Raw genomic sequence first — 72089 nt, 5'->3', positions numbered from 1 at the left:
CTGGGGAGTTGTACACTGTGCAGAGTCGATTGATTGGAGATGCCTATAAGACCTATAAGTAAGTAAATAAGTAAATAAAATAACAAATCCAAAACATAAATACATAAAATGTAACTTGATACTGCTTCAGGTTGGCCTTTATAGGTAATGATACCATCCAGAGCCATAACTGCAATTGGTTTCAAGGAAGCATAGAAGTTTATGAGTGAACAGCAGCTCTGTCTTTGCTAAGATTTAGTCTGAGCATGTTTTTCCCCATCTAGTCTCTGACAGACCCCAAATACCAGCTCAAATCATCCATGGTACCTCCAGCCCAGGGTGACAATACAGTTGAGTATCTTCAGTGTATTGGTGATACCCCACCTAAATTGACCACTGAACTCTCCCAGCAGTTTTATATAATGTGAGAGAGTGGACTTAGCCTATGGTACCCCACACTGGAGTAGCCATGGGTTTGACCACTCTTCCCATACAACTACTGATTGGAACTGTCCATTCACAAAAGACTTAGACTACCATAAAATGTCCTGCCAGTCCTCACAGCAGTCCAGGATACTATGGTCAATTTAAATGTCATCAGGTGATGACAAGATCTGAACTTGTTTCTGTTAGGGCTGTGCAAATCCTTGAAAGAGGTGTTGTGGTCGGTGCAGGAACAGGCTGAAGTCCCAGCAGCTCCTCTCCTCATCCGTCTCTTACGTGGTACTGTCATAGCACAAATCCAGGCAAGTAGCACCCAACCATGCTCTCCTGTGTTTTCCTTAGCTCTGGCGGGGCTAGCTTTAGCACTTTACATTTGTTTCTTAATTGAAAAGGCTGGAGAATGTGAGCAAAGAAGGACATGAGGATAGGATGAGAGAAAGATGAGGCAGGAAGTTTTGCATTTAACAACTAGTTCACAAACTGAACCAGCTAGCTAACCTCTCTGGGTGGCTGTGCAGTGCTTTGTAGCTCCACAAAGTCAATGAATTTCTGTTGCTACACCTGCCCCAGGTGTAACTAGATGACCAACAAGATCGATTTCTTCATCTAACCCTCTACTTGTCTTTTGGGGTACTTCAGGGTTCATTCATTTTTTTTTTCAGCTTTCAATTATTTCAAATTTTCAAGCTGCAACTTTTTTCTCTCTTGTGCTAATGGGATGTTACACTTCTAAGCGAGCCCTGCCTTCACAATTGAGGGTTCAGCTTGGCTCTTGGGTCTCTGTGTAAAGACCCAAGGCTATACCTATATATCTTGGGTCAAAAACTACTTTTAAATTCTGTGCACCTGGGGCAGTTTAATTCCTCTCAACAATCAAGGAATATTGTCAGGGTACCATCAACAGGTCTGCCCCAATTATATCCTGCATATTTTCCAAATGCCATGTTTGTATGCCATCATCTTTCTATGTGGCATACCTGTCTTTGCAGCACTGTATCTTTTTCTGCATATTTGTATATGTTGTCGCTGCTAACTACTTTACTAACATGGAATATTGTCTGAAACAGCTGAGTCCTGCCTGTGATAAGGAGAAGCCTTTCTGGGAGAGGCCAAGTTTTCCATGACAATTCTCTTGGCTCCATGGAAAATCCAGGGATTACAGGCAGCAAAGTGATACCAACCCACCAGGGAAAGGAGATGACTCCTCTAAGTTCTGCTCAGAAGAGACCAAGTTTTGCCAATGTACTTTGCCCAGCCTGATACCCCATCAATGCCAGTGATGCAGTTTCTTCCTAAGAAAGGCCAAACTTGCCAATCAGCTGAGCAAGCCTTCCTGACACCCAGAAAACCTATGATCAGAAGCAATACAGCTCACCATCCTACAAGGGCAAGTTCACAGTTCTTTATGTCCAACTTGGCACCTCAGAAAATCAAGTGGAAAAGTAAGAGCTTACTTTTAAAACAGTTTTTGTATTTTTAAGTTGGTATAGGACACTCTCTGTATTGGTTCAGACAACAGGCACTCTTTGCTGGACAATTTGGAAGCTGCTGGTCTGTCTTTTCCTTTATCCCTGCTCACTTTATCTTAAATGTGGTGCACTTTCAAGTTTTCTTACCATGAAACCCTTGAAGGTATTTACTGAATTCCTTGGCAGACTTAATGTCCTCCGAAGCAGCTATCATTTCAGCAATTTCTCTTCTATTCTTGATAAAACAAAGCAACTGCATGTGGTTTGATATCTTCTCGTTATCACCAATGGGCAAATCTTGTTTTTGAACTGAATCTCAGAGTAGCTCAGATTGAATTTGTCTACTCTTGAATCACAGAACTGAACTGAAGAGAGCCCTCTTTAAATCTTGAAACTTCAGTTCAAATTGAATCAGGGCAAATTTGCAGACTTAATATTGCCCTTTGACCACAATGGCAAACCAGTGTGGTATAGTGGTTAGAGTGTTGGATGAGGACTTGGGAGACCTGACTCTCAGCAGGCAAGGAGCACTGAACATACTGTCCCCTCTCCAAATCATACTATGAACATGTATCAGTGAAAAGTTGATAATCCATTGCTACAGACCAATTATTTGGAGACCTGATGCATCTGCATGAAAACAAGAAATTATTTTTTGGGGTGTGTGGGTGGGATAGGGTTATATATTGCTTTATGGCAGTTTCCCTTCATTTTCTCTCCACAGCATCTCAGTGGAATAGAGTGGGCTGAGACTGAGATATTGCCCCAAAGTCAGCTACCAAGTCACCATGCTTAAGTCTGGATTTGAACCTGGGTTTCCCCAGTGCCAGATCAACTCCTTAACCACTACACCACAAAAATGAATAATAGATTGCCATCTGTTAACTACTCATATGATACAACATTAACATTTGCAGTAAAGGCATGAAAGATGATCTTCTTGCTAGATACACTTCAGAATCTCATCTACTAACTTCTTTCTAGTTCCAGGTCAAAAGATTTTTTTCAATTCACAAAACCATTTTTTTATACAGCTTGTAGTTTAAAAGACCTTTAGGCTGCATTGGACTAGTTTTGTTGTATTTTAAGTATTCTGTTGCATTTTGATATTGAAATAAGTACCAGATTGCAGTTTACTATTAGTACTGTTAATACTGTATTAATATTATATTATTGGTTCTGTAAGCCAACCATGGGACATATGATGTTACAGATTCCATTATTACAATGACAAATAATATACAGCAATATTAATAGTTAAGGCTGCTAAAAACATACAGGAGTCTAAGGCATATTTACAAAGGTAGCCTCCACATTTTTCCCCAAATACAACCAGAAAATTACCATGTTGGGTAGAAAGGTAGGTTATAACTTTTCGCTCCCATAAGTATTATTTCTTTTTAGTGAATACACCTATAAAGAGAACTCTTCTACCACTTTGATTCTGAAGTGCTACCAATCCAGAAACAGTTTGCTGCTTTATTATGACATTTTGCATTACCCATTTGTGGAATCTGAGAAAACAGCAGGTGAGAAGAGATATTTGAATCCACTCCACTTATTCTTGGGCTATTTAAGGATGAAGAGATGTACAGGAATGTACATTTTTTATTGAGTGGAGGTTCCCACCCTACTGCTGTCTCAGAGGGGCGTGAAGACCTGGCTCTTTGCCCAGGCCTTTGGGTGTAGCCCCTTCAAGGAGTAGGTGTGTATTTGTTGCCTAGTTTTGCCATCTTTGATTTTTCTTTTATTGCTATATTATTTTTATTGTTTTTTAGTTCTCACGTTTCTTGTGAACCACCCAAAATGGTTGGGCGTTGGGGTGGTGGTGGTGATGGTGTACAAATTGAATAAGTAAGCAAGCTGTGATCCATTCAAAGAACAAAGGAAGCATTCAAGAAAAGCCTATTTACCTGTCCATAGCCAGCCAAATGGCTGTTAAGAAATGAAGCCAGCAAAGCTTTTATGGATTCACAGAAAATTCTGGGTGATTCTGCAAAAAACAGGCACATTTTGGTCTGAAGCTCCTATAATTCTTCCTGTCAGCAATAATGACAATTTTGCGTTTTTTGTAGTAAAATTCTTCATTTTTTAAATGTAAATGTATTTCTGGGGAGCTTCTTATACAAAAACAATTGCTTGTTCTTATCCAGCAACAAATCATTCTTCTTTAGAACTCTTGCATCTCTTTCCCTCCCTTGTGTCCTTCCTGGCAGCTAGATTGGTTACATCAGTAAGCATGGTCTATATTAAGGATAGGCAATATTTTTCTCTTAGGGGCCAATTATTCTAGGAGTCATACATAGGAGGTGTAATCTGATGTCACGGTTAGATGGCTTAAGAAAGCAGTGGGTAGGGCCCTACCCTGAATTCAGTGATGCCAACCATTGTTGACCTTCCTCCCCCAACTCTCATCTGCTCCTACCAGAAGTCTGAACTGCTTGTTTAAAGACTGTTTTTGAACTTAGGCTGAGGACCACTTGCAGTCTATGGTTTGCATAATAGAAGGAATGGCAGCTCTACTCACTGCAACAGAAGCTGAAGGTACCAATAGGCTAAAGAACTTGGCAGTTAATTTCTCTACAGTCCAGAATGTGACCAGAGGCCTCAGGATCTTCTGGAGCCCCTAGAAGTGTTTGTATGGCCTTCAGAATCCTCCTATAAACTTTTTTTTTCTTTTAAAAAATGTTTAATGTGACTGAAGGAGAAAATTATAACATATACCATATGCACCAACTGTCTTTAAAATTAATAAATGTCAGTGAAATGAAATTTACTTCTCAGCTTGACCTCAACCATTACGTTTTGGACTGTAGCCCCAAGCACACCACTCAGAACTCAGTGCTGCCCTTGGCCTAGAAACATTTGCGTTGTGATGCTTAGAACAGAGACAGCAGCACATTCCAAATTGGTGGCCCTTACTTACAGAAAAATGGGGAACTTTTCTGACCGGGGGAATCTTTATGTGTTCTTATTTTCTCAGCTTTTGCAAGGCCGCAAGGAGTGTGTCTGATGACCCAGCAAAATCCCCAGGATGCTTAGTGCATCTATTCTCTGCCTTTTGTGTGTGTGTGTGTGTGTGTGTCCCTTTGAATCAGTGTTGACTCTTGGCAACTGCTTGGACAAGTCCCTGCAGTTTTCTTGACAAGGCTTTTCAGAAGCAGTTTGCCATTGCCCTCTTCTGAGGGCTGAGAGAGAGTGACTGGGCCAAGGTCACCCAGCTGGCTTCGTGCCTAAGGTGGGACTAGAACTCCCGGTCTCTGTCCAAAATTGATAGATTGGCCATTAAATTTCCATGCACAATCTGGGAGTGTTCTGTTGAACCAACTGTGAGACAGGGACAGACCTGTGAGCAAATTTATTTTATATCTGTTTAAAACTTACGAGATAATCTTGTAGCTTGGCAAAGTGTATAGTCAGCTTTAGGCTTCTGATTTAAAGGATGAGGGAACTGCAGGGAGGTGTATTTGATCTCTGTTTCTATCTTGTTTCTGGATAAATTGCATTATTAAAAATAAAAAGCAATATTGTCCAACTAATTCTTACACTTGATACAGAACCTAAAAATCTAGTCCCAGTAACTTGCACCAAATGCAGTACTTTTCATCCTGGGTTCTACCATGGAGGAAAACAAAAGTTTTCTCAAAGATAGCAGTAACTTAGATAAAACATTTTGGCCTATGACAGGTTGGGACAATATATCACTTCTACATAAATAAATGATAAAAAATTAAGGTGAGATCCCATAACATGGACGGTGGTTAAAGTTAAGACTGAAGTCTGAAAAAGCTGCTGCTTTATATCACAAACTTACACACCTGGTTCATGGATTATAATACAATTTGTTTGAGTGTGATTTAACATATTGTACAAATTCAGCCAGAATGATTTGTTAACTATGATTAATGGCTTAATGTACTGCAAATCCAGCCAATCTTGATTTATTCAGTAAGCCATGGTGAAGCAAACCCCATCTCTGTGCAGTATGTGAACACAAATATGTAAATAAATGTAAATAAAATGTAAAACCACCCATGTAACTTTTACAACATGTCACTATCAGTCCATAGTTACAGAGAGAGGGCTGGCTGAAGGTGCTGGGAGGCACTTTAACATCAAACGCCTGAGTCAATGCCAACAGCATTGCCTCAGTGTTTATTCAGTGCTCTTAAGAGAGAGATGGAGAGAAAGAGAGAGAAAGAGATTGGGTCAAAGCCCATGCCTGAGGGAAGCAGGCTGAACTTTGGGATTTTCAGGTGGAACTGTGCTGCCTCAGCACCTCTTTCACTGGTACTGCATGAAGCCTGCTAATTTGCATATAAAACAATAGCCAGGTTTAAACCAGTTATTTGTGTGCTAGTCTCAATTTACACAGTTGGTACATAGGTATGAATCAAGACAGGAATCTGTAATTTTCAAAATACCCAAAAGGGCAATAAAACTAAAAAAACCCTGCATTTCTTTGAACCTACAAAGCTATTGAGAATGATAATCTGGCATGAAATTTACACCAGGACTAGTGACCCTGTATTGTATTGTATTGTATTGTATTTTGGAATACCACCAACTACCAAATGTTTCAGAAGGTCATAATAAACACTTAGGTAGTGTAAATCTCATTCCAAATACTGGAAAAGTGAATGTTTGCCTACTGCCGTTCTATCTCCAGCCTTCAGAAACTTACCCTTGCAGAACTTGGGTTGAGGAACCATCCCTAAGATCTAGATTTGTGTCTTAGAGAAATACTTTGGTTATTTATTTATTTATTTAAAACAAAGATATCATTTCAAAAGATATAATATCAATATCTGGACAAAAAGAATTACTAAAGTTATACAATTAATGCACAGTATAGCATTAATAAAAGATTGACCATACCATACAAAGTACATTGAATAATTTTTATGGTTACTGAGGATTACAGAAGAACAGAGACAGATTATGTCATGTTCACCGTTTCAATGTGCTTGGTACATCGTAATGTTTCGCATGTCATTAGCCTGATACGTGTTTGATCTCAGAAGGGAGGAAGATTCCTCTTCGGGGAGTTCTTATCTGTTGACTGCTGGGTTGGAATGTGTTTGGGTTATCTCATGTATTCAAGGTTGTTTTCCCAGGATGTGTGGAAAACGGTTACTAGCACCTGGGAGGGGGGTGGTTGCTATGGCTGGTAGGGGGGAGGGATTACGTTTGGAGCCGAGGGTTTTTAGTTTGTATTTGGCGTGCTTTTAGTCATTCTCAGCTTTCTTTGTACCTGTCATAATTTCCCGAATAAATCAGATTTCATTTAAGTAACCTCTTGTGAGTCTGAGTGTTTGGAATAGGCAACCATTACAGATTATGAACAGACCTATAACAATAAGGGAAGTTCCTGAAGCTATAAAAAAGATTAAACCAGAAAAGGTGCCTGGACCAGATGGATTATTAGGTTCTTATTATAAATGTTTTGCAGATGAACTTTTACAACCTTACAAAATTTTATAATGGTTTTATAATTTTTATTTGTAAGCTGTCCAGAGTCACTTGGCAGTGAGATGGGCCTTGTATAAATTTAACAATAATAACAATAACAACAACAATAATAATAATATCCATGATTAACTCTATCTTACAGGGAGGAAAGATGCCAGAGAGTTGGAAAGAGGTCAGTATAGCACTAATTTCTAAAGAGGGACAAGATTTGATTTTAATAAGAAACTTTAGGCCAATATCATTATTGAATAATGTCAAGTTGTTCACAATGATTCTAGCTGATAGACTGAAAATAATTTTGCAAGAATGTATTCATGAGAATTAATGTGGATCTTTACCTGAAAGACAGTTAAAGGACAATGTTAGAAATGTGTTGGACATTTTGGAATATTTGGAGACAACATAATGAAAAACAAGCCACACTGATTTTCTTAGATGCTAAGAAGGCCTTTGACAATTTGAACTGGGCTTTCTTGTTCAACATTTTGGAAGATATGAATTTTAGAGAGAACTTTACAAAATGGGTAGGATTGATTTACACTTCACAGAAAGCACAAATAATTGTTAATGGAGATCCAACAAAACCCTGTGAGATACAAAAAGGAACAAGACAGGGATGCCCACTATCTTGTTTATTTTGGTTCTTGAAATTCTGAATAGAGATATAAGACAAGATGAGGGGATTGTGGGAGTAAAAATTAAACAAGGAATTTATAAGTTAAGGGCTTTCACAGATGACTTGGTGTTGGTTTTAGAAGATCCTTTAAAGGGAATTGAAACATTAATGGGCAGATTGAAAGAATTCAGTGCATGAGTGGGTTTAAGATTAATAAACAGAAGACAAAGATGTTAAAAAAAATATGAAAACAGAGGATCAAACAGAATTGATGAATAAAACGGGTTTTAAGATTGAGAAGGTAAAATATCTGGGTATCTCTATGACAAATATGTATTGTATGTTATTTCAAAATAACTATGTTAATACATGGAATGAAGTTAAAAGTTCATATTTATATTTTAGAGTTTTTAGTATATTTGTATATATATTTGTATAATGTATTTTTTAATCGATATTTGTTTTTTACTGTTTGAAATTCGCTTGTAAAGCGCCCAGAGTCATTGTTGAGATGGGCAGTGGGAAAATGTGATAAATAAATACATAAATAAAAAGACATGTTAAGATGGGAGAAACTACAACTGTCATTGCTGGGGAGAATTTCTATGATAAAAATGAATGTTTTTCCTAGAATGATGCTTTTGTCTCAGACAATACCCATTTTGACCACTGACGCACCATTTACACAGTGGCAGAAGGATATATCTAAATGTGTGTGGTAGGGAAAGAAATCATGAGTTAAATATAAGGTGTTACAAGATGCAAAGAAAAGAGGAGGACTGGGTCTACCAGTTTTGAAATTGTATTTTGCAGCTTTCTGTTTGGCTTGGATGAAAGAGTGGGTGCTATTCAGAAATAGATGACTGAGTTAGAAGGACATGGCCTGAGATTTGGGTGGCATGGATATTTCTGGTACGACAAAGTCAAGATTAATGTGGATTTAAAAAATCATTATGTTAGGCATGCCATATTGAGAATATGGAATAGATACAAACATAGGTAGTACCCAAAAACACCTTTGTGGCTTTCAGCACAAGCATTTTATAAAACAAGACAAGACCAGAAATAATAGGCAAACACAAAAGGCTAACCTATTGTGAGATACTAGAATTTTGTCAAGGGGAACATAAAATAAAATCAAGAGAAGAACTGGTGGCAGAGGGATATAGTTGTCAATGGTTCTCTTATTTACAGTTATTAGAAAGATTTAAAGTAGGCAAAAGGGTTTATGGTTTTGAACATTGTAAGACTGAGTTTGAAACAGAATTGTGTACAAATGATGAACATGTAATTGCTAAAATGTATAAATTTTTATTGAAATTTGAAACAGAAGAAAAATAAGTGAAAGAATGTATGATAAAGTGGGCTAAATTTTTTGGTTATAATATACAGATGGAACAATATGTGATTGGAAGGACTGAAATGTGCACTATGTTACAATCTTAAAGAGAATTTTTATAAAATGATGTACCATTTGTATATGTCACAGAAAGATTGTCTAAAATGTATAAAGGCACTTCAAATTTATGTTGGAAATGTGAACAACAAGAAGGGATATTTTATCATGTTTGGTGAACGTGTAAAAAAACTAGAAAATTCTGGATTCAAATATACACACTGATTCAGAGAATTTTAAAGATCAATATACAATTGTGAACAGAGGTTCTTCTTTTGGGCTTGATGGACAACCAGTTGGAAAAAAGTCATGGAACTTTGTTTTTGTACATAACTTCAGAGAGATTATTGTATGCCCAAAGATGGAAGGATTTAGCAGTACCCACAATGGAGGAATGGTTGGTGAAGATGATGGAACTTGTTGAGATGGCTAATTGACTTCTTTGATCAGAAAAAAGACAGTATCGATGTTTATTGCTGACTGGAAACTCCTTATGGACTTTTTGTGTGAAACAGAAAAAAGGGAATTTATGATTTATGGTTTTGATGATTAGACAAATTTAAAAAGAAGAGAGTTATGTTGAAACCATAGAATAAGAGGTAAACTTATAATTGTACTTATAACTGTTGTAAAGAAGATTGGAAGCTAGTTCTTTTTCTTTCTTTCTTTCTTTCTTTTCTATTTTTTTTTTTACTTTTTTTCCTTTCTTGCACTTTTAGCTTTCTCTTTGATTTCTTTTCTTTTTCTTACTTTATATTAGTTTGTATTAGTTTTTGTGGAAGGCAAAAGCAAGAGGGGCCGACCAAGGGCAAGATGGATAGATGATATTCTAGAGGTGACGGACTCGTCCCTGGGGGAGCTGGGGGTGTTGACGACTGACAGGAAGCTCCGGCGTGGGCTGGTCCATGAAGTCACAAAGAGTCGGAAGCGACTGAATGAATAAACAACAATTAGTTTTTATCTTTCTTTTTAAAAATCTTTAATAAAAATTATATATATATATAAAAAGAATTATTTTTATAGTATAAAAATACAGATCTTTGAGCTTAGTGTCAAACTCTCTGCTATATTGTTATTTGTAAATACTAAAAAAAGAAGAAAAAAAAGAAAAATTAAGTAGAGAGAGAGAGAGAAAAAACCCTACTAAAAATAGTATAGATAAATATTTGGTTTCTGACTTCCCCCTTCTTTGTACTCCAACTGGTTTACACTGTTTATAAACATAAACTTTAGAAACCATAATCTAAATATTTGTATCTGCCTTGCTGCATGAATCTGTAAGCCATTTTTGCTTAAATTTAAACTTCTAATATGTATATACACTATTAGTTTCACAATTGCTGCATATTTTCTAAGTTTAAGTTCCCAATCAGATATTGTTGGTACTGTATCTTTTTTCCAATGTTGTACAAAATTTGACCTCACAGCTGTGAGGTCATAGCAAGTTGTGGTACTTTTTACTGGTATGTTCTGGGATTATACTTAGTAAAAATAATTGTGGTTTCATTTCAAATTTGATTTCTAAGATTCTCTGAGTGGTGCTGTGTATGTGGCGTGCTATGGCCCATGGGGTCACAAAGAGTCGGACGCTACTTAACAACTGAACAGCAATAAAATGTCTTTCCAACACTTTTGGGTTTTTTTACATGTCTACATGTGGTAGAATGTTTCTTCCATCTTGTGGCATTTACTTTACTTTTCTTCATCATATAGTCTCCTCAGTCAGCAACTCTGGAAATTGTAATCAAAGGAAATATTGTTTGTTGGCAATGCTCTAATCTTTTCCCTTCAGTCTGCTGTTGCATGGAAGCAAAACATCTACTGCACTCACCACTCATCTTGTTCAATACTATTTTCAAGTCTTCTTTTAAACCATAAAATGTAGAAAGTTTGTACTGAGCTCAGCATTCCCATAGAAAACCAAAAACTGAAAGGAACAGTGAGCACAACGCACTTAATCTGGCAAGAAAATTAAGTAGGGCAAGACATATATTTACTCAAATATATAAATGCATGTTTGTTTATTCCAGGGAAAGGGAACCTGTATTGTCCCTCCAAATTATTCTGAATTATAATTCCCAACATCCTTCATCATTGGGCGCATGGCATGTTGCTGCTAGGAGTTGTACAGTACTAGTAGCTGGTGGAAGTTATATTTACTGCAACATGGGGGGCAGATTATCACTTCCTGATTTATCTGAAGTGTTTTAATCTTGTTCTTCATCTGAAAATACTGCTAAAGTAGACTTCCTACTGCCAGTGAAAATCAGATACTTCTGAGCCCTGCTTCCTATCTCTTCCTCTGGGCCAGTCTGTACAAGTAGTAGTTACTAGGCAGGCATGGAAGGGGGGAGTAGCCCAATGGAGCCATAACAACACATCCATTGCCCTCTAGGAAAGGATTTTGCCCCTTTTAGGTAACCAAGTACCACACTTAATTGTTCAGGGGCTTCAAGAAGTACAGAGCATGCTGTGATGAAAAGTGGGCAAGACTGCATCATATTCACAGGCTGGGTTAGGATTTCCTATATTTTAATTCGATTTGGCAGGTCTTTCTAAAACTATGTTAAGCCTACTTAAGGCATATGCTGCAGTTTTTATGTACTTTCTGCCTCAACGTGGGAAATTGAATCACTGATATTTGGCATGCTCCCTGATGAAATTTGAGCTATAGTTGGATGGGACTGTGGGTGGGGCTGAAAAAGGAGTTTCAGGGGCTGTGTGTGGCTAGGTAACAGCTTTCCCACCTCTTCTTAAGAATTTTAATTTTGTATGGTTCTACAATGGTGGATGAATCAGTGACAGGGGTACCAAGAAACCCCTGGCCTGTTCTCTAAACAAGACAAATGGTTAGATTATGTGAAGAAGAAAGGCCTGTTATCTGAGTGCTGTAGATGAACCTTTTAGAACTAGTACTTTCTTGATTTCAACTTTTCCTTCTAAGAACAATAAAATACCAAGAGTGAGAAAGAATGTGGTAAACCACATGAGTTAAAAACAAGTTTCAAAAACCTAAGTGATAGCTTTATCACAATGAGTCATGTGTTCTGCTAATGCAGGTGATATATATGATTAAGTTCTTTAGCTAATGCATTCATAACTGTTTTAGTGTATAGTACTGGAACTTTTTATGTTATTAGCCAATGAAAATAAGAGTTATCATAGAGGCACAGAGATCTTTCTAGAACAGCAAGTTCTGAAAGCAAAGAATATTTTGCAGTACCTAAAATATTTGCAGAAACAATATTAAATATATTAAATGTATTAAATAATATATAATATAATATATTATTAATATATAAATATATTATATTTAATATATATAATAACAAAATCTAGCCAGTTTGGTCTAGTGGTTAAGGCTCCAGGCTAGAAACCAGGAAACTGAGAGTTCTAGTCCCACTTTAGGCATGAAAACTGGCTGGTGACTTTGGGCTAGTCACTCTCTCTCAGCCCAACTCACCTCACAGGGCTGTTGTTGTGGGGAAAATAGGAGGAGGAAGGAGTATTACGTATGTTAGCCGCCTTGAGTTATTTATAAAAATAATAAAGGTGGGATAGAAAATAAATAAATAAATAAATAAATAAAACTGTTCAATTTAGTTTACTAAAGTGGGTCTTGCTGTTGCAACACAAAGGAAATTGTCAACAACTTTCTCCATGTCGAGAGACTTTTGGGGATTCCTAGATCAGTGTTCAGTCCATCTCAGAACAAGATGAGCCCCTTCTTGATCAGATGATGTTGTAACTGAGGACTTGCCATTGTGAGCAATTCTGAGAGATTCCAGCTGTTTTCTTTGAAATGCCATCTCAAAGCAGCAGATGAGGAGGGGAGAAAAATACCTGAACTGTCATACAGGCTAACGTAATGTCCACCACCTGATGTTTTGTTCAGAACACATAGATCACTTATAAAATACCTAGGATATTAGCAATTGGGAGGAAATGAAAGAAGGGAGAGTATGTAGAATGATGTTGGATGTAACCACCCTCAATGTTTCCAGTGAAGTTGCTAGAAACCTTTGAAATTGACAAGGACTGCCATCTCCTGAATTGCTTTTCCCTTCTGCTCCTAGGCAATTTTACCTTCCCTTCTGCCATAAAGGGAGGATCTTTTCACTCTTTTGCCCCTGTCTCCCATAGATCAGCTTGGGTATATTTTCAGAATGGGTTTTTGAAATCATTTGTCATGCAAATTCTTCAGGTAGAAGAAGAAGCATACCTAGTATTGACATATGACCTGTTTTTGTAGAGGGCAAGCTGAGTGCTGAGTATTTCCTTTTCTTTGAGAAGCAGATGGCTGTTTCATGAAAAGCATGTGGCAGAAAAAAACTAGGGATGGAGAAAGATGACAGCAGCGGCTGAAATCTTTAGGGAAAATCATCATGTACCTCTCTTGATATAGCTTTACTGAACCAACATTTAGTTAGGAACAAAGGTATAGGGTTGGCCTTGATTTCTGGGAGACTCCATCTGGTTTTGCTGCTTTTTTGAAATAGAGGAAGGAAGGAAGGAAGGAAGGAAGGAAGCTTCTTTGTAAACAATAAATTTCAGCTCTAGGCTTATCATGTCTGCATGGTCTGGCATTTTGCTATAAAGTTCCAGCCATAGGTATGGAGGAGCAAAAAGGGACCTGGAAATGTGGGGGAAATTAAGGAGGGGTAGAGAAACATCCATTTTTTTTCTTGGAATGATCTGGATTTAAATGACATGCTCTTAATTCTCAGTTAATAAACATCACTGGAAAAATATGGAATTGTTTATATTTAAAAGTTTGGGGAGTTTGGAATTCCAGACCATTTTAAGCATATGCTGTGATGGTATGATAGCAGATTGAAACAGCAACTCTTTGAAATGATAGCGTTATTTATGGGTGACTACAACTTCAGGATTAAAGTGAAAAACAACTTGGTTCAAAACCCTCCTATATAAATATTGTGCTCTATGTCCAAACTTACCACCTCATAGCAAAATCTAATTTTCAAGCTTTTTTTTTCCTGGTAGAAGCAGAACATATGCAATACATTGAGGTCTACATGTGTGCTTTGATTCTACATATATCAGTTATGGTGAAGGAGCTGTACCTCTTCAGCTTCTCAGTATTTGAATTAGCTTAGTTGTGACTCTGCTTTCCTTCCATCATCACATACCAAAATAATGAACTTAGAGACTCTTGGGCAGATGAGGGTTCATAAGATATTTCATGAGTTGTCAGGCAATCTATTCAGAACTTGGCACAAACTTCAATGCTGCCACTGGCAGAAAAAAAATGACTTCTCTGTGAAATATTTCACCTACTCCCAAATCATCCAAAGCTGTAATTTTGCCAACCTGTTATAAATATAAGTATCCAACTGTACAGGGCATCAAAAGTAGGAGTATCTCTTTGGTCTGTTCTCCACTGTTAGAGAAAAAGGGTGCTATGGGTGCTCCTTTTTCCCCTGCTCCTTGAAAACAGTGATTAATAAGGTCCTGCAGGTTGGAATTTTATGGTTATGTTTCTGGAGAAGAAGGAATGGGTAGCACTCAGAATGTAGCAGCTGGGGAAAGGGAGAGAGTGGAAAAAATAGAAGAGTAGTAGATGATTGTAGAGGTAAAGACACTAAGCTGAACTCGTGGTAGTGTAAAGGATGCTGCTGTAGTACTGCAACTTTGAAAGGTCCTTTCCTGATTGTTGAGTTAAAAATGGCATCCACCCATCCTTAAGTGAGCACAAATCAATGCCAGCATTTTCTGTTCCCATTGCTAATCCCTACCCTACCATATCCCAAGTTCAAGTCAAATGGTGTTTTCCTGATTTGTTATGGGGAGGTGACATATATGAAGGGACCTCAGAAACAATGGGAAGGGCAAACTCTGAGAGGGGTGCCTATGGTGGATGTTGATTAGTGACAAAGCTTTACAGATTTTGCACACTTAATGCTATGGTGGGAGTGTTGGTTTAAGGAGAGAAATACCACTTTAAAACTGCTACACTTAGTGATGACTGAAGGTTGTTTTACTCATGGACTGTAGATGAGATGAGGGCAATGTTGTGGAGTCAAGGGGGAAGACTAGCATTGTCAGGGCCTAGTTGGCTGTTGTCAAGTGCAAGTGAGGACAGGGTCTCAGGGCAGGTGTCAAAGAGCGGGAGTGAAAAGAAGAGAATGGATGCATAAATAGAATTTACAATTCCCTACAGCTTCTTGCTTACTCCTATGAAAAAGGAAATTATCTAGTTATTCATCTGTCAGGCTTTATCTAAACCAATAATCAAACTTGAAACCTAGCAGAGATTTAAGGACATAGTTCTTGATATGTCAGTTTTATTAATGATATTATATAAGCCCTAATTAGAGCAGAACCAGCAACTGCAAAGTATAAATTGATATATGCTGTGCCTGGTGTTCTGCCAAATGTCCAAGCAGTGATCAGGTGCTCAGACTATTGGTTCTTTTAGATCCAGAGACAATAAGCACACCAGTGAATAAAGAGATTTTAAGCTTTATTATAAACTTAAGCAAAAAAATTTAAACAGAAACACAGTTTAGGCAGATTAAACAGAAGCATAAAAAAGCATAGCATAAAGAAAGAAAAATCATATAATGCCAAGCAAATTGATACCCAATTTCCCATAGGCTGTCAGGAACCCCTTAATATAGACAGTGGAGATACCCCAGGGCAGCTCAATTTCCACAGCACCCAGCACAGGAGCTCCCAAACTCAAAAGGCAACCCTAATGTTTTTATCAAAGTCTGGCCCTAAAACCTTGAGACCCTGTTTCCATGGTACCGAGGCTGCAGGATCTGACCTTGACTGGATAGTTCCCAGGTCTGGAGCACCTGTTTAATCCAAGAGCCTGGGAAACTATACAGATAATCTAGTGCTTAACAAAAACAATCTTGGGGTTTTCTCTTCTCCCCCACATTTCAAACAGAAATAAAAAACAAGCCAGCTAAACATTACTGTAACTCAAAATAAACTCTAAGCTTCTTTGTGTAAAGGAGAAAATCAAAATACGTCACTTAACCTCCTCGAAACACAATGGTCTTCCACGTTGCCACTACAACTGGGTGTTCAAATCTCATGACTCTTCCCCACCTGTCCCCAGGCTCCCCTACAGATTGAGGGCTAGCGGTTTCCCAGGAGGAAAGGCAGTTGACATCTGCATAATTAAAAATATAATAGAAAATGGAAGACTGGTGAGAGGTGCACAAGTGCCTAAGAATGCATGTTTGTATGCAGGAGGGTGGGGTGGGAGGATAAATATTTTTATCACTTCTAATACGGACATTGATTATTTGCATTTGTTTTTCACATTTTGATTGCATTAATTTATTGGTGAAAACTGAAATTTTCTATCATCCCAAATACATGAGGTTTTTTTTAAAGGAAACATTATTAAAGATTCTGAAGAAGCTGAAAATTAGGCTCAGGATTCTGTGGTTACTTGTTTTATTATTTCAGTTCTTATATTTTGAGAGGGTGGCCTTTCATTTCAACATGTTTCTAATCTCTGACCTTTCTATGAATGACTTAAACATTCAGTGGAACTTTTGAACAGGAGCGTGTTGCAAATGTGCAGAGGGAAGGATGCTACGTCGCCAAAGCCAGGACCGAATGCAGTGCTGGAAAGGAATTCTACCGTGTCCAGGAACCCCAAATCTTGTCTTTCTCACACCTAGCAGAAGTCAGCAAGACAAGTACATACATACAGCTTTGCTTGAGGTATCCGTTTTATGCAGTTCTTTTTCTTTTTTCTTGTGGCAAGGGATAACCTTGGCTAAAGATTTCAGCTTTCTTCTTATTGCAGAGCCTGAACAGTCTTTGGTTATTGGGTTTTTTTTTTGTTTTTTCCACATAAAAGAAATGTCAGAAATATCCTAAACGTAAGTCTCTCTCTCTCTTTGTGTGCATGTATTTTGAATAGTGATGATCTTGCTGTTTTACAGTCAGGCTTTCTAAGTGAGCTTTACAAAGATTCCGTTCATGTGATTGAGAACTGACAGCACGCCAGCACACGGCTTTCTTGATAGGAAGAGAAATACAATAAAAAAGAGGGCTTGATTGCTCTCCCTGCCTCATCATTCCAGTATGAATCATTCTGGAGTGACAGCGTGTCTGAGATGAAGATCCTGCTAAAATTATATTAGTTGCTTTGCTTGCCCACAAGCATGATTAAATGCTATAATATTAGATACATATTTGGCACAGTCATTCTTCCCCTGCTACCACCCAGAGGAGAAAGAAAAAAGAAGGAAAACTATTCTGTGACATCGTGGAACTAATCCTGGGTCTTTGCAGCAGATGCTCAACCACTCACAGAGTGGGGATGATTTCAGATATGAGGTGAGGTTATTCCCCAAGCACGCTGCTTCCTCCCCAGCACCAGCGCTGAGTCATCACTCCTTGATTCTGTTCTTGGCCCCAAAAGTGGAATATTACAGATGTGACCTTTTCTGTCTTTAAGCAAAATGATTGTTCTGTGCATCAGTTCCAAGCTAAACCTCTTGTACTTTTTCAAAGCCGGGTTTACCTGGAACAGGTTTTGCTACCATTAAAAGAGACTTACAGCCTTTTAGCATTTAATACGGTTTATTTTGAATGTAAATTTCCCCTCCCAATGTGATCTTACTGTTTAAACTAAAACTTACGAAGATGGTAAAAACAAACAAATATGGGTTTAAATAGGAAACAAGGACATTCTTACTTTTGCTGTTGCAATAGGGAAGAAATTATTTTAAGCACAGCTATAAGATTGGCAGTCACTTACCAACTCAGGATTAAATACTTTGATTTTAATTTGTTTATTCCCAGATAAGTGGGTATACAACTGCAGCTTTAAATAATTTTGTTTAATCTAAATGAAACAACGGGAATTATTTTTACTAAACCTAGAAACAGCTACTAACACATAATAACTAGCCATTTAACATTATAAAGTCAATGAAGAGAAATGTATTTATTTATGCATTCAATTTAAATGGCTGCTGACTCATCCACCAACCTCTGGGCAGCTGACATTACAAACAATTTAAAAATACTAATAATAAAGATTTTAAAAAGCAAATAACAAGATCATTTTCTAAATTATGCAAATGGAACATTTATTTTGCTTTCTTGTATCTTAGATTTAAATGTTGATAACTTAGAGTAGGATACCCTGGTTCTTCATGCCCTGAAAAGGAAACAAAACATCAGGAATCAGAATCTTTCTTTAGTTGAAATGGGACAGTGGGGCCACAGCAATATGACACATACATACCAATCATCATTCACATTTGGTGTGAATGATGTATATTGTTTTACTTCTGTTCCTTGCTGCCGGTATCCTGTGATCTAGATCAAGTGGTTTAATCAAACTTGATTGACATGTGAAGAACACTGCCTTGGGCAGGTGGTTGGTGACCTATTAACTTTTAGCCTAATGAGTTTATTTTTAAAAAATGTAGCTTAACTGGGGAAAAGTTGAAGCTTAGTGCTAAAGTATGTGGTTTGTATTTGAATATATTTTGTATTTTAATACCAAGAAGAGAAGAGAAGCCAAAGTCAAGGAAGACAAAGATCTCAGGAAGGAACTTACTTCAGATAGCTGTTGGAAGAGGCAAGAAGAAGTATTACAATGATATATGTAAAGATAGCAAAGATAGAAACACATGGAAAAAAAGAAAAGTCTTCCAAAGATCTCCAAAGAGAAGGAGCTGATGTGCTAAAGGAAACTGATGGACAGAAAATAATTGATGCAATGAAGACCAAATGAAGATGGAAGGCATATACTGAAATTATATACAGAAGGGTTTCAACATCCAAGATACTTAAGAAAATATTCCCTATTTAAAAGAGCGTGTAGTACTAGAAGATACAGAAAGATTAGCACTCTGGGTCATTACCAAGTCAGAAGGTTACAGGAATTTATGGAACATCTCCAGATATATGGCAAGCAACAGAAAAAGAATCAGTAAAGGTTTTAACCAAACGATTCCAGCAAATCTGGAGAACAACACAGTGGCCAACAAATTGGCAGAGATCAGTCTACATGCCAGCACCAAAGAAAGGAGACTTAAGAGAGTGTACAAAGAGTCACACATTATCCTTAATTTTATATGCTAGTAAAATAATGCTTAGGATCATCCAATGCATGTAGAACTCTGCATGAAAAGGGAGATGCCAGATGTTCAAGCTGGTTTGAGAAAAGGGCAAGGAACAAGAGGTGGTATTGCTGATGCATGGTGGATAATTGAGAAAGCCAAAGAATGCCAAAAAGAAGTCAATATGTGCTTCATTGACTATAGAAAGGCCTTTGATCATGTCAACCATGTCAAGCTTTTGAGTGTACTTAGGACATTGGGAATATCAGAGCATTTCACAGTCTTCATGCAAAACCTATACATGGGATAGGAAATCACAGTCTGGATAGAACATGGCAAAACAGACCGGGTCCAGGCTGGCAAAGGAATGAACAAGGTAATATACTTTCTCCTTATTTATTCAATCTATATGCAGAATATATACTAAGGGGGCTGGATTGGAAGAAAATGAGTGTGGCTTTAAAACTGGAAGAAGTAACATCCCTGCACTATGTGGATGACTCTATTGTAATAACTGAAAATGCAAATAATCTATAAGCTTTTGTAATATAAGTCAAGGAGCACAGTAAAAAAATGGAACTAAGATTAAATATAAAGAAGACTAATCTAATGACAACAGGTGAAGTTGCCCAAATTTGAAATATTTTTTTTAAAAACATCATAATCTCCCAGGGAACCCCTAGTGACCCCTTGTGGAACCCTAGGGTTCCATGGAACCCTGGTTGAGAAAACCTGCTCTAGCCTAAAGCCCTGGATAGCCACGGCCAATGTTGACAATACTGGACTGGTTAGACCAATATTTGATTTAAGTACGTCTCCTTTGAATTGAGCTCAGTTTGTAGTGACTTCTTAAATATTTCCATGTAGATTTCTTGGCAAGAACAAATCATAGTTTCTCAATGCATTCTTTTACCCTGCAGTCCAGAAAGTCCATGGAAATCTCCCATGAAGTACTAACTAAACCTAATCCTCCTTAGTTTCCAAGCCCAAATACATTTATAAAATGGCTTTCTGTATTTCTCTGCTCAGATATTTCTCTTTTCACCAAGAGAATGCTTGCTTTGAAGTGCTGAGTCACATAGAAACCATTTCACTGATGTCACATTTGAACTGGGTTAATAGATTAGTGGGCCCTCTTCTGTGAAGAGCCCAGTTTCACCCTATCAATCTTTCTAATGTTAGGCCTTAGGTTCATACTAGCAACATTGTATTCTATATGCTGTTGGAAAATACACCATTGATCTGGCCCAGTTTAACACCTCTCTGACATGTCTATGAAAAGCCAATGCAGTTGCAGTAGTTTTCACCATCCTTACTTGTGGTCTTTAGATTTTTGAGATCTAAATTTTGTAAAACTTGTGGTTTAGATGTTATCACTCAACACATTTAGGTGACTTGTTGACTGTAGTGTAACAGTAGTCAACCCTTCCCACTGAGTAAAATTTAACACTAGTTAAATTTATCATTTTAGGTCATTTATATACAACCGCTGAGCTGCCGAGCTTGCCGATCGGAAGGTTGGCGGTTCAAATCTGCGTGACGGGGTGAGCTCCCGTTGCTAGTCCCAGCTCCTGCCAACCTAGCAGTTCGAAAACATGCCAATGTGAGTAGATTAATAGGTACCGCTTCGGCGGGCAGGTAACGGCGTTCTGTTTAGTCATGCTGGCCACATGACCATGGAAGTGTCTATGGAGAAACGCTGGCTCTTTGGCTTTGAAATGGAGATGAGCACCGCCCCCTAGAGTCGGACACAACTGGACTTCATGTCAAGGGAAACCTTTACCTTTACCTACATTTATACACATACATATAGGGAGGTGGCCAAGGCCTTGGACAGGATTGAACCTGTGCGGCCTCTCTTGTCCCATCAAACCCAGCACTCCCCATGGTTTACAGAGGAGTTGAGGGTTCTGAAGAGGGTTAAGAGACGTCTAGAGCACTGCTGGAGGAAGACAAAGACCGAATTCAACCAAACACAGGTTAGAGCCACTATTAAGGCCTACCTTGTGGCGATAAAAGCAGCGAAGTATCAATACTTCTCTGCTCTTATTGTGTCCACAGAATGCCACCTGATGGCCCTGTTTAAGATCACTCATTCCCTTCTGGGGAAGATGGGCCCAGTGACACACCTACAGGGCCATGCGGAGGAATTTGGTGAGCATCTGCAGGACAAAATTGCTTGGATCTGCTCCAAGTTAGACTCTAGGCATGAGACATGGTCTGGAGAGATACCAGGGAAATGTGCTTACCCAGTTACCTGGGAGCAGTTTGATCCTGTTGGACCTGAGGAAGTGGACAGGAACATATGGACAGTGAATGCCACAACATGTCATCTAGACAGATGCCCCTCCTGGCTGGTAAAAGCAGCCTGGGAGGTGACATGTGGTTGGGTCCAGACGATGGTTAATACATCTCTGGGAGAGGGGGTGTTCCTGGCTGCCTTTAAAGAGGCGTCACTCTACTGTTCTGGACAATTTTCATCCAGTCTCCCACCTCCCCTTTTTGGGGAAGGTGGTTGAGAAAGTGGTGGCTTTACAGCTCCAGAGGGTCCTGGAGGAAATGGATTATCTAAACCCCTTTCAGTCAGGTTTCAGGTCCGGTTATGGGAGAGAAACGGCATTGGTCGCACTTATGGATGATCTCTGGCGGGAGCGGGATGGTGGTAGTACATCCATCCTCGCTCTTCTTGATCTCTCAGCTGCTTTCGATACCATCAAACATGGTATCCTTTTGAGGCGGCTCAGGGAGTTGGGGGTGGGTGTCATGGTTTTGTGCTGGCTCACCTCCTTCCTCCAGGGCTGGTCCCAATCGGTGGTGATTGGGAGTGAGAGATCTGACCCTCGACCCCTCCTTTGTGGGGTGCTGCAGGGTTTGGTACTCTCCCCGCTCCTTTTTAACATCTACATGAAACCACTGGGTGAGATCATCCATTGCCATGGGATGAGGTATCACCAATATGCTGATGATACTCAATTGTACATCTCTATCCCAGGTGAGGTAAGTTATGCTTTGACTGCCCTCTCTTGGTGCCTGGGGGCTGTAGGGGTCTGGATGAGGAACAACAGACTTCAACTGAACCCTGGTAAGATGGAGTGGCTGTGGGTTAATGGCTCTTCCATATTTGGGACCTTGTCTTCTCTGGTTCTAGATGAGGTTGCAGCGCCCCAGGCGGACCTGGTGTGTAACCTGGGGGTCTTCCTGGACTCACGGCCCCTGCTCAAGGAGCAGGTGGCAGCTGTGGCCAGGAGAGCCTTTATGCAGTTACGTGTGGTGCATCAGTTACACCCCTTCCTGGATTGGGAGGCCCTTCGAACAGTCACTCATGACTTTGTTACCTCTCATATAGACTATTGCAATGCGCTCTACATGGGTGTCATTCAATGTAGTTTATACATCGTAACGTTTCACATGCCATGGTGCTGACGTGCGTTCCTGTTTGGGAGGGAGCTGCTGTGAAACCTTGTATGTGGAATCAGTACAATGGAATGTGTTTGGGTTACGTTATCTGTTCAAGGCCTTTTCCCGCAGACCATCAGGAACCGTTAGGAGCACCTGGGATTGTGAACTTGAGAAGATTCTACAGGGGGAGGGATTTCATTTGCACCGAGGGGTTTTAGTTTGAATCTGGCGCGCTTTCATCATTCTCAGCTTTCTCTGTGATCCTGCATACTATTCTTTAATAAATCAGATATCTTTGAATTCCTGTTCATGAGTCTGATAGTGTTTTAGAATAGGCAGCCATTACAATGGGGCTCCCCTTGAAAATTATCCAGAAGCTCCAGCTGGTCCAGAATGCAGCCACACAGGCCATTTTTGGTGCCCCTAGAAGGGCACATGTACCACCACTGCTGTGCGAGCTGCATTGGGTACCAGGTTGCTTCTGGGTCCAATTCAAGGTGTTGGTTATCACCTTTAAAGCCATACGTGGCATGGGGCCAGGTTACCTGAGGGACTGCCTCTTCCCCATTATATCAGCCCGTCCCACCTGATCATGCAGAGAGGGCATGCTGCAGACCCTGTCTTTAAGACAACGTCATTTGGTGGAGTCCAGGAAGAGGGCCTTCTCTGCAGTAGTTCCCGCCCTGTGGAACATGCTGCCCCCAGAGATGAGATTGGCCCCTTTGCTCCTGGCCTTCCGGAGGAGTCTGAAGACCTGGCTCTGCCGCCTCGCTTGGGGCAGAGAGGGGAATAGTTCTACATGGGAATGGCTGCTATCCTAGATCACTCCTCCCACATACAGGCTGTGTCAGATTCTTTTGCCACTTGGACTTTACTTTTTTACTTTTATTGTATAATTATTTATTAAGAGTAATTTTATATTTATATATTGCTGTTTTAATCGATTATTTTTATTGTAAACCACCCAGAGTCCCCTGATGGGAGGAGATGGGCAGGGACAAATTAAATAAATAAAAATAAATAAATATTGTTCCACTGAAATTGGGCAGTAAAAAAGGTTTCATATATCACAACACAGCATGTATCTATTGTGGGTTGAAGATTGTTATATATGCACAGGAAAATGGAAGGAAAAGGCCAAAAAATGTTTAGAAGAAAGGTTTATTAGAGTAGTTGTTTCAAAATCTAGGCTGTAAGAAAGAATATCAGAATTTCACATAATTAAAGTGCTAATAAAGTAAAAGGCATCAAAAACGTATGGGTACTGATAACAGAAAAATATTTATTAACAAATCTTATAGCTATATAAGATAGCTATATTCTAACTATATACATAACTGTAGATATATATCTCCACCCATCTCACACAAGATGACTCTGGGGAATGTCCAATAAAACCAACAGTTAAAACATATTATAAAATCACTTAAAACAAATAATTAAACATAAATAAGAACAAGATTGTGAGAGGGTTAAAATCAGAACGTTATACATGGTGTAGCCAACATGTGGGCTCCCTGATGCTAGGGGATCCCCAGGCCTCAGGAAAAAAACATGTTTTGAGGGCTTTCTGGAAGGCCATAAGGGTTGGGGCCAACCTCACCTCAGGGGAAATGATGTTCCAGAGGGCGGGTGCCATGGCAGAAAAGGCTTGTCTCCTGGGTCCCATCAGATGGAACTTCTTAGCAGAAGCAGGGCCACAACTAGGGAGGAGGGAGCAAGCGGGGCATGTGCCCCGGGCACCATGCTGGGGGGGGGGGCAAAATGGGCGCGGAACCCATGTTTGCCCCGGGTGACACAGATCCTAGTTGCGGGCCTGAGCAGATGGGACCCACAACATGCCTCTCCTGCCGGACCTGATGGGACAGATAGATGGGAAAGACAGGGGGAGTCAGTCACTCAAATAACCTGGCCCTGTCCTGACTCCCAGGAAACACTCTGAGACAGGGAACTGGTCTCTAATGTTTATTGCTAGTACATAACTGTAATCCTAACAAACTGAACAAACGTGGGAAAACCCAGCCATATAAACCCCGCAGGTTAAGGCGGTCCCAATCTGTGCCTCTTGGAATGGCTCACCAATTCCTCAGTGCTACGCATGCACTTAACAGTCTGGAAGGGAGCCCCCTGCTCGCTATCCTTACTCATGACACCACCCTCCCCTCCAGATTCACATTCCATTTCAGCCCCCTCCCCTCCAGAGTCTTGATAAGATTCACCGTCTGCTTCTAAAGTCCCATGGGAACTGGGCAACGATGGAAAGTCTTCAAAGGAAAACTCCTCCAAGGACGAAGCAGTGCTGCTCTCCAAGTCAGATAACGCCTCTGGGCCAGGTGGCTGCTGCTGGAAAACATCTAGAGAGTTAGAAAGGTCAGCCCCCCTCCCCCCTGGGAAATACAAGCCCGAGGTGGAGGGCTGCGGTTCCCCCGCCTCCTCTGTAACTGGAGTGAAGGCTTCAGGTGGGGGGGGGGCGGGGAAATACACACGAACTCCTCAGTTTGAGCTTCTTCGGCTTGCTCAGCTGAAAGAGGAATCTCGGGTAAAATGCGAGGCTTGGGTTTGTGAGGGAAAAGCTGATGAAAACGATGAACCAGTGCTGGTGCATGCACATCTCTGGCATTCTCCCACGTGCGCTCTTCCTCAGGGTACCCTTTCCAGTGTATGAAATATTGGAAGCCCCTTCCCCTCCTCCTAGAGTCCAGAATTTCCTCAACTTCATACTCCTCCTCTCCCTCCACAATTACTGGAGGTGGGGGGGGGCAGTTGCGATCGCAAGGCACTTGGGGGAGGGTCTTTGGCTAGCAAGGCTCTGTGAAACACTGGATGGACTTTCATGGATGGTGGGAGCTGTAAACGATAAGCCACTGGATTTATCTGCTGCGCCACAGTGAAAGGGCCGACAAACTTAGAGTCCATCTTCTTGGAGGGTCTGGTAGAGATCAAAAACTTGGTAGAGAGCCACACTTTGTCTCCTACTGCAATCGCTGGCCCTTCCTGTCTGTGAGCATCTGCTGCCCTCTTGTAAGCACTCTTTGCCCTGTTCAGCTGCTCCTTTAACAACTCCTGTGCGGCTTGTTGCTCTTTAAGAAAATCAGCCCCGGCTGGAACAGTTCCCTGCTGGGAGGAGGTGGGCAACACCTGAGGGTTAACCCCGTAGAGTGCCTGGAAAGGAGACATCTTGGTAGAGGACTGTACAGAATTATTATATGTAAATTCTGCCATGGGCAGCAGGGCTGGCCAATTGTCTTGCTGATAAGTGGTGTAACACCTGAGATACTGCTGTAACCACTGGTTAATTTTCTCGGCTTGCCCATTACTGGCAGGATGATGCGCTGATGACAGGTGGATCTGGACCCCTAATGACTGGAAAAGGGCCCTCCAGAACCTGGAAGTGAACTGTGGGCCTCTGTCACTCACCAAGTGATTCACCATGCCTCTATACCTAAAAACGTGGTCCATGAACAACTGCGCTGTGGCTGGTGCAGATGGGAGGCCCTTGCAAGGAATAAAATGTGCCATCTTTGTGAAAAGGTCCACCACCACCAGTATGGAAGTCAGGCCCTGGACCGGGGGTAAATCAGTGATGAAATTCATGGAGATAGTATCCCAAGGCTGACTAGGGGTGGGTAGAGGTTGCAAGAGTCCTGTGGGCTTCCCTGGGAGAGGCTTGGCTCATCTGCAGGTGTGACAAGAAGCAACATAACCCTTAATGTCTGCAACCATCTTAGGCCACCAGTAGTCTCTCAGAGCTCTATGGAGAGTTTTGAAAATGCCTCCGTGGCCTGCCGTTTGGTGGTCATGACACAGTCTCAGTACTTCTTCCCTCAATGAAGGGGGAATATACAATCGCCCACTATGCCAGAGGATTCCTGCCTCCACATTGAATGGGGAGGCAGTGTCTTGCGGGGCCCTCTGGAGGTCATCCATCCTGGCCCTGGCATATGGGTCCTGTTGCTGCTGAGCTCTGACTCTTGTAAATAGGTCGTCTGCTTGTCTGCCTGCTGCTAAAGTCTCTGTCTGGCTCCCCCTCATAGACTGATCAAAGTTGTGAGGTTGTAATATAGCAGCCTGTACCTCCTGGTGAGTGGCGGGGGTTGCCTGAAAGGATCGAGACAGGGCGTCTGCCAAGCAGTTTTGCGCCCCGGGCACATAAGAAATAACAAAATTGAAATGGGAGAAAAACTGGCTCCATCTGATCTGGCGTGGGGTGAGGGATCTGGTGTTCTGTAGAAGCTGTAAATTCTTGTGATCGGTGCAAACTTTCACAGGAAAGGTCGCCCCTTCTAGCCAGTGCCTCCACTCTTGGAATGCTGCTTTAATTGCCAGCAACTCCTTGTTAAAAACATCATAGTTTCTCTCTGCTGGTGAGAGTAGGCGTGAAAAAAAAGCACAAGGAAGCAATGTATTCTCGGCTTTGTTTGTATATTGCAATAACACTGCCCCAATGGCAATATCTGAAGCATCTGAATGCATGATGAATTGCTTCGTGGGATCAGGGTGTCTTAACAGCGGCTGAGATGCAAAGAGCTGCTTAAATTCTTGGAAGGCTGCTTGCTGTCTCTCCCCCCAAATGAATTTTGCTCCTTTCTTCAAAAGCTGTGTGAGGGGTCTAGCGAGATCACTATGGCCCTTTATGAAACGCCTATAAAAATTATAAAATCCTAACAATCTTTGGACCTCCTTAACATTTCGGGGAGGTGGCCAAGAGAGAATTGCCTGGACCTTAGAAGGATTCATGGATATGCCTTCTGTTGAGACTTTATAGCCCAGGAAATGTAATTCAGTTAAATCAAAGGCACACTTCTCTAGCTTGGCGAACAGCCTGTTCTCTCTCAGTCTTTGCAAGACATTATGTACATGGGTTACATGAGTTGTAGCATCCTCAGAGAAAATTAATATGTCATCTAGATAAATGACCAGATACTTATCTAGTAAATCAGAGAAAACTTGATTCATAAATCTGGAAAATATGGCTCCTGCATTAGACAAGCCAAAGGGCATAACAAGGTACTCAAATTTTCCAAACCTGGTGTCAAAAGCAGTCAGGTATTTGTGCCCCTCTTTCACCCGGATCAGATTGTACGCACTCCTGAGATCCAACCTTGTAAAAATGCGTGCCTTCTGTAAGCGATCTAGCAGATCCGAGATTAAGGGCAGAGGATAGGATTCTCTTTTTGTTTGTTTATTTAAAAAACTGAAGTCGTGGACTACTCTCATGGGTGTCTCCTGGGTTGCAGGTGCCAACGGGTCAGGCTTCTTTGGTACGAAGAAGGTAGGAGCAGACGCTGGGGAAGTAGATGGTCGGATGAAACCCTTTTGGAGATTGGAGTCCAAGTAATCCTTTAAGGTGGTTAGTTCCTTGGGGGACATGGGATATTGTTTCCTTGCTGGAATCTTGGCTCCTGGTATCAATTCAATGGTGCAGTCACAGTCCCTATGGGGGGGGTAGTGCTGTGGCCTCTTGTTCGCTGAAAACATCTGCAAAATCTGCATACTTGGCTGGCAAGTGGACTCCCCCTGCTACTGTAACTGCATTGGTTGCTGGAGAGCGTGGAGCGGCTTGAATCTTGTGGTGCTGGCATTCCTTAGCTGGGAAGGAGATTGCTCCTGTAGTCCAGTTCAGCAACGGGTTGTGGATCCTCAGCCAAGGCGTGCCTAGGATTACCGGCACATTTAGCGATGCAGTAACATAAAGCTGGATCCACTCAGTGTGGTCTCCCATTGTCAGTTGCATCGGTTCTGTGAGCCTTCTAATCGGCCCTGCCTTGAGTGGCTGGCCGTCAATGGTCTCCACTTCTATGGGGCATGGCAATTCTCTGGTCGGGATGTTGAAGTCCTGTACGGTCTGCACATCAATAAAATTGGTTGAAGCTCCGGAATCCACGATGGCCTGTAGCTTGACCTGGTGCTCTGGGTTGACGTGTATGAGTACGGGTAAGTAGTAAAAGGCTTGCCTGGAATCTTCGGAATGAGCCCTCCTTAATTGATTGATGGTCTCCCTGCTGAGCTCTGTGGAGGGAGACCGCTGGAGTTTCCCTGGTTGGAAACAGAGGCGGAGCTGGTTCCTGTTTCAGCTGCTTGCCTTGGGGCTCTTACTGGAGTTGCTTGGCCTCTCGCTGGGCAAGCTCTCACCATGTGCCCCTGGGCTCCGCAGTAGAAACACAGGGGTCTCTCTCTCCTTCTCTGCCTCTCAGTCTCGGAAATCAGTCTCCTGCTTGCCCCAGTCTGCATTGGCTCCTCTTGTGCTGAGTGAGAGGATGCTACGGAGAGAGCTGGAAATCCGGAAAACACTCTGAGGGTCCTGTTTCTCCCCGGTTGCATCTGCCTGAGCTCTTCTAGCCTGGCATCTATGACCACTGATAACTGATATAAGGCTTCTAGGGTAGCTGGTGTTCCCTGGCGCACTAATTCATTCTTAATTTCCTCATCCAGCCCCTGTTTGAATTGGTCTTTTAATGCACTCTCATTCCAGTCCAGATCTCCTGCTAACAACTTAAAATCAGCAATGTAGATTCCCACCCTCTTGTTACCTTGCTTGAGCTTCCGAATCTCTCGGCTGGCCGTGGCCTCTCTGATCGGGTCGTCAAAGTGTGCTCGGAACCCTGCCAAAAAATTCTGGTAGTCGCTGAGAATCGGGTCGTTCTCCACCATGGGAATAGCCCATTTGGCTGCTGGTCCCTTTAGCAGACCTAGGATGAAGGTGACTCTGGTTCTGTCTGTGGGGAACTCTGCCGGTCTGCTGTCGAAGAACATAGTGCACTGTGTGAGAAAGGTTCTCAACTGTCCTGCTTCTCCTCCAAATTTCTCTGGTAGACTGCCCTGGGATCTCAAGACTATTGGTGGAGCTGCTGCTGCTGCTGCTGGTGGTGCCAGTTGTGGGTTAATCGGAGCTGGTTGTTGTAACTGCTGTAGCATGGCAGCTTGTAATGTGTTGATTTGGAGATCTACTTGTTGTTGGTGTTGTTGCAGGGCTGCTGCCAATTGTTGGATGGCGATCCGCATTTCTTGGTTTTCTGAAGACATTCCAAACATCTCTCCTTAATTTCTTGTTCCTCCCTCTTTCGATGGGAGTAGCAGTTTGTTAGGATTGATGTCCTGACTCCCAGGAAACACTCTGAGACAGGGAACTGGTCTCTAATGTTTATTGCTAGTACATAACTGTAATCCTAACAAACTGAACAAACGTGGGAAAACCCAGCCATATCAACTCCGCAGGTTAAGGCGGTCCCAATCTGTGCCTCTTGGAATGTCTCACCAATTCCTCAGTGCTACGCATGCGCTTAACAGTCTGGAAGGGAGCCCCCTGCTCGCCATCCTTACTCATGACAGGCCCCATGCCATGTGAAGCTTTAGAGATTAAAACCAGCATCTTGAATTGCACCAGAAAGCAAACTAGTAACCAGTGCAGCTTGTGGAGCAGAGGTATGTCCTCCCATGGGCACATATAACTGCCTGTGCCACTGCATTTTGCACCACCAGAAGCTTCCGGATACTCTTCAAGGGCAGCCCCATGTAGAGCACATTACAGTAGTCCATTCAGGAGGTGATCAGGGCATAAGTAAGTGTGAGCAGAGCCTCACAATCCAGGAACAGGCACAACTGGTGCACAACACAAAGTTGCACAAAGGCCCTTCTAGCCATGACTGCCACCTGCTCCTCAAGCAGGAGTTGTGAGTCCAGAAGGACCCTCAGATTGCGCACCAAGTCTGTTTGGGACAGTGCCAACCCATCCAGCACCACAGATGGTAAAGTTCCAAATCCAGAAGGCCCTAAGATCCAAAGCTACTCAGTCTTGCCAGGGTTCAGTTGAAGCCTGTTCTTCCCCAACCAGAGCTCCAGCCATCAGGACAAGACATCAGCAGCATTGCTTAATTTGCCAGGGGCAGATATGTATAATTGGGTTTCATTAGCATACTAATGATACCTCACCCCATGGCAATGAGTGATCTCACCCAGCAGTTTCATGTAGATATTAAATAGGAGAGGAAAGAGTACTGAGCCCTGCGGGACCCCACATAGGAGAGGCTGCAGGTGGTAGGAAGGAAGAGAACCAGCCACTCACTCCCAACCCACAGAGCCAATTCAGAAGGAAACCATGGTTGATAGTATCAAAAGCCACTGAGAGGTCAAGAAGAGCCAGGATGGATGCACTACCCCCATCCTGCTCCCACCAGAAATCATGCAAAAGTGCAACCAATACTGTTTCTGTCCCACGTCCAGGCCTGAATCCTGACTGAAAGGGGTCCAGATAATTCACTTCATCCAGGGTCCGCTGAAACTTCTGCATGATCACTTTCTGCATATATATTTGCATTATTACTATAAATGCAAGAGTGTAGCCCGTTTAAGTTGGCACTCTCACCACAGGGTCTGGCTATATAAATACACACACCTGCATGGTGATGTTATTTTGTTCCACATTATGCATGTTCAAATATTAATGCATTTATGCTTATAAAAATAGTCCATTCAACATTTTTTGTATGGAACAACACACCCTCTAGAGTACATATCAGAATGCTGTATTTTGCTATATAGCAAAGATTTTTATCAGCAGCACGCAGCATCTGTTCTAGAAGGTGTATCTGCAAGATCATATTGATGAATTAATAATGTTTTTAGTAAGTACATGTTTTAAAAAGTGTATCTTCTTGCATTATTGTTGTTGTTGTTGTTGTTATTATTATTATTATTGCCATCTAGAGGGACTAGGCTGCATGCCTTCTTAGTAGTGGCCCCTGCCCTTTGGAACACCCTTTCCCCTGAGATTCTGCATGCTCCTACCTTCCTGGCCTTCTGAAAGGCTGTCAAGACCTGGCCTTTCCTACCAGCCTTGGGTTGATGTGAGGTGATGTGAGCCTGGAGCTCTATGGTTGTGATAAATATGTGTGTGTACAGTGTCTGGGGCACTGGCTATGTTCTGTTTTTGTTAGTTTTTATGCTTTTATTTTATTTTATTTTATTTATTTATTTGTTTTATTTTATTTTGCCTCTGCCCATCTCCCCCGAAGGAGGCACTCTGGGCAGTTTATTCTTTTATTACTATTGTGAACTGCCCAGGGTTAGTTATTTATTCAATTTATATAGCCACCCATCTCTTTGTGTCTCTGGGTGGCTCATAGAGTTCAAACACAAAAAGCAATAGCAAAAAGAATCAAAATCATACAACAAAACCCATTAAAACATGTTAAATACAATAAAAACAATTATAAATATGAAAAACATAATCAGCGAGAGTGCAATCCAACTTACTAACAATATAGCCATTTAACAGGCTCCGTACCACCATTATGTTACATAAGATGGGCAGCTATACAAATCTTTAAATAAGCAGATAAATAAATAAGTTCAGAATAGTGGTGTCTTCCCAGCATGACCAGTAGAGCTGGTCATGCCAATTTCTTCACTTTTTTGAGAAAATTCACTTCTGGGTTTTGGTTAAGTGGTTATATTTAGCAGTATTTGAATCTGTATTAAAAAAAACTGGATCTGAAAGTTGGCCTGCACAAAATACACATTTTTAATTCCCAGGGATTGAAGTGGAAGGGAAACCCTCTTTCTTTGGAAGAGATCCCAATTAAGTTTTCTTGCTGTTTCTTTTCCTTCCTTTTTAAGTCTATGAAGTTCACCTTCGCAATCCATCATTTTTCACCCAGAACCTGAGCTTCCTCTGCTTCCCATCATTTTACAGTTATTATTGCCAGGCTTTGTGATAAAGCTGGATATGCAAATTAACCCAGTTTTGCTCCTCTCTCCCTCCCTCTCTCTCTCAAATAAAATATCCTTTTCAAACCTGAAAGACATTTTGAGCTAATTCTTCCTCTCTGCTTGTAAGTGCACATGCTTGTTGATCTATGCCCTTCCATTGTGCTTAAATGAGCATTTAAGTAATTATTGCACAAATTACAAGTTAAAAATAGCTATTGCCTTGATTAGTAAAGCAGCAATATTGAGGATGGCTCAAGTCATTTCATTGACAGATGTAAAACAAAATGGGGTCCCTTCCTATTCTATGCTCAGAATCACTGGACTATTGGGTGAAATTTTATTCAACCCTGGTATTTCCTTGACAGGAGAACAGTTTAGAGCAGCAGTTCTCAAACATTTTGATCTCAGGACCCCTATACATTCTTAAAAATGATTTAAGACCAAATCTCTTTTCTCGCTAACACTTGTTGGAGATGGCATCTTCTCTTTGCACCTATGAGCTATTTTGACCACTAAGATAAAATGGCAACAGCTAGATAAGAGCCTTCCCATATGGGCCAGGGTCTGTCTTTCCTGGCCTATTGTTAGTTAAATGAGTCTCTGTATTTAAGAGGCGAAGGGAAATCTTTATTTTATTTATTTCTCTCTCTTCAAGATGTAGTTTAAATAGAGGTGAGGCTTTCATACCCTGAGTATTTTAATAAATCTACATTTAACTTCAAATTAATGTTAGCATTCGTTGATAGCTGGGTGAAGCCCATACTCTGCACCCAAGACAACTATCTTATGAATATTTTTTTTCCTTTTTAATGGGACCTTCTTCTACTTGATTACTCAGTAGTCTTTTAGCATTTTGCAGATCATCTAACAAGGGCTCTTTTAAATTCAGACCTCCTATGCCCTTGACCACCAAAGTTCAGTGGTAGAATTTCCTAAGAAATGTTGCTAGTTTCCCATTTGCAGGTTTGTTGTGTAAACTGTACAGCAGACCTAACACATTTAAAAAACAAAGCAAAATATCATTAACCTCAGAAGACTGGAAAATCACATAGGTATGATTCAGATCCACCAGCTCTCCATTATTGTTTCACTCTGCATCATCATTTTTGTCGGCTTTACCAGGTAGACCAGACAGGAAACATGACCAGATAACCTAATGCTACTTTATTGTAAAGCTACATTAACAGAATCTTGCAAGTCTGAAAGTACAGTTCTCCCCCATCTCCTTTACAGCCTGAGAAACTAGGGAGGGTCCCTTCTGAGCACTTGCCCTGCCCACTATCCAGCTGCGGGCTATGCTGCCTCTTATCTGACTGTTCCCTAGGCAGCATCTTTGCCCCATCTCCCAAGGTCTTTCCCACATACCATTACAATTTTGCACCACTCCATATCTCTTCATCCTCAAATTTAGTCTGACTGTGGCTATCAAAAGTTGTCACCCAGCCTCTGATTTAGAAGTAAATTTGTCCTTATCTGCCTAAATAGGAGAAACAGTTGTTCATGATATTCTTGCTTCTTCAGAGCTTCAGGAACAAATGGGAGATTTCACAAAAGAATGTATTCTTGAAATACCTTGATCCTGTTTGATTATGGAAACTTATGGCAATTTAGAAGTTCCTGTTTTTCTTAATCCTTTAGAGAAAAACTGGTAGGGGTTGATGAACATCTGGTTCCCAATGATCCATCCATTAAAGATGATGTTTAAAGTGGTCTGTATCCTCTGGTGATAAACACAACCAAAGGGAACTAAACTGTCAAAGGGTGTGTGTGTGTGTGATTCTATATTAGGAAGCATGTTTAGATATTTATATGCAAATATCAGAACCTTCAGTCCAAGGATGAGTGTGCTTAGAATACTTCATACTAAAGGAGACATTGTTGTCTGTGAACCTACTAGAACAATTATTTTAACTAAGATACCTTCTTCCCTGAACCTAAAATACATAGACAGTTAGGGATCACAATGCATTAAATGGATCTAATATTTGTTATGCTTAACATAGACTTATTGAAATCAATGTTATTTGTGTTTAATCATGCCTAAATTACATCACATTGATTTTATTGTTCTCTTCTGAGCGCGATTAAACCTGGACTGAGTTGTCTGATTCTAAAAGGTTTGAAATCTTCTAAAAAATCTGTATAACAAAATACAAAATACTGTCCTCAACTTAGCTCAGCCCACGCCTGCTGAAAACCAAAAGGCCTAAGTACTTTAAGTAAGGATAATGTAACATTGATTTTACAAGCCTTCTTACTCAAAATGGCTATTTGAGGTGATAACATTAAATGAACAGTGGAGTTCTTGGTGCTCTCTAAGCTTGGTTGTTTGCTGGCATATGTTTTATTACACAAGTAGGTAGCATCATCAGTGCGAGTGAGTGTAGGGTTTGCTACCTGTTTAAATAAACAGTCCTATGGTTTACTCATTAAAAGGCTTCTCAAACATTACAGAAAGACTTAACTTTGTTATCTTTTGAACCACTGCTGGGAACTTCACCAAACCAATGAATTTTGCTTGTATTGAACAAGGTTGAATGAAGTACACCAATAATTTTCACCAATATTTGAAAGAAAGAAATTATTTGTCTTGAAAATGGAGTACAAGGGTAAATTGTCAACTTTAAACTGCTGTGTCTGTGTCGTTGTGTCAGAGCTGTGGCCCATCTCTGGACCTTATCAAATATATCAGTATGCACAATTTGCATTCTACAGAACACATGCAGTTCTGAATTTGTTTTTTATTATGTCATTTTTAAGATTTACAGCCACATTTCTGCCGCAGAGCACTTAAAGCATTTTGACAGCACAACTGCCAAAAATTGACAACATGGTTTTCACTGTTTTGAGGCAGGAAATAAACATAAACTGTAGGGTGAAGTCTAAAATGGGCTCAACAGAGTTAAGAAAAGAGGAGAAAGCTTCTACCAGCCTAAAGGAAGTCACAGCCCTGAATGAGTACATGATACAACCCTTCCTAGTTCGCATTGTCATACCCTTTGCTGTGTCTCTCACCCACAAAAAATTGAAACTGCAGCCCCCTCCTCCCAAGTGTCATGTATCCCTGGAGCTGATATTAAAAAATGTAAATAGGTAAATAGTGTAAGTTTTATAAGCAACAGGATGTGGAGCCTTATAATGGTGGTACTTCGAAGTGGGGGAAAATGTCCCCTCCATTAAAGAGCCATTCCCTTGTCTCTTTAATGCCATAAAAGACCAAGTCTTGTTTATTGCATTTGATGAGGTGACTTAAAAGGCAGCTTCCTGTGGCTGAGGGGTTCCCATCTGCTCAAGACAAATACCACAATTTATAACAATAAACAAAATTGACTTACATAGTGTTGCTTCACTCAGTGCAGCAATTATCACTATCTAACTTTGCCACTTGACAGTTTTGCAAACATTGGAACTCTGATCGTAAATGTATTTACTTGGAAGCAAATATGCACAAGTAGGACTTAAAGGTTCTCTGCCTACAAGAGAGGAGTTTTTCTTTTCACTATTGCCTCTAAATTAGCAGTCGTTTTAAAGAGGTTTTGCTCCAGATCCCACACTGCTTATTGTTCTTTATGTAAATGTTTGAACCACTTTATGTATCTATGTATACATACAGCATGTCTGTCCCATTCTTGACCTCCATTCCTCAAAGGTGCCCAAGTGATTCACGTAAGATAAATAAAAACAAGGTTGTCTCTATCCACAGCATGCATATAATGCTTATTTATAAAACATCATGAAATGCTTAAAATAAAGCACTTTTTAAAAAATGACTAATGAAATTAGGATGATGCTCACAGGGGAATATTGTCTTTGCATTCAATTTTTACAGGCCTTCCTTCCTCTGGAGCAGTGTTTCTCAACCTCCTCAACTTTAAGATGTGTGGACTTCAACTCCCAGAATTTAAGGCTGGCGGGCTGGCTGGGAATTCTGGGAGTTGAAGTCCACACATCTTAAAATTGAGGAGGCTGAGAAACACTGCTCTAGAGACGTAATACAAATCAGATGTGTTCTAACCAGCTATAAAGGGTTTTAAATTTCAAAATTCACAACAGCTATTTTTTTTTTAAAAAAGCAAAAAAAATGTATGACATTTTTCAGTTGGCTTTTTATATCTTTTAAAAAGTTGGGTATCCCATCATCATCATCATCATTTTTCAACTGCTCTCTATTTGCAGCTGTCTAGATTTTTGAAGAAATATGTCTATTCCCCAAATTAATAGAAATATTTCAATTTCCTATGAGTTATAGTTGAAAGAAAATGGAGTGATGCCACTACTTTGCCAGTAGAAAATTCAAAAACAGTAAGTGAATCAATTTTAATAAACAAAGAAAAGACAAGAAAAATCTGTCAGGCCTTTTCTGGATCAATTGAAACCCCTTTCAATTTGAGAGGTAGCTTTCACATCTGTTTTTAGGAGATAGTTCTCAACCCTGTCCTGGGAAGGTTAGCTACACATTACTTGCTTCTTCACTGGCATCTGACTTGTCTTAGCCCATGTATTTTTATTCCTTCATCCTTATTTCATTGCCAACTGCAAGATCATTTGTTCTGGTCCATACAGTAACTATTAAGCACGCTCCTGGTGTTAAATAAAAATTGTATGGAGACAATTGCTGTGTTTCATTTCTCAGATAACAGAGTATTGTATCTAGAAGTTATGACCTCAGTCCCCAAATAATTTCTTCCTAATCATAATCATATGAGGCTGGTGGGTATTCAGTACATAAATTATAGGCAACAAGAACCAATCTGTAATTTCTTACTTGTTCTCACTTTCAAAACTTCATCCTGAGCATTGAAAAGCACGTTTCCAGAACAAGCTCACAGAAAACTTTGTCTGGGCATTACATACAATAACCAGGAAGCCCAGTAAAGTTTGTCACATCTTACTCCACTGTGTTATTTTGAATACAATCAGGGTACTAATAATAGTCCACTTTGGATAATCGTATAAACCTATAGATTCAAAATATGGGGTGAGAGACAGTAGAATTGTAACCCTTAGTCCTCCCTTTGACCTCAGGCAGAAGCTATGAACACTTTACCTTACTGCTGTTGAAAAGTGCATAGGCCAGTATTTCTCAACCTTGGCAACGTTAAGATGTGTGGACTTCAACTCCCAGAATTCCCCAGCCAGCCATGTTAAAGTCCACACATCTTAAAGTTGCCAAGGTTGAAAAACACTGGCATAGGCCATCTGCCTCCTCTCCCATCCATTCAAGGTCTCTTAGTAAAGCTACTGGCTTGTAAAAGATTAAGCTGAATTGTATCGATGTCCAACAGCAGAGGGGGAACTTGACAATTATGCGTAGTGAGACTATTTTTATAATGTACCAATGCCAGTTTGGAATATTTATGTAAAAAATCACTAGGAATGTAGGCTATAACATTCTTTATTGATTTAATTCTTGGCAAAGCAATTCTGGGCTAAGAGTAATAGTAACATTATCCAGGTGGCTTGCATATTTTAACCTTTTAGCTAGAGTATGCTATTTATATATTCCTATAAATATACATTTTCAGAAAGGAAGAGAAAATGGTGTCTGTATGTAGCTGGCCTCACCTCAGATACACATTTTATGGAAAATGAGAAATAGGGATGGTGGAGAAATGCATATTTGAATACAAATATATCTAATTTTACATTTTTAACAAGTACACAAATAAAATCTTAATAATTATTTGAAATACATATTTCTTTAATATTGTAATGCAACTTGCCAAGACTTTTTAAACAATTTTGTTGGAACCCACAGGGTAGAAAAATTGATGTCTTAAGCCTTTTTCCCCAAAGCCATCTTAGTCTTTTCACCATGACTCCATCTCTTGCTCCATGAAGTAGTAGCCTGATAGTTCTTGCTGTGATCCTCTATCTTCTAGGAAATGTGTCACCTGGCATTCTGTCCTGAAGTTCATTGTGTATGAGAGACAGGGCTCCCACATTCTGTGTTATTCTTTGGCAGTTATGCTATGAAACTGAAAAATAAAATAGGAATGTAATAATTGAAAAGGTTTCACCTTTATATAGCGTGACATCAGCCTTGTGAGGTAGTCCAGACAAGGAGCACATCCAGATGGACTAATTCTACTTTATTGTAAGGGTACATTAACAGAATCTTGCAAATCTAAAAGTACATTTCTCCTCCTTTGCCTTTACAGCCCAAGAAACTAGGGAGGGTCCCTTCGGAGATGTTTGCCATGCCCACATTCCTGCTGTAGGCTAAGCTGCCTCTTATTTGACTGTTGTCCCTGGCTGTGGCTCTTCCTTGTCTCCCAAAGTCATTCCCACATACCATTACACATTAAGGCATGTGGCCTTAATGCTATATCAGCCTTTTCTCCCCTTGGAAGTAAATCAATCTCATAGGATATATATAAAATTAAACTTTATTAAAAAGGAAGATAACATTTTAACCACCACCACCTCCTTTATCTTTAAACATTAGAATGCAGGGAATTGGTTTTAGAAGAACTAAAATGCAATGCTCTTCTTTGATCCAGGAATCCAGCAAATGGAAATGAATGGAACAAGAAAAGGGATCCAACAGAATATAAAAAGGAAATATAAGAATCCTGGCAAGCCATAATATAGTTCTTATCTTCTACCATTAAGGAATCAGTCGCATAGCCTTTTTGAAGATTTGATTCACACTGGTGGAAAATATGATGCTCTTAAATTATGGAGTGAAAATAAAGATGGTTGAAACACATATAGAAAATGAAGAATAAACTAAGTAGGAACTTATTTATTTATTTACTATATTTGTATGCTGCTCATTCCTAAAGCTCTATTTCTACCAAAGTGGCACCCTTCCATCAGATATTCTATTCTGATTCAATTTCTATGAATTTCCTTTCCATCTTTCTGATAATTTCAACCTTTAATCTAAGGCTGAAGGGGAATGATCTCAGCTTCCTGCTTCTTTTCACTCCAGCACACCACTTCTTGCTCATCTTCCTTTCCCTAGAGCTTCCCAAAAGAACAAAGGAGGAGAAAGGATGGGGAATTTGCCTCTGTATGTAACAGAGTCTATGTACTTCAGAGTCTATGTTGACTGAAATTCAGATGCTGTCTGCCTATCATTTAAACTGACTGTGAAATCAGCCAACATGAAGTCATGTTGGAAATGTACTTTTACAACAAAAGTACATCAAGGAAAGAGTATACAGAAATTCATATATTTATGAAACTTATTTACAAACTATTATTATATGTGGAGAAAGGTTAACTAAAACTGCATTAGACAAATGTGCAAAGAAAAATGCATTGTGAAGCCCCCATATCTAGGAACTCTTTACCCACCACCCACCTACGATGTCTGTAAAGCAGCCTCCCTCATGGTTTTTAAAGATCTTTAAAGACTAGTTTATTTCTCTGGGCTACGTTTTGTTGGTGTCCATCTTGGGGAGGGTTGATTTATTATTACTGCTTGTTTTTAAAAATAATTTTGATTTATTTGTATTATTGCTTTTATAATTTTAGTGTGTTATAATCCTTCCAGATTCTTTTGAATTGGGTGGGTTAGAAAAATGTAAATAAATAAATGCAAACTGTATTTGACATGTTAGCAGAAATAAGAGATGAAGAAAAATCAAACTTGACATATTTGCAAAACTGAAGAACTAATGAAAATGACAGATTCACTTATCTTGAATGCAAATAGCCTTCATTTATATAAACTGCATGAACATAAATTTCATCCATCAATGAACCATTGTCAGGGTAAATCACTTTTTGATTCACATTAAAGAATTCCACAGAAGCCAATAAAGGCATGCAATGTAGCTAATACTGAACATCTGTGAGTCCACTGCAGATTTACAAATACCTAAAAACATGAATCATCTTTTAAAAGCCCTGCTATTACAAAATTTCAAGTAAATGAAGTTCAGTGTTTCAATGTATTGGAAAGAATTATGCCCAGGAGAGAGTGACTTATGGCGTCTGTGCAACATAGTCTACAGTGAATGGTTATGGCTCTGAGTAGTTTGCAACCCTAAACATGGAAGTAGCTGAAAGTAACCTTGCATTACTCTCTGTTACTATTACCTGTGCATTACAGGTTGGGCTCAGAGACATACAGAACTACAATGCAACATTATTCATGCTAATGCTCTACTGTAAGTCTGAAATCTACACTGAGAGGAAGTAGCTATAAGTCACTGAGCACTCTAATCCAGTGTTAAATTTTAGCCAGAGGTGAAGCAAGTTATTCGGCTCCCACAGTTCTAGTCTTGAACAAAATTAAGTGCTTAGATGCATGCAGAAGCCTTATGTTCCGCAGATTTGGACAGGTAACAGTTGAACTTTCAAATGTTGCAAAATGAAAATAAATACATCTGCATATAATGTGAGGAGCTTACGTTAGAGTAGAGACTCTTGTACCAGATTCTAGCTCTTAGTTGCAGACACTTTGGCCACAGGATTAGTGTTTTGTTGGAGGGTAGTTCTTATGTCCACAAATGAGCAATTCTCTGAGTTCTGATCCTTATATCAGGAGCATCTTTGCATAAACAGAGGTATCCACAAGCCTAGGTGAGCTCCAGTGTGGCAAAAAGAATCAATATTCCTATCTCTTCAATATACAGTATATCTGAGAAGAAAACTTCCCTACAGTTGCCCATACCTGATCAGTCTTCTATAGGTATGCAAAACCTGTTTCACTACAATTCAAGGCTGATTTCCCCATGACGTCTCCTTTTACAACATGATTGGGAAACTATGCCACTGCCTCTCGCCAATTATGTGAACTGCAATTCCTAGCATAATTTCACTATTACCAGGTTGGCTAAGGTTACTGGGATCTGTAGTTCAGTGATATTTGAAGAGTAACAGATTTCCTGCTTTAGCAAGCATATTGTGGAATCATTATAGGCTTTGAATTAGAACTCCAGTCTCAAACTGGGAATTGCCCAACACCCATAGAAATAGCTTTGTGAAATTCTCCGTATCTCTGACCAGCTGACAAAGAGTCAAGAACTGAACTTTCTGCTGTTGCAGAATCTGAGTTGAGAATGTGGAGAATTGCATCCCAATGCTACCAGAGGATACCAGAGTGGAGATAGCTGAACCCTGAAACATTGCATAGGGGGATTTCCTGCTGTATTGTGCTTGTAGCTTTCAGCAAATGATTCATCAACAGTTGAAAGTCCATCTGTTTGCTTTTTCCTCTTTTAAATGACTTCTGAAGAAATCGCGTCCTAAAAATTATTCTTCAGATGTGTCATTAGGTAATTGCTCTGTAGTCAGCCATGACTGTAATTGAAAGATTTCGGTGCAAATTCAAAAGCACCTAGTTAACCACAGTTTAGAACTATAAAACTTTGTTCATATGAACAATAATTTACAAACCCAAAAGAATTATTCATATGAATAAGACCTGTGTGGCTTATAGGATTGGGTCAAACGCAGGAAAAAAGCAAACATAACACTGGTGAATAATCTGAAAATTCATGGCTACCATAATAAATTTTGAATTATAACAAGCTTCTCAAACCAGGATCTATACTGAGTCGTTTCCATGTCTGAAGCATTCATTATGGTACTTTTTCCGTACACAGTTGCTGCTCAGTAGGCCTGTGATAAATAACACAGCATAACACCTACTGTATTTAGAACATGAGAATGAGGCATGTACCTAGCAATCAGGAGAGTGGTAGGAGGCACTAAAAATATGTTAGTACTGCAGGTGCTAATTTTTTTTATGTCCAATTTTCCGTCTGTGGATGTATACAGTTTTGAACCATTGTCTTACACATTTGATGTAGGGCAAAATAACTGGGAGATGAAGCAAGTTAGTGGTCAGCTAGCAAGACAAGTTAGTTTTGTTCTTCCCTGCCTTGGCTAGATCAAGTTTTGCTTCTGCGGATGATTTGGTGTTTTGCATAAGCCGTCCACAGCTATCTGAGGTTGTCTGAGTGTTGTCTTTACTGTATAGTCACATCAGAGAAGTCCTGGGATGGGAAAGGAGAAAAGTGTCAAAATTGAGTCCAGGATCTCTGAAATTCTGAATAGTATCAAACATTGTAACATGTATAACCTCGTACAGCTAAAGGATGCAGTGAGTGATTTACAGTAAATCTTTTCTCTTCCCTTAATAAATTTGCAGTGCTGGATTTAAATCTTTCTCCTAAGTGGGTTACCTGCTCTTCAATCAATTTAAAAAGCTGACCTTCCCCACAAATCTGATTGTGATCTCTTCTCATTATTTTCAAAAGCTGCCGTGCCATGCCGCAAGGGAAATTGTATGGTAGCTTTATACAAAGCAGCTGTGCAAAAGCACCCTAACAGTAGTGGGCCAGGAGACAAAGGAGGGGGACAAATTTTTGAAAGATAATTGCTTCAAGAGGATGAGTCATCTGTTCCAGAAGTTGACACACTGATGAGATATAGCAAACATGCAGATCTGGCCACGGTATATTCCACATGCACTGGACTATTTTTTTGACATCATCAAACAACACACTCAGGGAACAGTACTGAACTAGGCCAGATACTCAAAAGCCCTGAACAGCCTTAAAAAAATAGGACTTTGCATGAAAAAAAATCTCCAACCAGAAAACAATATCAGATCTAATTCTCTACTTCTCTATACATACAAGATTAATTTCTTCTTAAAAACTGAACTACTAGCCTGAGCAAAAAGGCAAAACTCAAGTACGTTGGCCACATAATGAGAAGACAGGACACCCTGGAGAAGATGCTGATGCTAGAGAAAGTGGAGGGCAAAAGGAAGAAGGGCCGACCAAGGGTAGGGTGGATGGATGATATTCTAGAGGTGACGGACTCATCCCTGGGGGAGCTGGGGGTGTTGATGACCGACAGGAAGCTCTGGCGTGGGCTGGTCCATGAAGTCACAAAGAGTCAGAAGCGACTGAACGAATAAGCAACAACAGCCTGAGCAAACCTAATCAATAGATTAGTCTGCTAAAGCTTGAGGCAATTAATTGGGAAGGAACAACTGCAATCAGTGGAGCCAAAGGAAAAGGAATGAAACAGAATGACAAAGAAAACACTAAATTTCTTTCCTTCTAACAAGAGAAATAATTTTGCTTTTAAACCTGCAAGTCAACTTCCACTTTAGTATCTCAGCTGCTTTCTCTCCCACACGTACAAACATACTTATTGCAGAATCCTGGTCACTCAGCGGAGCAAAGAAACAGTTGTTCTTCTCCAGGATTGCTCACTAGCAGCTGTGTGTGTGCGCGTCCGTGCACCTTCAAGTCAATCTTTACTCCTGGTAACTGCCTGCATAACTCCATGCACCTTCCTTGGCAACAGTTTCAGAAGTGGTTTGCCACTGCCTTCTTCCTAGGGCTGAGAGAGTGCAAATGGCCCAAAGTCACCCAGCTGACTTCATGCTTAAGGTAGGACTAGAACTTACAGTCTCACAGTTTGTAGGTCAGTGCTTTTAACCATTAGACCAAACTGGATCTCAGCAACCGGTACAGCTACCCTAAGGTTTGAGTTTCCATTTTGCATCATGGCAAAGTGCCACTGACATATCTTTTTTTAAAAATCAGTTTAAGATAATGGTCATCCCCACATCTTGTGGCTGTGAATCCCACTAAGCAATTATCTAATGGGTCATACAGTTTCTCTAATCCTATCTTTCCTGATGTGGTGCTCTTCAGACATGTTGGACTTCTACTGTACTCCTCTTTGATCACGCTGGCTGAGAATTATGAAAACTGAAATTGAATATGTCTTAAGGGCCACAAGATTAGGGAAGGTTGCTTTAGCCTATTGTAAATCTCTTGCAAATCCGTTGCAATAGGATAATATATATTGTCTTATCACTTCACATTTATTTGAGCTGTATTTCTCATTTTATTGTCTAAACTTGAAATGGTTCACTCTGCTGTTCAGGAGAAGTGCCTGCGAAATTCCACATTACCAGCATGGTTATGGGATGCAACTATACTTCATTTTCCTCTATTATTTAAGCATCTGTGTGTTTACTATATTTAGGATTTGGAGCCTCAGTTTTCTGGAACTGAAAGTATCTCATTTGTTTGCTCTTGTTTGTCATATTAACAGTATGAAGTGGGCCTGTGCAGAGCACATACACAATTGCTTCTATCTGACCATCTCTTTCTCTTCATCAGTCCATTGTGTCAATCGGCATACATATCTGAAGGGTAATTTCTTAAGCAGCCTACAGTTAAGCAGTTTATTAACCAAGGCATACTCAGCATGCTAGGATTCCAGAAAGAGGGTAGAGAAGAATGGATGAGATGCAAAGTATAGAGCAAGGAGGAAAAATGTTTCGGTCTGAAGAGCAGCTTTGAGTGCAAACTGGATATTGATTGGTTGCTATTGAGAATCAATTGTACTTCGCAAATTAGATTTTTAGACTGGGATAGAGGCTGTACTAGAGCCCTTATTGCTTTGGATGCACTCCTGTGCTGACTTTTTCACATATAATTGCTGCTGTGGTCACATCTCAGTATACATACCTCTTGGATTTTATACTTATTTATATTGTATTTTATATTTGTAAATTGTTTTTATAAGATCTTAATTGTTTATTATTATAGTCTTAACTTTATTGTAAACTGCCCAGAGTCCCTCTTCTGGGGGAGATGGGCAGTAGCAAAATTTGAATAACAAACAAACAAACAAACAAACAAACGCGATCGTATCCACTGTGCTTATAATACATAGAACTATCACACATTACTGCTTCATGCTGCAGTTGCAGGGGAATGAAAAAGGACTTCGAAAGATCAGACAAGCGTTATCTTTCATGTTTCTAGTGGAAGTACTCAAGCCACAAGGGTAATGCTGTAACAGCAGCAATATGAGAAATAATGCAGAGCATTTCAGGTTCCCTTATTAAAAAGTTCAGTGCATGCATATAAGCCTGTTCAGGTTTCTAGCAGTGCATAATAAAGCCTTGTTATTCCTAACTGCATAGCTCTGATGGTGCACACTGAGTATTCACCTGAAATATGCTTCCCTCCCATCCCAGGCTTGACTCAAAGGTGAAGATGGGGGAGAAAGTTGAAACACTGACCCAACATGTTTGAGGTTGCTCCCCTGGTAAGAGTCACAATATTGTTTGATTGGAAGACTCAGGACTTGGGAAGTGTCTGGAAGCTCCAGTAAGAGGCACCAAAGAGGTCTGAAAGATATTTTTTTTAGATGCCACATTTGTTAGCCAGACATTGCATGACCAACACAGAGAAAAAACTAATTAATTTTGCCTTAATGCTCCCCTATGTGTATATTTGTAACTAAATAGATAATTTATAACATTCAGGGAAAGTGAGAGGTTGTAACAAAACACACACATTTTCCTTTTTCATCCTATGCAGTTATTGTGTAATATTTGATGTTTCTTCACAGTCAGCAGCACCAGTAAACATTGCCTCATATTCATTTGTCTCAGTTACAATGTAACTATAGTTTCTTCTGGTTCGCTTTTGGTAAATGTCCATTAAAGTACAAGTAGTACTCAGTTTTGGAAGTAAAAATTAAAATGGTGTTTCCACATAGGTATTTCCTGATTATATATAAAAGGAAAAAAGAAATAAAAAATATTCACAAAAGACTCCCTTTTGGGGTATGACTGTAAGAGGCCACAAGTTTTTCTATGAGCAAACAGGAGCTATTCAGCAGGCATCCTCCCGCCTCCCCACCCCAAACAATAGCAAAATGGGCTGAATGTTCATGCAGGAAGATTTTAATTATTAGCATAGGAATCCTGAAGAGCCTCAGTATACTTTGCTTTTCCAACCTGCACCAAGTGGTACTGCAACTGCGTCAAATGATACTTGCGTACATACATAAAGATACAGATCAGACCTTTTAAAACCATAAGAGCAACAGCAAAACGATGTTGTTATCTGGATTCTGCATAAAGATAGCAATTTCAGAGGAAAAATAAGGAGTGGTATAAAAGCAGCTTTAAATTGCCTGTGTAATAAGTACTTATCATTTCACTGCAAAATGAATTGCTTAGAAAACAAATTCTTATTTCTTAAGAAAGATGATAACACTACTTCTACATTTTTTAAAAAAGCTTGTTAAACAATACCAAACAGTCCCTGATTTTCAGTGAGTGTGGGGAAAAATCCAGGCTTGTTACTCTGATCCCAGAAAATGAACAACAGTATATAGTGACAGCTTAATTTTATTAGCCAACTGTTGCCACAAAGTTTTTGAACTATGCAAAATTATCAAACCAGCCATATGCAGGGGAAGTACTGCATATATTCATAGAACCACATCCAGATTTCTAACAATATGACATAATTAGTCCAGCAGCAAGTGTTACTGAATCAAGAGGTATTTTTCACTAATATTTTTATGCTCATTAGCCAGCAGAGAGTTACTTTTCAGAATAAAAACTGAAATGGGAGCAGAGAAAGAAGTATGTCCCTTGATATCTATTCCATTAAGACTACAGAGAATACTGTAGGTAAGTAAACATGGATGTGTTATTATTAATCTAAATTAGAGATTAATTCAGAAAATAAAAATAAAAATTTTAATTAAAAAAATAGTTGTGCAATGATGTTTAATAGATGAGTGCTTAGTTATATTTTGCTACACCTACTCATGAAATACCATAATCAAATAGTAAACGATCAATCATTGATGATTTGCATCAGTTAATACTTCAGAAAACTGAGGTTTTATATACTTTTTCTGCATAATTCTTGATAAATCATGGGAGGGAATCATATACCAAATCTCAGGATAGAAGTCAATGTATTATGGAGTTAATCCTTAGGAAGAAGAGTATAAACCAAGAATAACTCACAGCTAATATATACTATCTGGTTTTCTGCCGTTCCTGATAATGTCATCCTCCTATATAAGTCTACTGCATTCTACTGAGTTCAGTTGGACTTACTCCTAGATAAGTGTGTATAGGATTATAATCTCAGATGGACTGGTTGGGTCTTTTACATGCTGTGTATAATTAGGTTGTCTGAGCCAATCCTTCAACTCCCAGGCTTTTCTTAATGTGATTGTTCATGTGCAGAGACATTAATATACATTTCCAGAACATTTAAAGGAGAAAACATTGAGAGGAGTGAAGAGCAGCAACTGAAGTAGACCAAAACTCAAGGCTCCCATCCTTGGATAGGAGCAGATGGTTAAGAAGAAGTGCGAATGAATAGCAGACTTACATTGCTAAGTTTAAAGCAAGAATATATGTCTTCTCAGACTATACTGGTCAGAAAGTGAGCCTTTACAAATGTTGATAACCTACATGTAAAATGTCATTACATGCTTCTTATCTGATCTTTTAGTGTCATGTCTTTTTCTTTTCTCTTCCCCTCCTTTTTGTTACAACACTGAAGCCTAATTCATTAACAGAGTGCCAACTGGATGTGGGCAAAAAAGTCAAGATGGTGACCAAAATGGTGCAATCAATGCTCCACCTGTGTTTTGTCTTTAATTGCAAAATGTGGCCAACTTGACTTTTTTGACCATACCCTGTGGACATCCGTGTTCATTAGTATGTGACTTTGAATTCATAATTAAAATATTTTGCTTTTTGAATTTTGAATGTTACTGAAAATAACCTATTACTGTTATTGCTCTGAGCACTTCGGACCTACTTTACTCCTTAAACATAAGTAAACAGCAAAAACAAAGTACAACAACTATTCAGCTGGAATGAAGCATTCCCAGAAACCTGTTTGCCCTTTTTTAAAGGAAGAAATAAAAATGTTAAAATTAGCAGTATAGATTGATTTGCAGGCTGAAAATGTGATTCGAGAATTTAACTCCTAAACTGAGGGAAATGAGACAATTGCAAGTCAAAGTAGCAGAAGCCAGCATCCTCGAGGTTCAGTAAATGAAGACACTAGCCCTGCAGTGCAGTGAGTAGATCTGTCTTCAGAAGGGTCTTGTTTGGTCACCAAAGAATGAATGCAATTCACTGGAGGGGTATTGATTAGGTGGCAGGTTAATTGAAAAATGTAGGCAACTTGGGATTCTCCAAAGCAGCCCTAAAAGATCTACTTAGTGGACACATGATATACAATCCAGTGCTGAATCATATTATTATCTGAGGTGGCAAGCAAATTTTGCGATGATGATTTTATTGCTGCTGTCAGGGCCGATAGGAAAAACACAGGAGCTCCCATTTCATTCTTGTTTTGATTAATTCCTCTCCGAGGCAAACATTTCCTCCCCACAATAAGAAACAGAGCAGGTTCTCTTGTCTGAAAGACACACCCAGGCTGCTCCGACCGCCATGCCCGCGCTTCACGTTTGCCCATTGCAAACAAGCTTCCACTCCTTCTGAGTAAGTAGCTTCCGGCACACTCAGCTTTCCCCCCGCCTTCAAGACCTGAAAACACAAGCCCTTCTCGCTTACACACGCAGGCTTTATTTTCCAGAGGGGCGGCACCTCCACCTCCATAAATGCGTCCACTGTGTACGGTTTCATGAGATGAGTGAGAGAACGGCAGCTGCGTGCTTCTGTAGCAACGGAAGACGCACAACTGCACCACGCCGTATTCTCCGCCCGCATTTGGAGGTGGGAGCGAGACCAGAGCGGCGGGAGCGGCCGCCTGGGATATTTTCAGCTCCCGTTCCAACCCCCTGCTCCCCTCTGATGTCAGGTCTATAGTATGACTACACAGCGCCCGGCGTGTTTCTGAACAGTCGGGGAGCAGGGAGGAAAGAGGGAGGCTGACTCCGCCTCGGCCCCGGCCTCTCTGGCTCACCATTGGTCAATTACATAAATGTCAGCTGCCTTCCCTTTCTTCCTCCTTCGGCCCCCTCCGCTTCGCCTAGTTATGCAATACCCAACGCGTACGTCTACTGTACCGCACACACCGCTCCAACAGGGCGGAGAAAGTGTAAAGGGAGCGGGGCGGGAGGGAAGGAAAGGAAAGGAAGGAGGGGGAGAGGGGTTCGATTCAAGTCTGGTCCTGCCCTTGTCACTTCCCTGCGGGTGGCCTCCATTGGCTGCTCCCCGAGAAGCGCTGAGCTCTGATTGGCACCGCGCAACCGCCCGTCATTGCAAAGGCTGGCAGGAGAATTGTACGTTGTGAGGAGTGTGCAGTATTGACCTACTAACACAGATCTCTCTCTAGCGGCGGCGTTCGCGGCAGCGTTCGCAGAGTCGGCGAGAAGACCCAGTTGCCGCTCCGCCTGACGTACTCACTCGCGCTCCCTCGTCCTCCTCCTCACCCGGGAACTGCTTCTGGCTGCTTCCAGCAGAGGCGGCGGCGCTCCCATTGATCAGGGGTCTTCCAGAAGGTCTCCCCTCGAGGCTTTCCGGCTCCTCACTCCTGGACACTTTGTCAGCCCGCTCGACCCCCAAAGCAGCAACTTCTGAAGAACGCGGGCAGATGCCACAGGGAGCCTCTGGGAAGACGGACACGCTGTCCCACCGCGCTAAAGGAGATCGCTAAGCTATAGATGTGTAGGTCTGTCTGTCTGTCTATCTATCTAAACCTTCTCTGGGAGTGCACCTTGCCATATTTCCCTACGAGTGAGTCTTGTTTCATTGGGACATTTCGTGTGCTTAGACCTTCCAGCCTAGCTAGATCTGTACACGTGCCTGTCGCAATCGATAGGCAATAGCCAGGGCATACCGTACGCCGATTTGTGCGCGCCTGTCTCTATATCTGCCCTACAACTTTTTTACAGCCTTTGGCATGCCAGCGGGGGACTTCGCCACCTTTAGCTGCTTGCTTTGCTTGCAAGCGCCCCTCGGTTCACGCTCTCCGACCTGGAGCGTGGCTTTCTGGCCCGTGGCGCTCCATCGCTTGCTCTTTTCTCTGTGGTGGTGTTGTTGCGTAATGTATCTCCTTGTCTGAGATAAACTGGTGGTTTGGAGGGGCGAAGAGGCTAGGCAAGCTTGAGGCCGGCTGATACTGAGCAATCCCGACAGGGCAGAAGAAGACTTCTTGTTTGAATAGGGCTAGTGAAAGAAATGAATGCGAGCGAGATGCTATTCGGTGAGATCACTGGAAGGAGATCGGGGATGGGGGGATTGAGGGAGGGAAAATGGTGAGAAAAATACCTCTCTGCAAGCTGCCTATGTTTTCGTGGAATTCTTCTCTAGGCGCACGTTTTAGCTGTATGAATGTCTTAACAGCCGGAGGGGCGGTTAGTGCGACTTGTTATTTCATACATTGCATAATCCGTCCGCTGTGAACTATTGGCAAGCGCTAATATAGGACGTGAACGTGCAGTGCTTTGAGAATTTTCGCTTGGCGCTGTGGAATTCTATCACTCGTTACACATTTCGTCCCTTCTGGATATTTTATAGAAAATGCGTTTAAGGAAAGGAAGAGAAACTATCAAGTAGGTGTCCACTGTTGCCCTCGAGAATCCTTTAAAAGAAAAACCGTTAAGTTCCAGGATTCACTTTAAAACAACTGTAAAAGGAATATACACGTAACAAATCGTCCTCTTCCAAGCGCTTCTTTTTTAAGCTTGCGTGTGTATTGGCTGCTGCCGTGTGCTCCCTATTGGCAACTGGTTTTCAGGCGACGAGTTTCTTTGATCGTTCCTGGAAACGTTGCATTATGTAACCACAAAATTTGCTGGCAGTGAGGCTGGGAAGTTAATTACGTGATTTGATAAATCTTCCCGTGAAGAAACTACAGCAATCCACCCCTTCTTTTTTTTAAAGAAAGCGTTAGACTAAGAGATGTCCAAATTGCTCTTGCTTCACCCCCACCCCCCAGTCACGCCTCGCCCCTTCGGAAAAGTAGATCGGTGGTTAAATGGGGCGACAACTCGGCTTGTTGAGTATGTGCCACGTCCCTTAAAATGAGAATTGCGCACGACTATATTTAGCTCCATCGCATTTAAGCAATTGTAGCTTCCTGGGCTATTTCTGGTCTTTTCTCCAGAGCTGTGCAAATAGGCGTTCAAGGACATTTGCTCGCGTTTTGAACTCCACGCTCGGAGACGTTCTGATAAGGCTGGTATTTTTAGGAAGGCATCTCGCACAGAAATCAAGTGGTTTGGTAGGTGTCGGTTTTCGTGCATGATCTCTTTCTCATTCCTCCCCACCCACCCCCCCGCTGGCAAAAAACAGACCTATTAGGAGATCATTACGTGTTTCGGGAAAAGTGAGTGCCTCGTATCTCGTTGCCCCCTGCAAATTGTAATGAACGAACGAGATCATGCTGACATGGGAGATGAGGGGGCAGCAGTTAGCTCCAGCATGCTGTGATCTGTGTCACTTGGTCAGAATCCTGCCGTGCAATCGCAACGTAAGATGCTCTCGCACAACCTCTCTCCAGTTTTTCCTTGGTGGGGGAGGGCTCCCGACTTTTGTAGCAATTACATTTAAAACAATACATTCCTTACGACATCTGAAATAATATGGGGGAAGGGAGGAGGGTGTGGAATCAAATTCAACATCCTTTTAAAATGTTCCTGGTAGCTCTTTCAGCGCGCGCGAGTTAAGGGAGGGGACGTTACCGACATTCAGAGCTTTCTCCCCGGTTTAAAATGAGGCTGCTCTGGACATTTTCACCCTCTCTGGCCTTAGCCTGGCTGGCTAGTGAAGAAATGAGCGAGGCGGCGCGGGATAGGGGTCTCTCTTCTAAGATGCCGGCAAGGCTGCCCGGGCGAGCGCAGCTTGCGCTCCCGGGGCGGAGGGCGGCGGCGGCGGCTGGAGCAGGAGCCCGAGGACTCGCAGCAGCCTTAGGCGTTGGTTGTTATGACTGGGCAAAAAGCGCGCGCTGGAAGGGGCTGGAGGGCGCTGCCGCGGCGCCTCGCATTCCTTTGTTCTTCGGAGGGGGAAAGGCGGCAGGCAGCGCTCCAGCGAGGCAAAGGCGGGGAGGGGGAGAGGAGAGCGCAAGCCCGGCTGGCTCGAGCGGGAGTAAATAAGGCAGAATAACAGTTGTTTTGTACTGACAGGGAGCGAGAGCAGAACAAGCTGGCCGGAGGGAGGGATGCGTCTCCAGTCACGTAGTGTGTGTACTCGCGCTGTTCAACGCGGGGATGAGAGGCGGGCGGAGGGCGGGCGAAAACTCCTCCCTCCCTCCGTCCCTCTCCCGGCTCCTTCTACCTTGGGAATGGAACTGAGTTAAGCCAGTCAAGAGCTCGCACTTTCCCTCCCCAGCGGGCCCATTTGCGCCTTGCCTTGCCGGAACGCCGCCTGGAGTCTGCGTCTCGCTTCTGCCTCCTGCGTGCCTTGATGTCTTCGCTCTGGCAAGGCACTGCTGTTTTTGCTTATACGAATGTAAACTGTTGTGCAGTCAGAAATTGGACGCCAAGAATTCCGCGGACCACGTACTCTTCCCAGGTGTACGCCTCTTCTCTTCCCAGAATTTGTTACCCGGCCTCCTGTTAATAAATGTCTTGGACTTCAATTCCCAGAATTCTCAGCCGGCTTGGGAATTCTGGGAGTTGAAGTCCAATACATCTAGAAATCTTCACGTTGGAGAAGACTATAGAAATAATGTGGGTGGGGGGTGGGCTGTGCTAGGTCTTGCATGTTTGAGGCAGCAAAATAGGGTTTTAAAAGCCAGTGGTATCCATTGCCTGATCCAGTGATGAGAGGGTAGCACAAATGGCATTTCCAGAATGGAATCAATTACTACCAATATTAGTTATTTGTTATTTCCAGGTGCACTATGTACAAACATGCTGGGATTTTTTGTTAATCGTAAGTTAGTTGTTGCCTTCCTCCCAATATTATCTGCAACAAGGAAAATAAGTTTTGTCAGCTAGTATATTTTTGTTCAGAAGTAGACCACACTGCAGTCCTATTTTTTCAGTGTCTTCCACTTGCCACAATCTGTGTTGGAATACAGGTTCTGTTTGCTGGATGGCGATGTCTACACACCTGGAAATTTGGATTCCATTCTGCTGTTTAACTTTCCTGGATCTTGTTATATGGGTTTCTGGCAGGTTTTTAACATTGAATTTCCCAGTTTTGTCAAAATCTGGTAGTGCTATTAGATATTGAATATTCCAGATACTGAAATATTTGCTTTTGATATCTTTTAGTTGATTCACTGCTCACTTGATTGTACATGTGCTAGTCCCAATTAAAAAAATGTTAATGGCTTAATTTGAAAAGAAAGCTTTAGATTAAACCTTTAGGACAAACTTTCAATATTTTGGAACTGTAAAAACAGTTTCTCAGTATCGTGATTAATGTTCATATATTAATTGTTCCAGCAATTGGTCTCTCAATTGTTTCTACTTGTCCTACCTGATTGGACAGGAAGGGCATGCTCCGGGTTCTGTGGGCTCGGGGAGGTCAGCTGGTAGGGCCCAGAAGAACATTTTCTGCAGTGGCACCCGCCCTTTGGAACATCAACCCCCCTGAGGTTAGATTGGCCCCATCCCTATCGGCCTTGAAAACTTGGTTTTGTGCCTAAGCCTGGGGGCCTGGGCATGGATTAGAGCCCATCTCCTGGTTGTATGGATTGGTTAGATTATGCCTGGCTGCTGTGTGTGTGTGTGTGTGTGTGTGTGTGTTTGTGTTTATATAAATTGTGTATTTTATTGTAAACAGCCTAGAGTCATGTAAAAGTGAGATGGGTGGCTATATAAATAAATACTGTAGAATATACTTTCATATAGGTTATACTTCAAATATGTACAAAATGTGTTACTTCCACAGTTAGCAAACATGTTATCATATATCATCTTGGAACAAGAAGCCTTGGCTTATAATTTTGTAATGCTTCATGGGCTCTTACAAAAGCAATACAATAGGTAAACAACACCTGGACCTTAGATAAAGGGCATGAATATGCTAGGGCATGAATATGCCATAAATACTTTACGTGGAGAAGAAGCACATAAGCATTTCTTTCCCACCTGTATTGACTTAGACAAGTAAGTGGCAGGATACATCCCAATCAATACTTCTTGAACATTTTGAGATCATAGGAACACTTGATTATAATATTTTATTTTTCACTTCTTATTTCTTGTTTCCACTGAAATAATAAGTACAAAGTTATAGTTTCTTCTTTGAAAATCTCTTACGTTGCCATGCTTTCTTATATTCATGGATTAGCTGAGCAAAAACAGTCTCCCACCAAAGTTGCTAAATAGTTTCATGTGGTTTTAGAAACAACGCTAAAGAATATCTGATGGATAATTGGTCATCACTGTACCATCACTTGGCAAGCTATGTATTGACATAATCTTCATCACTGGTCTATATAGCACTACAGGTCATACTTATAGGTTATGCAGTTAAATACACTTCTTAGTCATAACTGAGTACACAGTCCATACATCTACATGAAGTAAACATCACTATTGACTTAGAATGGTAGGCATGATGGTAATTGTAGTCCCACATATGGAAAGCAAAAAATAAATGCTATTGTACTGCACTGAGTCAGCAAGATCAATTACCTGACTTGCTGATTGGCATGGTTTGTTTGGGATAATGTATATAGTATATAGCAACACAACATAAGATTAAATAGCAATTTGAGTTAAAGGTCTTTGGATTTGAAAGTTTGAAGTGAGAATAATGACATTGAATTTGAGTGTGAAGAGTGCACCTACAGTGTATGTATTCTGTAGATAAATTAAAACAACTAGCCCCATGGTAAATTTATTTTATTAAAATAATTTAAAACCATCTTTCATGATATTTTAGGCATTAAAACAAATATAACCCTCCAACTAAAAACCAACCAACCCAACCAGCCAACCAACCGATACATCCTTAAAGCACAGAAACTTTTATCAGTGCATGTTATAATAATAGCTGCATTACACTACTATCACCAACTTGGTAAAATGATTTCTTTCAGGTTAAATCATAATTTAAAATACTTATATACTTGATTTACTGATACGCATCAGCACCATTGAATTTTTTGAGGATTTGCTGAATATGCTTCTAAATTTTAACTGGATTTCAGCCAGTGTGATTACTCAGACTATTTAGTTCTATTTTACATTTATTTTTCCTTCTATAATAATGAATTTAATAAAAAATAAACCACAAACAAGTTCTAGTACTGTTACGTACACTTTTATAAGGCATATGGTGCCTTTGATATTAGCTAAAATCTGACAAAGAACTTCAGTCACAGTAACACACCACTCTTCTCCAACCTGTTGCAATTATACTGCAAATATCGTAACTCCCAGCCAGAGTGGCTGTTATGACGGGAATTATACATTATGCACAATATGCACAATACATTTGGAGGACATTAGGAAGACACTACGTTGGGGAAAGTGTTTAATCATTCTTGAGCACTTCTTTTTTCTGAGCTAAAAATCATACAGAGGTTTAACCCCTTTTTCTATATAAAGAAAAGCTATTTTATTGTTTACTGTTGCTGAAAGTCTTAAGACTGATTTCCTATTGCTGACAATTCTATTAAAGAACAAATCAGAATATATCTGAACCCACTTCTCTATTTCAGGCACTCTGCTACTACCCTGAGGTTCTCTACCTACCTTTTAAGGGATAGTGACAAATTATTGCTCAAAATGATAGTGTGTTTGATAAATTATTAATTCATTAACAGCTTTCCCAACAGTTATTCTATCTTTTCAATTTTAATTACTAAACATTTTAACGATTTATTCTTCAAGGTATGGATAATTAGTTTTTACAATCTTCATATGTTCTTACAGATTCAGATTTCTATTGGAATTTGTTTTTTGAAGCAACAGTTTGAGTTTACTCTCTCCCCATGAGTAATGTGAGGCTACTCTTGCTTCTTGCTGTTTATCTTGGCCGGTGAAGAAACTGTGCTAGCAGCGCATGTATAATCTCTACAAGATATCAATCACTGTCAGTTGCTTATATCTTGAAACAAAACATATAACCTTAGTTTGTTTTAACCTGGGCTTATTTTGCTAAAGGTTGTGCAAACTTCATTTATGTAATATGTCCTTTTTCCAGATGGTACCTTGTTACATTACTTTCTTGACCTGTGGTTATTGTAACATCACAGTGATGCAATAACCTGAACATTAAAATGCTTTGTTTTAGGATAATTGCATATTGTTAAGCAACAGATGTGACTCATCAGCACAACAGATTCTTGTAGATGACCTTGCTAGGATATGCAGCCTTTTGTGAGAGACCAGCCCTGCTGAAATGATTTTCAACCAGTTGAAACCTTGTTTTGCAGAAACATTGCATGTTTGAACATTTCATTTGTTCAAATTAATGATATCTAAAAGGCATTGTAAAAAAGCTCTGTATCTTTTTTTAATTGCCCATTTTATAAGCATTAACATATAGTCAGATTTCTTTCTTTTTCTAAACTTTTCTTGTATTGGTGGTTGCCCAAATTGACAATCTATTTATGGTTAGCATGGTTATTATGTAACAGCCCTTCAATCTCATATAAGATATTTTTACAACACGACACTTTATATGATGAAATATGACAATTATCCATTTTCTGGAAGAACGTAAAGGAATAATTTCTGAACTTTATACACAGTTCTTGCAGTAGGCTTTCAAATGAAGGGGTTTTTATTCTAGAAGTTCATTGTAATTAAAACTGGAATACATTCTTGCTTAATTAAGAATTTTTTTAGCTTCTAGCCTCACGCTATGTGAGTGAATTATTTCAGGGAAACTTTAATAACTACGTAGATGTTATTACTTTATCATTTTTTTCTCACTATGATCTGTAATCAGACTTTCCATATTTGGACAGGACTTAAAGTTCTACTATGTCAAAGAAAAACTAGAACTCCAAAGTGTGACTCACACTACTGAGACTGACATGTTTAAACTTTTGTCTGATTTCTGTTGGGCTGTATGTCTCATATATGCTAAGATAACTTTTAAAACAGGAAAGTGTACTTTTTTCTCTTAGAATGAAATTGACTTGGACAGTCAATTTCTTTTCATTCAAGTTCAAACCATTTCAGATCTGTCTGAAAGCAGGCACCATTAAAAAATCAGCCAAACAATTTTTCTATTTACAGAAAATAATTCTTTACTTTTTCTTCAGCCTTTACAAAGCTACAAGGGCTGCCTAAAAGCCATTGGTTGGCTTTACTAAGAGTAATCAGCAGTTGAATTCATTGCTTCCCATAAACAACAACCTGTATACAGTGTAGGCAAGCATAGGTGGCTTTCTGAGGTTTTGCTTTAATGGCTTTCATTAGTAGCTATTGTGAATTTTACTCTTATTATTCAGTACAGAAATATTCTTAAATATGATTTTCCAGCTGTATTATCACCACGAATTAACTTCATGAATATTGGGGAAATTAAGGTTTGCTTTAAACCTAGGGACTTTCCTGGTTTCACAAAAATTCATAGAGCTGATGTCTGGGAATTGGAAGATGCATTCTGTAGGTCTGATTCACCCAGAATAGCTCCAAATTAGATTTTGGCTGGAAGCAACCCTGAATCAGCCAGATTTGTCATTTGCCTTATTCCATTCTAGAAATCAGATCAGTAGATTTAAAAAAAAAAAAAAATGCTGACATGTATTTTTGTTACCAATAACCAAAATGATCTTTAGGGAATTGCATTGTTTGAAGCTGTTAAAAAAGGATGCAATCTTTTTAATGTAGTAAGTAATAATTAGTATTAATTGAACTTTTTTGTCATAGGAAGTTCTCATAAGCGAATCTCATTACATATTTAAATTGAACCAAAGATAGACTGGAGTTCGGCAGGCTTGTCATGAAGTATATATGTGTGTTCAGTAAGGAAGACATTCAGCTTTGTATATAGCAACACTGAGAGCAATGTAGTTGTTTGGACTATGCCTGATCTTGGAAGCTAAGCAGGGTGGGCCCTGGTTAGAAATTGGACTGAGGACTACTTGGAAATTCCAGGTTAGACTGAGAAGTTGGAAAAGCATACTGGAAAAAGTCAGAGGCAAACAATTTCTGTATCGATGCCAATAAAAGTGCACTGTTGCAGTCACCAAGAATCAAGTTCAACTCAAGAGCATCTTTACCTTTTAATTAAGAAAGATTATCATTTACCAGTTGTTGCTTCTATATAACCATGGACATCAACTGAAATTCATAGTCTTATGAATTGGCAGAAATGTGTAAATAATACAAATACTCACTGCTAGATTAAAGTATGAAGTATAATAAAATGTATTTATGGATCATATTCAGAATCCCATCATTCTTTTGCCTATTCTTGGGACAGGGGAGGCAAACAGAAAACAAGTGTTTATTATTGAACATGGTTAGGATATTTTATAGAAGTCTGTTTTTAGCCAAATAATTATAAATATTGGAAAATAACATCAGGGAAAAACACTGATATAATGTGTGCATGTGTACATGCATAAAGTAATGATTAGTAATAATAATAGTATATTATTATTATTAACTCTAACCCTAATTCTGTAAATTATAAATATTATATAAAATACTAAACTTAAAATAGTGATGTATTTGTTCCTTTTCTGTTGTTTTTATTTTAAAAAATCTAACACCTAATCATTGTACAAACTCACTTTAATGACTTAGTTTTCTAAATTAATGCATACCTAAATAGATAGCACAATCTTATATACTCCTACTCAGGGGGAAAGAAAACCCCTTTTAAAGCTGAATGGTACCTCTTCCTATGTACAGAATTATAAGATGAAGATTTCTCAAATAGAAAAAAAAATCAAATATGAACTTACTAACTTTAACTGCCAGTGTAATCCTATAGATTGGCTATGCCCAGTGTTAATCAAGTGCACTACCATTCACACAACAGACTTCCCATTGTTCTTCTGTATATAGCTTAAATCCATGATGGAAGTTTATTCAACATTTCAGAGTAGATTAGGAAGGACTAAGTTCCAGTGAGTTGAAGGGACAAGATGAATTCTGCTGAGGCGGTAGGCTGGACCAGTAAAATGATACTTTTCAGTCCAATCCCATTACCAAAACATAACTTTCAGTGAATTAAGTGGGGCTTACTCCCAGGAAACCTGGTTATGGAGTTGCAACATTATAATTTGTGTAAATTACCTTTGAGGAGAAGAGCTTTTAATAACTAAGTAATAGAATAGATTATAGCTATTTGGGTAAAATATAAATACTGCAAAATTGCATGTAGTTCATCTTAAAAAAAAGACTGGCAACAGTTTTCTCCTTGACTGTTTGCTTGTTAATTTATACCTAAGCTAATGTATTTTTTTTTCATAACAGCCTTCATCTTATGATACCAAGGCAATATACAAGATATAACAATAAAAACAATACACAGAATTGAACACACACACACACACACACAGAAAGCCTACAGGTATAATACATTTAAAGAAAGAATAAAATAAATGCTGAAATCAACCAGCAAGCAAATTGGATTTTAGCTGAAGCCAAATTCACTTTCATAGGGAAGATATACAGCAATTAGATAACACAATGAAGTAGCTCTATGCTATTTGAGCAGATAGATATAGGAAGAGGTATTTCTTCAGATATTTGAGACTAAATCTGTGCAAGTTCTTAAAAAGAGGGGCTTCAGAATATGCTGAAGTACATACAAATCACTTATTTTTGAATTGTTAAAAGCTGTAGCTTTCTCCAAGATTGCACAGTTGGCTTAGAAGCTGCTCCTGGCTGTGTCCTTATGCATCTGGGACTATATTTGGGATTATATTACACTATTTTTTTTAATTTCAATCTTCCAGTTAGGATGGAAGAATAATCTCACATACATATGCTATAATTGCCTACAATTTAGAAATTGTATTTTTTTTAAAAAACAATTTCTACAGAGGTTGAATCAGTGTTCCATAAACACTTAGGATTACAACACAAGTTAAGTAAATAGATTTCTGCCCACAGAATAAAATGTTCTGTTCTTCCTTCCTTCCTTTGTAGGCCCCTAATGCTCCAAAAATCTGTTCTGAAAGGTCATCTAGAACATATTTGGGGGGAGGGAGTATATAGGTGTATGGAAGGGGAAACTGTCCACTTCCCATCTGTCAAAAGCCTTCCATCTTTAGAAAGGACATGAAGTTGGATTTCTTTTCAGACATCTATTTGACATGAGAGAGTGATATGTTTTCAACAGCAAAGAATTGAGACAGTGGTGACTGGAAGGGGATGGGGTAAAACTCTGTAAGCTGGCAGATGCGGTGTTACAAACTAAATCTTGTCCCTGTTGTACGTGTGTCAGTGCGGCACACACATACAATAGGAACAGGGCTTGGATCACAGTTCTACACCTGCCATCTTGCATTTTGACTCCCTCCATGAACGTAACATTTAGTGTTAATAAGATCAGCAATTCATTTAATTAAAAGCAATGTTTCTATTCAGTTTCCAGCCAGCAATCTTTTACTTGTAAAGCAAGAGTTATAGCCTTGGTGCTATCAAATAACTCACAATAAGGGTAGGTCTTAAAGATATTAAAAAGAAAGAGCGTAGAAGATGGGTTTTTTTGTGTGTGTGGCTGCTAATTGTGCCTGTACATGAATTTTGACCCTTTACCTCTTCATATATAACTTTAATTTAACACAACTATATAAAAGTATATAGGTTCAGGAAGACCCCTCCACAGGAAGGCAAATGGCAATTGCCTTCTTGGAAAAGAAACGTGGAAGGGCACAGCAATTGTCCAATGGGAGGACAGGGTAGCCTACTGTCTGGACTGAATACCTTGCAAGCTGTTGCCGAAGTATCTCAGTTGAGACAGAGTTTTCTTAAGCTGTTTTAAGTCAAGCTGGCATGAGTAGCATACAGGAAGAACTTAAATAGTGAATGCACATAAAAAGTTTCATTTTATAGATAAGCAACTGAGATTAACAGCAGAAACCTATGTAGAAATCAGGCCCATTGTATTTAGTGTTCCTTACTCCCAAATAGGATTACAGCTCCAGTTTTTTTTTAAAATCAAAGTCAAACTTGGATTTTGATTCAGAGCCGATAACCAAAATAGTTAATTGTTTCAGGCATTTGCTATATTCAGTGTCTACTAAAATACTTGCTTTGATCTAGAATGCTAGAAGTTTAATTTTATTTTAAATGAGTTATGTGACTTATTTGTAGCTCTAATTTTAAATATAAATAACATCTTATGCCTGAGAATAAGAAATGTATCTTGAAACATACATTGGTTTTAGAAGCTTGAAGACAAATGTTTAGAAGGTTGAGGAAAAATGATGTCTTCCAACAGTTGGATAATCACACCATTAGTTCAAGGGTAAAAGTAAGATAATTAAGTATATGTGTGTAACAGTATCTAAATATTGTTATTGTCTATCCTTCAAGGTGTAGAACTTGCTATTAAAAATACCAAGAATTTGACAAGCTCTTTGGCTCAAACTGTTGTTATGCTTAGAACTAACTATGTGTTTAGTTTGTCCCATGACTGAACATTTTGTGTGCCTTGCAAGAATGACTAAAGGTTGCAAAGTTAGTAAAGACATTCCTAACATTCAGGTATTTATCTGATAAGATTGGTCTTTGGCAGCTTTGATTTGTTGTTTCAGAATAATAATCTGTTCCTTTCTATAAATCTGTGACTAAAAAGTAACATTAAAAAAAACATTCCCTGCATTAGGAACAAGCTGGAAAAAGAAAGCAAGGCAGTTTGATGATAATCTGCAGTTGTATTATTGCAAATTTATATCACTCTGGTAAATAATTGGCTTGAGTAGAAGTATGATGGCACTGTTCATTTCTACCAGAATAATTCATTTAATTTCTGTGGCCACCTACTCATACATGACTCAAGGAAGCTAACAAAGGTTGAAAACAATATAACAATTAAACAGTAATAAAATAGCCATAGTGGGAGAAAAACCATCACAATTTATACAACTACTCAACCTCACTAGTAACTACATGTAGCAGCCTATCTAGTGCTAGTGGAAACAGTCCGGTCTCCAAGGCTTTCTTGAAGGACAGCAGGGTCAGGGCTGTGTAGACCTTGGGGAAAATCCTGTTTCAGAGAGATGTAACAACAGAGAAGGCATGCCTCCTGAGTCCAAAAGATACCACTGCTTAACAGATAGGACCTGTAGCGTGAGAACTGTGTTGGATCTTACAGAATGGGATGACATAGTAGGAGAGAATTATCTGACTCTAACTAATGTAGGTTAATGGTGTTGATGGCCAACCCAGGCAATACAGCTTTTAGTCTCTTCCCATCCTCACTTCATAGATTCAGTTGAATACTAGCAGCTCCATTGTTTCACAGGCTTCCTTTTGTTCTTCTACAGATGAATACTTGAGTTTCAACAGAGTGATTGAAACTCAGGTGCAGCGGGATAAAAATTGCGTAATGTTCTCCTACATTGTCTTATAGCCAAAGAGAATTTACCCAGAAGGCTCAGTTGTGTTAAGGCTGAATAGAAGCTCTCCACCCCACCTCTAGCAGCCATTTTTTGCCATTATCATTCTCCCATCCCCTGGGTAGAATCAAATTGTCACCTGAGGTTTTCAGATGTTAACTTTCCAGCCACAAATAGATTACCAGTGAAAACCTGTCAGGATTGAAATTTTAAAATGGAGTGAGCAACCTTTTCAATCCCAGTTGGCAGTATTTTTTTGGATGGTTGGGGGTGGGTGGGCACATGATACATCAGTGCATAGACACTCTAATATGTGCACACATATACCAGGGTCATATGTTCACACATAGCTTCATTCCTCACCTCCCATCATTCCCAGTGCATCAGGGATTCCTGGGGAAGGAAGGATACAACTATATGCCCTTTACTCTCCACTTGTGATTCACCATTGTGCAGCCAGTGATAATTCTGTGGAAGACTCTATTTTTGCAAAGTCTACTGACCATAAAGGAGTCTCAGAACGGAAGACAGAACATTTCCTACCAAATTCATTGTTTGCTGGGTTTTGCAGGAAATGTTCAATTTTCTGAATGGTCCTGTTCTTTGTAAGAAAAACCATGGCAGAGTCTTCTCAGCACAGAATCCAGGGGACTCTCTGATTGCTGAGTCTTTTCAGAAATTGTATTTTTGAAGACAACAGAAACTGTACCATTTGTAAGTTTGGAATAGACAAAAAGTGGGGATGAAGTGTTATGAACATACATGATATGCATGTTGCCCTTTTCAATATTAAAACTAGTTATTGTTGATTGTTACATTGTTAAAATGACATTCATGATGTAAACAACTTTAGTAGTTTAAATGCTCTTTGAAAAGAGCTTTCAAGAATGACTAATGCAAGGTAGTATTTATAATTGGTAGACTGCAGTCAGGAAATCAGAAGACGCTTAATCCTTGGAAGAAGAGCAATGACAAATCTCGATAAAATAGTTAAGAGCAGAGACATCACACTGACAACAAAGGCCCGCATAGTTAAAGCAATGGTGTTCCCTGTAGTAACATATGGCTGCGAGAGCTGGACCATAAGGAAGGCTGAGCGAAGGAAGATCGATGCTTTTGAACTGTGGTGTTGGAGGAAAATTCTGAGAGTGCCTTGGATTGCAAGAAGATCCAACCAGTCCATCCTCCAGGAAATAAAGCCAGACTGCTCACTTGAGGGAATGATATTAAAGGCAAAACTGAAATACTTTGGCCACATCATGAGAAGACAGGACACCCTGGAGAAGATGCTGATGCTAGGGAGAGTGGAAGGCAAAAGGAAGAGGGGCCGACCAAGGGCAAGATGGATGGATGATATTCTAGAGGTGACGGACTCGTCCCTGGGGGAGCTGGGGATGTTGACCGACAGGAAGCTCTGGCGTCGGCTGGTCCATGAAGTCACGAAGAGTCGGAAGCGACTAAACGAATAAACAACAAAAGTAAAAACTTGGCTGTTCTGGAAGGCATCTGGGGATTAACCATAGATGTTACATTGACCGTAATGTTACTTGTTACATTTTTGTTATCTAAGGCTTTAAATGTACTATTTATTCTTACTGCTATTTTAATATCTGTAAACTACTTAGAGTCAATGAGGATTGAGGTGGTGGATAAATTGCATAAACAAACAACTGTGAAATTAATCATAGGGGAAATGGTAGAATTTGAAATAAAATAATTGGAGGAATTACAGGTCACTAGTTTATATGTATATATAAACATACTCGTATTTTCCAGAGAAATTATAAATAACAGCAATAGTAAAAATTGACTTGGATTATTAAGGAGATTTTGCTGTTATCATCAGATGAAGTTCTAGCTTGCATATACAGACAGAGAAATTGAAAGAGATCCAAGGTTTGACTTTGATATTGTGCCATGACAAATTATACAAGTGGACAATGATAAAGCTAATGCAATCTTGCAGAGTTTTAGTAGATTTTAGACACAATGTGAGAAACAAAACCACTTTAACTTTGTGGTTGGTGTAAATACTGAATTTGTTACCAGAAATTTTATCCTATTTTAACCTCAAGAAAGCTTTTCACATTGACAGAGGAAATGATACTTTGTTTACCATTTCCTTCATTCAATTTTATTTATATACTGTAACAAAAGGGAGCCTCAGTTTTTGAAAGAACACTGTGGAATACATGTTTCTTTATTATCATAATGCTTATGAGATTGTGTTCCTTCTAAATTACTAACTATTCCATACTTCCAACACTATGATATTAAACAATTTTTGCACTGGTATGGGATTAATGAGAGCCAGTCTGGTGTGGCGGTTAAGGCATCAGGCTAGAAACTGGGAGACGGTGAGTTCTAGTCCCAGCTTAGGCAAAAAGCCAGCTGGGTGACCTTGGACCAGTCACTTTCTCTCAGCCCTAGGAAGGAGGCAATGGCAAACCGCTTCTGAAAAGCCTTGCGTGAAAACTGCAGGGACTTGTCCAGGCAGTCTCTGAGAATCAGACATGACTGAATGGATTAAAAAAAAAATGGGATTAGTAACATGCTGCCATGCTGAATGATAAAAATAGGGCTGCCCTTGGAAAGTGCCAGCAACTAGGCTGTTGTGTGTAACACCTCACCATTACCATAATTACCTCTGCTGAAGGAGCTGAACTTGCTGCTGACTTTCCATTGAACCAAGTTTAAGGTGTTGGTATTAACCTGTGAAGGGACGTGGTGGCGCTGCGGGGGCAAGATGTTTCACAGGGTGGGGGCAATGGCAGAAAAGGCTCTCCTCCTGGACTCCGCCAGTCAGAATTCTTTGGCTGACAGGGTTCGTAACATGCTTCTCCTGCTGGACTGGGTGGGATGGGTTGATGTAATTGGGACAAGACAGTTCCTCAGGTAACCTTCTAATATGGAAAAAAAAAAACCTGACCTGTATTATAATAATTTCTGTCATTTAGATATTGCTTTCAGGTATGTTATTAAAAAGACTAATTCACTTAGTATCCCAATCTCAGGTATTACATTTAGTTATTATATTTATTATACTTTCAAATGGCTAATATGCACCCTTAGTATTGGGAACTTCTAAAGCAAACTTTTTACAAATATAAAATAATACTGTAGTTATAGTAGTACAGCTGTTTGGCTCAACAAACAGAGCAATGGTTCTGGTAGCTTCATCTTAACAAAAAAACTCATGAGATTTGCTGTACCTCAATCATTTTTGAAAATAATTATCATAAGCTTTAATAATATGAATATATAAAATTAAATACTGTTTTCAACATTGATGGCTGTTTTGAAACTTTTGTTCTGACTTAGCATTGCCCTTCTCTTCTTGCTGTTATAGAAATTATTGGATGTTTTTCTAGGAACACTTTACTGATACCACAAATTGTAGAAGCAGCCATAAATATATTATGTAAATGATTAATATTGCCTGTCTTTAAAAAGAACATTTAAATTTTTGCAAGAGCCAGTTTGTTGTAGTGGTTAAGGTGCTGGACTAGAAACTGGGAGGCTGTGAGTTCTGGTCCTCCCTTAGACATGAAAGCCAGCTGCTTGGGCCAGTCATGCTCCCTCAGTCCAACCCACCTCACAGTGTTGTTGGAGGGGAAAAGAGGAGGCAGGAACTTTGTGTTTGCTGTTTCAAACTCTACAAAATAAAGGTGGGATATAAATCTAGTAACAACAATTACACACTCTTCAAAATGTAAACCAGTATTATTCCTTTCAGCTACATTGAGCTAGCAGAAAATTGGTAATTTATATCAATCATTTGCTAAACTAATTGAGAAGAATTTTAGCAATTATTAAAGAGAGCAGGTAAATCAAGATGCAAGAAAACACAAGAGACATACAGTATGCCTTCCCTTCCTAATTTTCCTAACTTTATAAAGCATTATTTATCACCTGCTCTGTTAGAAGTACTTATAAAGCAGCTACACCATGATTTCTGTACTTCAAGCATAAAGCCAATGAATTATCAACAGTAAAATGTATATAATGTTTATTTTTTTCTGGAATTGTGTAAAACAATTTGCTTATATATTTTGCCCTATATGGATGCTGCTGCTGCTGCTGCTGCTGCTAATGAATTAAATTTATTATAGCCACCCACTCCAAAAGACTTGACTCCCAACAGTCATAAGTCCAAAAGACTTAAGATTCCCAAACACTTACAACTGCTGGCCCTTTGCGAGGTCTCGAAGATCAGCTGGGCAAAGGTCAGCTGGGGGGCAGCAGGCAGTGGCAGCAGAGTGCCAAAAGGGCTGAGATGGAGGCGGGGGAGATAGGTGGGCATTGCGAAGACCTTGCAAAGGGCCAGCAGCTGCTTCAGCTGGGCACGCCTCCTTAGCAGCAGGGGAAGAGGATGGTGAAGGTCAGCTGGGGGTGATGGCAGGGGTAGGTGGTGGCAGTGGAGTGTAGGGTAGCCAAAAGGGCATAGATGGAGAGAGACAGGTGGGTGGGGGGAGTTGAAGCAGAGGCAAGCACAGCAGGCCAGAAGCATGAGGTCCTTGCCTAACAATGGCATGGTCCTCGCCTAATGACTGCAACTGGGACTACCAGAACTGCCATCGCTACGTGGTGGAGTCAAGTGATGTTTTGCCTAATGATGGAAATTCTGGTCCCAGTTAGGGTCATTAAGTGAGGACTATCTGTATCTAAAATCTTACTAGCATGACAGACAACTCAGAAGTTTACTGACATTTGCATCTGTAAAAAATAAAAAAATCACACAGACTTTTATGTTCTATTACAGGACCAGAAAGAAAATATTGTTAATATACAATATATCATATATCCTAACAAAACTGAATAATGCCTGGCTGGAATTCTAATTTTTCAGTTTGATGCAGATTTGGCATTGAATATGATGGTTTTCTCAAACATAGCTATAATGTGAATGCATCAAATAAGCATACTTCTCCATCTGAAAAGATTGGGCTTTTGGAGCTATTTTTATTCTCATAGGATCACTCACCAAGTGTGTGGGGTACAGATATTTGTATAAAAGGAAGAATAATTCAGGACCCCAATGATTGTCAGAAGTCTATCTTTCTTACCTCCCCATTTTAATTTTATCATAAAAATTAGAGATGCTGCCACTATGCTGTGAGCCATTTTTTCCTTGTCCAAAGAATGTAATATGGAGGCTGATGTATTTTGCATAGAGATGGCTTGGAAGAATTGATTTGTGAATGAATTGTGTTCTTTTCTGCCTCAGAATCAGAACTTCCCCTAGGGAAAAATATAGTTAGGCTGTTATATTTATATGCCTTTGTTACTAATTTTTAGCATGAAAACTTTAGTGGTAAAGTAAAACAGATTTTTCACATATAGAAGAGTACAATCTTATAAAGTCTGTATATAGTCTTACATGATGACTTCTAGTCTTACATTTTTTTAGCATTGTAATGCTAAATGGAATATGGGACATAGGATAGCTATCAACTATAGTAATTGAACTGGATGATTCTTTAGGTCAGTGATGATCAATCCATAGCACTTAAACTACTTTTAGCTCCTAGCGCTCCAGGGTCATTGTGCCAAAATATGGGAGTAAAATAGCAAATTTTCAATGACTTGAGTTTTCATCCCTTCTCCCAAGTAATGGTAAAAAGGGGACAGTGAGGCCTCTATGAGGCTACCTGGTTCCACTTTCACTTTCTAAATTCTCCTCCAAACTATGCACCCAAAGAAGTTTTAAACCCTGCTCTTTCTATTGCTGTTCAAACATAAATGTTCCTGCAACTGATGGTCAGAGGAATGAGTTGCAGCTGCTGGACAACCAGTGTTACCCACCGTTTAATATACATGTGTGTGCATGTGTTTCAACTAGCTTGGTTTTAATTCTTTTTGAGGAATGCAGGCAGTGTGTTTCCTTGTTATTAATAGTTATTGGATTTTTAAAAATTGTTCAATACAATAAATATATTTGATTCTACCTAGTATATATAGTTAGACAAGTAGTTTTCCTTTAGTTATAGGAATAATGACTAAGCTAGAAAGATGCTGTTTGCATTTATTAATGTGTTTTTAATGATGTGTTTTAATTGTTTTTTAAACTTTTACTTATTAATAGCTGGTCTGTACTCTGTAAAAAGACAGGATATAAATATAATAGGTAATGTAAAGTATAAGCTATTATCTATAAAGCCCTATTCAGCACAGTGCCAGGTTATGTGAGGGACCACCTTACCAAAATTATTCTATTCACTATGTAAAAATATCAAGAGAGGACTCCCTCAAGATTTTGTCACTGCAAGAGGCAAAAGAGACATGGCCAGAAGGAAGACGTTCTCTGTGGTTGCTCTAATATCAGGGACATCTGTGAGGGTAGGTGGGGTGGGTGCCAAAAAAGTCGGGATGGTGGCTGCAACTGTGCAATCAAGGTCCTGCCCCTTTTTATGTGCATTATGCATGAAACAAGCTGCCCTGTGAAGACACTCCTTTTTAAGCAAGCATTTGATCTAAGTTCTTGGTGACTGGGCAGAAATTTTTTTAGCTATGTTATGTTGGTCTGAGGGTACTGAGTTTTTTACTGGGTTGTTTACTTATGTGTTATAGTTAACCATTGAGTCAATTTATGAGGGACTTAAGTATCGTGTAAATGATAAAGAATAAATACATAAAAATACAATTATTAAAGGTGTTTTAAGTGCTTTTTTTTAAAAAAAGAGACTGAACTAAACAATTATTATTCTTTTATATGCCACAGGTTTTTAAAGAAGCTTGTCAGATGGATCAGCTCAGAGGAACGTTCCACCAAGATGCTTGAGACTGTGGAATAAACAGAATAACACTTATGGAATTAAAATCACTGAATATATCTCATTTTTCTGGTTCAACAAGTCCTGAAAGATTACTTTACCATATTATTATTTACATTCTTACTAAAATTTGTTTCTGATGCAGCTGAGGAAAATGCAGTCCATTAAAACAGAACAGGCATCTGCTGATGCAAGCAGCAACATGGACAAAATTATGGTTCTTAATTCTACACTGACTGATGTATCAGATGACTTAGCTACTGGTGATGAAATGTTACTTGCAGAAGGAGCCATTGTAAAAACTAAGGCTTCAGCATGCCGGAGAAAGAGGGAATTCATTCCGGATGAAAAGAAAGATGCAATGTACTGGGAAAAACGGCGGAAAAATAATGAAGCTGCCAAAAGGTCTCGTGAAAAGCGGCGACTGAATGATCTTGTTTTAGAGAACAAGCTAATTGCACTGGGAGAAGAAAATGCCACTTTAAAAGCTGAGTTACTTTCACTGAAGCTAAAGTTTGGTTTAATAAGCTCTTCTGCATATGCCCAAGAGGTTCAGAAGCTCAACAATTCAACAGTTGTTTATTTTCAAGAATATCAGAATTCCAAATCAAGCATTAATGCTTTAATTGATGAACATGAGCCAACTATTGTAAGCAGTAGTTGTATATCTGTCATTAAGCACTCACCACAAAGCTCTTTATCTGATGTATCTGAAGCGTCATCAATAGAGCATACTCAAGCAAGCCCTATACAAAACAATTGCAGAAATACTGATAATAAATTCCAAATCATAAAGCAGGAGCCTATGGAATTAGAAAACTATACAAGAGATTCACGGGATGAAAGAGGGTCCTATACAACATCAATGTATCCAAGCTTCATGGGAAGTCACTTTAATGGCTATTCACATTCCCCTCCACTGTTGCAAGTGAACAGGTCCTCCAGCAATTCTCCAAGGACTTCAGAAGCTGATGAGGGTGTTGTGGGAAAGTCATCAGATGGAGAAGATGAGCAGCAGGTTCCTAAAGGTCCAATCCATTCTCCTGTTGAACTTAAAAATACTAATGCCATAGTTAAAGTTCCAGAGGTGAGCTCTTCTGCACTTCCTCATAAACTGAGAATTAAGGCAAAGGCCATGCAAATCAAAGTGGAAACATTAGAAAATGAGTATGATGCCACCCAGAAACTATTGTCACCTATTGATATGTCATCTAAAAGACATTTTGAACTTGAAAAGCATAATGCACAAAATTTAGTACATACTACTCACACTCCTTTCTCAATTCAAGTGACTAATATCCAAGACTGGTCTCTGAAGCCAGAACACTGGCACCATCAAAAAGAACTCACTGAAAAAATTCAGAGTGGCTGCAAAACCACAGGGCTTGATGTTAAAGACAATTCCTACAAAGTGTCTGAGACAGAAAACTTGTACTTGAAGCAGGGCATAGCAAATTTGTCTGCAGAGGTTGCTTCACTTAAGAGACTTATAACTACACAACACATCTCTGCTTCAGACTCTGGCTAAATGACTACTGAATAAATGCTTATTATTTTAAAGGATGTCATTTGCAGTAGATTGGTATGTTTTGTATTACGCTGAATTTTCACTGGACTTGGAATGTCATTTCACTGTAATGTTCACATAATGTCTGATGGATGATGTCTTTTTGTGCACAGGTGACTGTGGAGATAAGATTGTCAAGATCACTAGCCTTGTGTATGGTGAAGATGCCTGTGTACATGCTGTATATAGTGAACATTATTTTTCTGTCATTCTGTTACTATAAAGTGTGGAGGTTGCCAGTTCCAATAAACAATTGGTGACAAGCACAAACTGTAAACTTTCTGAATTATGCCCGTTGCATTTTAGACCACACACACACACACACAGAGAGAAATTTATAGAAATATATTTTAATATTCATTAATATATTACACAATATATGGTGGTAATATGGTATTATCAATATTTATTTTATTATGGCTGCCCATCTGAAATTCATGACCCTGGGTGGCTAACAATACTTAAAAACAAGGTAAGAACTACGTAACAAAATTATAAATAACATATATAGCAGCTGAGAAAAACCAACCACCACCACCACCAATTAGCAGATGATACAGGCTCAGTTGTATCTGGGGCCCCAGCCTTGATAATAAAATCAGGCTTTCAAGGCATTACAAAAGGCCAGCAGAGTCAGGGCAACTCTGATCTCTGGGAGAATGATATTCCAGAGGGTGGGTGTCATGACACGAAAGCTTGGGTCCTGCCAGATGACACTCCCTAGCAGACTGTACCTGGAGCATGCAACTTCTGCCAGATCTAACAGAACAGGTAGATACAACCGGGGAAACACAGTCCTTCAAATAACCTGTAAGCATATTGGCAAACAATGCAGCTTGCAGAACACAGATGTCACATGTTCCAAATGACAGGCACCCATAATTACCTGCGCTGCTTCATTTTGCACCAGCTGAAGCTTCCAAATACTCTTCAACAGCAGCCCCATGTGGAGCACATTGCAGTAGTCCAACTGAAAGGTGAGTAAAGCATGAGTGTCCATGAGCAGGGCATCCTGGTCCAGGAATG

At 39.8% G+C, this 72089-nt stretch overlaps 1 protein-coding gene across 3 annotated transcripts; it reads left to right on the top strand.

Moving 5' to 3' along the window:
• The first annotated feature begins 48806 nt into the window (after window positions 1–48806).
• On the top strand, window positions 48807–71333 carry NFIL3 (nuclear factor, interleukin 3 regulated). 3 transcript variants are annotated; one of them, XM_063295254.1, is made up of 2 exons: window positions 48807–48823; window positions 69445–71333. In XM_063295254.1, the coding sequence occupies exon 2, from the start codon at window positions 69636–69638 to the stop codon at window positions 71022–71024; it is 1389 nt and encodes a 462-aa protein (XP_063151324.1). In that variant the 5' UTR covers window positions 48807–48823; window positions 69445–69635; the 3' UTR covers window positions 71025–71333. The 3 variants fall into 3 exon arrangements, with proteins under 3 accessions (XP_063151324.1, XP_063151322.1, XP_063151323.1); XM_063295252.1 differs by lacking the exon at window positions 48807–48823 and adding an exon at window positions 49609–49951; XM_063295253.1 differs by lacking the exon at window positions 48807–48823 and adding an exon at window positions 49609–49955.
• Window positions 71334–72089: the final 756 nt, after the last annotated feature.

Source organism: Candoia aspera, chromosome 2 (genome assembly GCF_035149785.1).
Source record: "Candoia aspera isolate rCanAsp1 chromosome 2, rCanAsp1.hap2, whole genome shotgun sequence".
NCBI lineage: Eukaryota > Metazoa > Chordata > Lepidosauria > Squamata > Boidae > Candoia > Candoia aspera.
The sequence above is the reverse complement of the archived record's forward strand: the minus strand, read 5'-3'. Positions and strand labels throughout refer to the sequence as shown.

Coding starts and splice junctions, on each gene's coding strand:
- NFIL3 (XM_063295254.1), top strand. CDS start 69,636: ATGCAGCTGAGGAAAATGCAGTCCATTAAAACAGAACAGGCATCTGCT.